Source organism: Gymnogyps californianus, chromosome 4, assembly GCF_018139145.2.
Source record: "Gymnogyps californianus isolate 813 chromosome 4, ASM1813914v2, whole genome shotgun sequence".
NCBI classification, from domain to species: Eukaryota; Metazoa; Chordata; class Aves; order Accipitriformes; family Cathartidae; genus Gymnogyps; species Gymnogyps californianus.
In genome coordinates this window covers 31,449,361-31,510,308 of record NC_059474.1, presented here as the reverse complement: position 1 = coordinate 31,510,308, position 60,948 = coordinate 31,449,361, and the positions used below count along the sequence as shown (strand labels likewise).

General features: G+C 38.7%; 2 protein-coding genes across 7 annotated transcripts; both read right to left on the bottom strand.

Moving 5' to 3' along the window:
* Window positions 1-2,673: 2,673 nt before the first annotated feature.
* On the bottom strand, window positions 2,674-35,236 carry EXOC1 (exocyst complex component 1). Of its 6 annotated transcripts, none has more exons than XM_050895279.1 (20): window positions 35,176-35,236; window positions 30,597-30,730; window positions 29,635-29,765; window positions 27,429-27,588; window positions 25,563-25,750; window positions 24,365-24,592; window positions 23,986-24,118; window positions 23,683-23,792; window positions 23,093-23,146; window positions 18,749-18,898; window positions 17,214-17,319; window positions 14,250-14,294; window positions 12,940-13,103; window positions 11,077-11,187; window positions 10,512-10,588; window positions 9,735-9,963; window positions 8,356-8,539; window positions 5,876-6,075; window positions 4,161-4,355; window positions 2,674-3,355 (listed from the first exon to the last, which is right to left on the bottom strand). In XM_050895279.1, exons 2-20 carry the CDS (start codon window positions 30,718-30,720, stop codon window positions 3,203-3,205), a joined length of 2,742 nt encoding a protein of 913 aa, XP_050751236.1. In that variant the 5' UTR covers window positions 30,721-30,730; window positions 35,176-35,236; the 3' UTR covers window positions 2,674-3,202. The 6 variants fall into 6 exon arrangements, with proteins under 6 accessions (XP_050751236.1, XP_050751235.1, XP_050751237.1 ...); XM_050895278.1 differs by having other exon boundaries at window positions 34,938-35,223; XM_050895280.1 differs by lacking the exon at window positions 35,176-35,236 and adding an exon at window positions 32,626-33,140.
* Window positions 35,237-39,146: 3,910 nt separating this feature from the next.
* Window positions 39,147-47,703, bottom strand: EXOC1L (exocyst complex component 1 like). The gene is made up of 3 exons (XM_050896216.1): window positions 47,583-47,703; window positions 43,592-43,722; window positions 39,147-41,741 (listed from the first exon to the last, which is right to left on the bottom strand). Exons 1-3 carry the CDS (start codon window positions 47,701-47,703, stop codon window positions 41,478-41,480), a joined length of 516 nt encoding a protein of 171 aa, XP_050752173.1. The 3' UTR covers window positions 39,147-41,477.
* Window positions 47,704-60,948: the final 13,245 nt, after the last annotated feature.

Below are 60,948 nucleotides of genomic sequence, written 5' to 3'. Positions count from 1 at the left end.
ATAAAATTGTGTGAAAGAAGCAATGTTAATCGGTATTAGACTAACCATTACAGGTGGAATACAAAACAGAAAAGCTTTAGCACATTGAAGCCCTCCTTTCAGTCTGAAAACAATGCAGCAAAATTCATGGTGAATTTTGTTCCAGATGCAATACTTGTGTTATCAGTAAGAAAATGTAATAATAAAAAAGCAGAGCAAAGATGTATCTTGGCCGTGGAAGACATAATACAGTGGAAGACACAATAAGCCATGTGGAAGAAAGATAAAACTACATAGCTGACAATGGAACACAAAGAAATTAGCACAGACAAATTCCTACGCTATGAAATCTATTTCTTTATCGAGTCTGTAACTTTAACACCAAAGACAATTGTGAACTGGAGTTTCCAGTCTCAGTTCTGGGAAATACCAAAATGCATTTTTCATTCATCAGAACTGATACGCTAAAGGCTTTTTTTTGGCATGTGTGTGAAATATGTTTACAAAACATCATTCCTGTCCTGTAATTACTGGTCACGTAGCTCATTCTGCTATAAAGAGCTAGTTTTGTTTTCACCCAGGTGAAAAAGGCACCTAGTGGACCAACCATTTGACTGTAGTAATGCTCTAATACATGCCTTTATACAGTCCATGGACACTGAAGGCTGCGTTGTGAAATGCCATTACTGCAACATCGTTTTCAAGATACGCTGAACTGGACCTGCACTTGTTTTGGCAAAGTCTGTTTCCAACTTGAATTGCTGGGAGTTCACACCGCGTTTGCTATGAAGTGTCACCACTTTACCAACAGAAAGACAACTCTTGTTCTAGAAAAACAGATTTCTTCTTTAAAGAAGAGCTACCAAAACCTGAAAGTTTACATTACAGTACAAGAAAACGCTATCGATTATGAGCCTGCTCATCACCTATCTCCCCAAACTGGAAGCTTTATAGACCTTTCAGCAACCCCAATCTATACCTACAGAGGGGCAGTCAGTCCCTTTCGAAACAGGCTCATTTTTACTTTTTCCACCCTCCCTCCGGGTCGGTCTTACCAGACATACCGCGAAAAGCAAATTCTTGCCGGGCGAGCCACTAAGGAGTAGCCGAGATGTTCCAGTGAGGCTTCGGCAGAGATGCTGCTCCGGCGGGGAAGGGGAGCTGCAGAACCCCGAAGGAACGAGAGACCAGCGTGTAGGCCAGACCCTGGGGGAGGCTGCCCAGGCTAACCTGCGCTCCCCAGGGGCAGAACAGACGGAAGCGGCCCAGCGCCACGCTGTCCTCAGGGCTGCTACAACGGCCGCTGCCGGGACCGCGGGAGCCCAAGCTAGCCGCTGAGCGCCGCCGCCCGCCTGCGAGGAGCTCCGGTCCCGCCGGCAGCACCCTCCTCCTTCCCCCACAGGACAGCCCGCCCCGGCGGAACACGAGCCTCGCCCACCCGCCGCGCACCCCACAGCGCTCCCCGGGGCTGGCACTCCCGCTCCGCAGACCCCGCGCAGCCACCTAGGCCGCACCGGCGGTTTGAAAATGGCGCGCGGAGCGGCGGCCGCTTCCGCCCCGTCACCTCAGCAACGGGGCACGCGCCCGCACCCGCGGCCGGCCCAGCCAACCGCCGCCCGCCCCGCCCCTTCCCGCGCGACCGGCAGCTCTCGCGCGGAGGGGCGGGGGAAGGCGACGTCCTGCGCCTCCGCTGCCGGCCGTTTGACGCCGGGCCGTGAGGGCGGAGAGCGCGGCCTGCCAGAGCGCCTTAGCGTGAGGGGCTTTCCTCGGCGTCGGAGCAGGAAGGAACCGAGGTTGAAATACGCGGGCTGGGCTAAGAGTGGAGGGTCACAGCTGACCCCCGATACTGCCCGGGGGACTCTCACACAAGGTTGAATTTCGGGCTGACTGCGGAGCGGGGAGACAGATGTTACTGCCGCACGTGATCCTTTTCCAGAGGGTGTTATTTGCATTTACTGCCTGTAGTATCGCTGCCTGTTGCATAGTTGCTGTGGCCAGACTTGAGGGACTGCAGTGTCTGATGTGGAAGTGACAGGTAGTCCTCTTTCATAAGCTGTCTATACTAGTTTTAAAAGAATTTATGCTCAGGGTAACCCTTACCTCCCCTTGGTGTTGCTTTGGCTACCTTTTGTCACGTGCAAAGACACTGTAAGCAGGTTATACACAACTTGGATCAAGTATTTTATTAGTAAACAAAAAGCAACTAGGATTTAATGAGCTACAAGATATGCTAGTCTGCTCACCCAAATCCAGGTGCCTTAATGTTGCCAAGTTGCCATCTAGCAGGTTAGTTTTTCCTTCTGAGTTTTATAACCTTCTTATTCATATTACTGTTTTTTGGTTTTTATTCTTGCATCTGCATCTCAAAACCCCAAATCTTACCTCTGTCTGCATGTTTACCTTTATTGTACCTGCTTCTATGCTATATACACCCCAGCTCTATCCAACAACTTAACAATTTCCTCAAGCTGTACAGAAAAACTAGGTCCTGAATCACAGACAGCTGAAGCTCCAGGAGGAGGAAGGGGTTACATGAGGTGGGAGTATCCTGATGCTACATCATACTTACTAAAAGGAAGAAAAAAAATACATGTTGAGAAATAGAGCAATTCTACTTCAATGCCCAGAGACAAAACAGTGGAAATAACTCCACATTTTCACCTTTTTGAAATAACACTCCATAGAAATAAAGAATATGATGAACACAGTTTAATTAAGAATTGTAGCCGTAGTCACATTACATCTCAGAACATGAATTCAGTATTCCCACTGCATAAAGTTCCACATCCATACTTTGGAGAACGAGGAAGGGAAAAGATCTCATAGTCTTTAATGCTTACATAATGTCCAAGATGCAAAATATTAGTGAAAACAGTAGTATTCTTTTTGCATACTATGAAGGTAGTGCTTACTGCTTTCAGCAAGAGAAGGGATTATAAATAAAAGTATCTGAACATTAGGGGAAGGGAAAAGCTATATCCAAAGTGTTTCACAGAATTAATGCTTTCAAACAGTACTTCAACCCAGCAGAAGAGCAACAAATCCCCGAAGGTTTCATGCTGCCCTGAAAGACATTTGAAGCAGGAGTGTAACTTGACATATCTGGCAGTTAACTACACATACACATGGAAATCGACCTTTTAAAAACAAATAGCATTTATAGTGTTTGATTCCCTTATACACAGGCACAAACTTTGCTCGCGTCTCTTTCCCTTTCTAGAACTTAATGAGACTGTGCAATACTGGAGCAGTAGTCTAAAATATCCTGTATAGTGAATTCCATAGTAATTCCTGATCCAGGATAGCAGCGAGCAATCAGCCCTTCAAAGTGCTTGTATTGTCGTATAAACTCATCTTGCATGGAATGCCACACAACCTGCCAAAGAAAGCAAACTTTAGGAAATGTCAGCTGGCACAATACACTATATGTGAACTACAAAACATTGGCTCATTAATTGATTCTCAGTTCAGCTGTCATTTTAAAACTAAAGCTTGCTAACAACAAAGTTCAATAAACTGGGTTGCTGCATTAAAAAAAAGATGGAAGTTTTTTACCCATTAAGTTTAAGATCTGATGTTTACATGACTCCTACCAAATCTGCAAAGCAGAAAATAGTAACAAAGATGAGGAAGTTGCCCTAAAAAAGGTACTGCTTTTGTCTTCAAAACACCTCAAACCAGAACAGTGCTACTAATTCACGTTTCAGACTTTAAAAAGCTGTTAATACATGCTTAACTCTTAAATCTACTTATCATTTACTCCAGTGAGAAAGTTTACAGAGCATAAGAAAAAACTTAGATAATATAACTATCAGAAAAGATATGACTGAAAGTATATTCTGCTATAGTGTACCAGCTAAATTTCCTATCAGGTTAACAGTTCATTTAAATGTAGTTCTCTCTACTGCCGGTATATTTTGCAGAAGAGAGATCACCCATTAATGGTCAGCTATGGAATCATAAAGGAAGTTTCTTTCTGAACTCTCTCTCTGCCACCACAGTTCAAATCAATGTTACAAGAAATAGAATCAGAGTGGAATTATAAAAAACTCCGCTCAAAAATCATGGTTTTTCAGATTTATGCTGAAGCTAGGCAGTTCTCTCAGAATACATAGGCAAAAGCAATACTAAAAGGCCTTTGTGTAAATATTACAAGGTTTTTAAGACATGATTTAGTTTACCTGAAGTAAGTTTTCTTCTTCACAGAGATGTTTATCTACCTTCTTGTAGAGATTATCCAATCCCTTCTTCACTTCCTTACCGGGATATTCCTTTATAACTTTACGAAGCTCTTGTTTATTAAAAGCCAGTTGATAGCTTACTTCCTCTTCTCGTATACCTTGTGCCACACGAGCTTCAACACCTTCAAAAAAATGCTAACAAACAATAACAGCATTAATGATTATCACAAATCTAAACTAATTAAGTTAATTTGACAAGCATATGTGTAGTTAAGTCTTGATTCTGCTTGACGACTTGTGTGTGTTCCCCCCATTTTTGTTTTTTAATTGGACATGAGGTAGTGCTCAGCCATAAACATTAAAGCACAGCCCAACAATACAGCACTCCGTAAGTACCAGCGTAGAACTGAAATCAATCATTTCTAGAAGCAATCAAGCTTTTCTTTGCAACCTTATAACTAATACTGAATCAGCCTCAAAATCCTCAATTAATGAGGCCATAGCCTGGGAAAATACTGGCTCTTTCAGATAAACTGAGTAAGCTCCTGAATAGGAACACAACATCAATATTTGTTCATAACTGCCCTCTTTTCTCACTGCCCCGCACCAGTTGGCTCAACATAATAAAAATGGAGGGAAGTATGCCTATGAACATGCATGTAGAGCCACAGCATCATTTGAAACAGTGCCCTGGGCCTGGCCAGGACAGAGTCAACTTTCTTCACAGCAGCCCATATGGTGCTGTGTTTTGGACTTGTGGCTAAAACAGGGCTGATAACACACCAATGTTTTGGTTATTGCTGAACAGGTCAACACTGGCCAAAGGGTATTCCATAGCATGTAACATCATGCTGAGCTATAAAAATTAGGGTTAGAGGAGGGGGGGGTGGGGGTTATCTTCAAGGTGGCTGTTGCTCAGAAACTGGCTGGGCATCAGTCTGCTTGTGGGAGGTAGTGAGTGACTGGCTTTGCATCACTTACTTTATTTTTTTACTGTCTCCCCCCCCTTCACTGATTAAACTGTCTTTATCTCCACCCCCAAGTTTTCTCACTTTTGCTCTTCCTATTCTCTCCCCTGTCCTGCTTGGGGAGGGGGGAGCTAGCAAGCAGTTCATTATGTGGCAGCTTAGGTGCTGGCCAGTCAAGCCACAACAAGTGGGAAGCAGCAAGAAATCATTTTAATTTTCAAAAAGAGAAGACATCTTGGACTTTTCAGAAAATGAATGGCTAAAATCCTGCTTATAGGAAAAGCAGTCAACAGTGGGAAACATTCAGTGGGCAGAACCGAGTCTGAACCTAAGTCAGCATTCAGTTTAACACTTAGTTTGACTTTGGACATACAGAACTTTCCTAAGATTTTTCTTATTGTTGAACAGTTCAGAAACTACAGTAATTTTCTCTGCAATTGAGGTGGGGAAAATTACCCTAAAGCTCCTGATTACTTTTCTGCTCGCTTCTTCCTTCCTGAAAACCATTTGCTTAAGACACAACTAATGTTTAGTCAGTACTATTAATTGCCATGAAAAATGTGGTTATTTTCATCCAAGACTATTACTCTCATGAGGAGAGTACTCTTGCTAGGCATGCTCGAGTCTAAAATAATAAAACAGAGATGATGATAGATGCAGTGATAAAGAGATCAGATAGTGCAAACTAAACACTTGAGAAAGGCTACTCTGTACCATTTAAATGTATATAAACTCAAATATACTTACATTTAATTTCTCAAGAGGCTGTCCGAGTGAGTAGATTACATAAGACTGAAGATGATCAGTGTACTTCTGTTTGGCTTCTTTTTTCTCAGCCTCAAGACAAGAAATCTTCAAGCGAGAAAGTGTTGCAAAAATATGATGGAAGTTCTCCATCATGACCACATCTCTGGGTGTTTTCTGGCTTTCATTAGCTACCTTCTCAACTGAAAGAAAAAGGAAGCAAAATACTTAAAATACCAAAAGGACAACCAAATTCAGAAAAACATAACCAATAACCATAATACTGTCAGAAAAGGAATTTTGGATTTTATGTCAATGATAACCATTTGTGTGAGTGAATGTCATAATTGCCACTAAATAAATCAGTATCTGAGAGCCTTCAAAAGAAGTAACAGATATGTACAGGCTCTAAGACCATGAAATTTGTATGCCAAAAAGTCACTTATAAAAAGATACAAAATAGTGACTACATATGGTCTCATTCACAGAAGTGAGAAACGACCCACATTCTGTGGAGGCTTACAAGCATGCTTTCATTATCCCTAATACATTTCACATGATAGAACTATTTAAGAAAAGTCTAATTCTTAAACTATTTAAGAAAAATCAAAGAAAATCAATTCCCCTCTTTGCTAGAACAAAAATCTTCAATAAGGTGGTGGGTTTTTTAAAATGTACTTCTCGGTCTCTCACTTTTTGCTTATTAGTTTTATGGTCAAAGTTACTGTCAATCCCCAATTTAATAATAAAAATGGATAATCCTGCACATAGGTCTCTTACTTTCATCCCCCCCCCCGCGCTCCCCCCCCGCCCCAAAACCCCCAGGGCAGGCAAAAGAAATTCTACCTATCACTCCCTTATTGTGCCTAAAAGCAGGCTGAAAGAGGATGGCTTCAACCAAGAGGGCAATTAAGTCTCTATGCCTGTTCATCCGTTAATCATTTTGCTGAGACTACCAGGATGCCTACCGTGAAAGTGATCCTGGGCACCAGAGTATCAATAAAGATCACAAATTCATTTCAGTCAGAACACGGAATTGCCAACTAGGAGAAGTCTGCTACTGCCGATTTTGTTCTTCCCATAGAATTTTCTACACTGTCCCCGCCCCCCGCCAATTCTACCTGAAGTACTACATCTTTCTGACCCATTTCAAACATTACTTGTAAATTAAATATCCTACTGCATTAAATATACTGCTTGCACTGATTTTGTACATAATTTTAACTTCATCTTCATTCTTTACTTCTATCCCTTATCCTCCCCCATCATAATTCTTTGTTCTTTAAGTTTGCTCTGTACTTGTCTGAAACAGATTTTGTTTCTTCTTCGGTGTTTGACTGGCATCATTTTGAACCCCTTTTAAAACATGCTTTTCTAAATTCTTCCTACAGTAGTTATTTTATCATTGTAAGGTTTTGCCTGTCGTCGTTTGCTTAGTTTCATCACTTGAACAGTGAATTCTTAAGGACAGAAAAGTTGGGTGCAATCAAATAAAAAACATTTTCAAAATTTACTGTCCTATCAGCTGGGATGCTCCTGCTGACTACATATGGACTCTAGCCTACTGTACTATGAAGTAATGTCTCTTCACAATTTCCTAACATGTTCAGAACCACTATGCTATAATTTCCTCAAACTAGCTTTATTGCCTCTACTGTCTCCTCTTGCCCAATCTTCCCCTAAAAAAGAGGTAAGTCTCAGTGGCTGGGAATTACTACACATGGAGTTGTTTGAAAATTTGCAGGTAAATCAGCACGGAGAGGTCCGTCCATCCGTGTGTATCCCCATTTTAAAAGGGAAGGACAATTCTTCCAGAGTTCATTGGCTTGCATATCCCCCCACACCACTTTTTTTTTTTTTTAATGTTAAATAAAACCAGTAGAACAAGGGTGTTGCTGCTGTTTTTCCAGACTGTAGCTGGGAAAATAGGGAGGACTGGAAAGACATTCTGCTGTGTCAGGCTAGGACACAAAGGACCTAATCCGCCAAGAAAGGTTCAAATTCATAGCCAGAACTCAAGTGATTTAGACAGGGCTGTGACAATGAACAGTATTAGGGCCAAATGCGAGGGATCCCATCCAGATTCATCTCCTCATTTAAGCTACACTGGGGGAGAAAAGACAGGAAACCACTTCAGATTGAGCGTGTCGTGTTGCTGCCATCTCCTCTCTCCCTCCAGAGTCTTAATCGCTTCCCTTTGTCATAACTGAAAGTTACTTTACAGGTATGTACAAAGGGAAATACCCATATGTACAAAGGGAAATATCTACAGTTTGCTCTTAAAAAGTATATTACAATCAAAAGGTTTACACTCGCTCTCCTACTGATAACAGAGATAACCAAAATTTCAGCACCATATCAGACACATGGCTTGCAATAGAAAGTCTTTTTAAAAAAAACCCCATCTCTTAATTGGAGCAAAATTATATATAAATAGGAGGAAACAATCATTTTAGTAACTACGACAACCTCAGAAGACCTACCACTGACAAAAACAGCTCTAATAAGTTTTATGTAGGCTTTATCTAGATCTCCTCGTCGTTCTGCATTTTTGAAAATTGATTCAGCGAGGGCTGCAAACTCTTCAAATTCAGCAACAAATGGAAGGATCCCAACTTTACTCTTCTTTGAGATTTTTACTTCATCCATCTGCTTCATTTGATTACTCTTAAATTTAAAACACGAACAGATGTTAGCCTCTACTGTATGACTCCAGACCATGTAACAACTAGTACAAGAAAAAAATGCAGACATACTGAAAAACTGACATTTATTCAAAGACGGAAATAATTTTATCTTCCAATTAGTATATCTACTTAGTCTTCCTCCCTTTTCACCCTCAAAAGTTTGTTAAGAAATAAAATAATTGGAAAGAAAAAGGAAGATGGGCAAGTAAAATCTTCCAGCTTTTAGTCTCCTTTGTTTGTTTACTTAGTATTATGAAAAAAAACCAAACAACCCAAGGAAAAAAAACCCACCAAACTTATCCACCAGAAGCAATTAACAATTTTCATTCTGTAATCTAACAAGGAACTTTGCTTTTCTGATTCAGCCAAGCTAACAATTCCTTTTGCTACAGGAAGTTTCTTTAATCTTTTACTGAAATTTTATTTCTGAGTATAATCAAAAAAAATCAGCTTCAAAATATTTTAAGCATTAAACTGATCAAGAATGGTCAGTCTTAATATGTTGGCCTAGAGTCAAATTACATTTATGACAATAGAAAAGTTATACCAGCAACTATGTTTTCACTAAACTTGCCATATTTCATATAATGGTCATACTCTATTAGCAAAAGGAAGTTTCTGACAGTAGAAGCTGCCTCTGCTACTGCCAAAAGATTGGCCATTTTATCTAAAACAAGGTTTTGTTAGATGTAAGACAGAAATAACTGAACACATGGAAGAGATGTCTATTTGGCATATTATGCTCAAAGGGGAAAAGCAAAACCCTCATAAGTCCATGAGGTTTTGTTTTGGTAAGTAAAAAAGGCAGAGAGCTCCAGTTTACTTGACTGACTTCAGTAATCTCAGCAAGAGACTGATTTAACAATCAATCAAAATAACAGGTTTTAAACAAACAACTGAACATGTCAGCTAGCTCACAGCAGTGAATGAGTGGTCATATTTGTTACAAATAGTTAATTATGGAAGAAAACTGGAATGGAGAGGAAAAAGAAACACAACCACTAATTAGTTTATCTTTTTGGAAGGTTTGGCCAGTAGAAGAGCAATAAAGTAACTCATTTTTACTTCAAATTAAAAGCAAAATTTAACTATAAAGAAATGCAAAATCAAACTGGGTAGGAGTGGGCTTCCTAAAATATTACGGTTAGCTTAATCAGAATAACTAAAGAACTTACAATGCATTTATCAAAGTTCCTTTTGACAGTCACCAAAACATTTCCAAGTGTTGTGCTGAGAAAGGAAGCTGGGTCCACATTTTGTGCTGTCCATACATGATGACTCATCTTGACTAACATGTAAAGGGAATTAAAGCTATCAATCTTGTCCCCCAGCGCTATAAGATTATTCAGCTCAGGTTCAATACAACGAAATATTTTTGTCATCATTTGTCGGATCATGTCCTTCCTATTAAAAATGCATAAGACAAAAACATTACTCTGACAGTTTACTAGGCTATTTTACATGTTCTTTGATAACATTTTTAGGATAAATTTATTGGATACAGTAGTCTCATTTGCATTCACCAAGTCTCATGATTTTCAGAATACTGCTAAAGGAAGAAATGCCAATGCCACACAGTAAAAAATCAATAGTCACAGGTATAAAATATTCCAAGAAGTATTTTCTGTGTGGAAGCTGCCACACACTCCAATTCAGAACTTTGCTAAGCGTACTTTCCAAAGCGTATTTTCCATATTACAGTGCCTAGTTTCACTTTGCAAACTATTAGAGAATTAAGCATCTTTTTTATACTACTATAGACAGAAACATCCATCCTATATACAAAAATTTTTATATTTACTGACACATTCAGTGTCTAGGTACAAATTAAGAGGTCACTATTCACTTTCACTAAAAGGGAACAATTTCTGATTATAGAGAAAAAAGTTTTATATGCCAGATAAATTCACAGGTAGGCTTAAGAATCGATAATAAACAGCAGCAGCACATACTCGGATGATATTGGTTGTGGAACACCAGAAGTGTATGAACGAGATAAAGTTCCTCCATCCATTTCCTCTGCTTCGTTCTGTAAGAACAAGGAATGTATATAAAGGAAGCTGAAAGCTTGTCTACAATTCTATATTTAAGTGATAAGTATATCTGACAAAACCAACATAATTATCAGCCTTTTTTTTTTTTTCGCTTCCCCCCCGCCCCCCCCAAAGTAGCGAATACAGTGGTTTGCAAGGTTCTGATGTTTTTCTGGTCATGTTCCACCGAATACAACACTATCCACAATGACTCCCCTCTACCTTCCTACGTAGCATGAGGAAGTGTTTACTGTGATCTTATGAGGAAACAAACCCATGGCAAAAGAAAAGTGTCAGTCCTTCCTTAACAGATTTTGTATTGGTCAGCCAAAAATAAAGATTCTGCCAGCTAATGGAGAAAAACAAATTATTGATCACCTGGATCACATAATTGCCAGATAAATTCAGAAGTTATCTTTTAAACAGGACTCTTAGGAGGCCGGTTCAATATTTTTTACTTCAGTGACAGAATGAAGAGTCATACCGTTGCTGTTCCCGAGATGCTCTGATGTTGCTGTAGTTTGAAAAATTTACTAATGAAGTCCTGTTCTGCCAGACACAGAGGCTCTAGTTCACTTAATACTTGCTCGAAAATCTAAAGAAAGCCAAATATTTTGTCAACACACCAAATACTATGAACAGTTAGTAATATTAATTTTAATTGTTTCTTGCATAGGATTTTATACTTTCTACCTTCAGTAAGCTTTAGAAGGCTTACTTCTACTTAATAGAAATGGAAACAGCTTGTACTTATATCTTTAAAAGTGGTATCTGCATCTTCAACACAGTCCCTTCTCATCCATATAACACTGGGAAGAAGAGAACAATCTATGTTCTTCCACAACTAGAAGTTTTCTCGTCACAGCCTGAGGAAGGACTTTTGTGTCATAATGAAAACATTCGTATTTTAATAGTAAGTCATGGGTTCTGCCACCCTCTTTTCTGCCTGGGTTGCTGAGAGGAAGACAACAAAATTAAAAGCCTCAGGGAAGAAAAACAGGTAAGGTAGAAGATAACTGCTCTGTAGAAAAAGTTCCTACATAGCTGCTACAGAAGCCAACAGCAGGTTTTGCACTGAAATAGAAGTATTCATCATGATTTTTAGATTTAATCTAAAATGAAACACTATTTTGGCAATAATTCATTAAAATAATTTGATTTTATTAATATGAACTACTGAAATTGTAAGTCAGGTGTTAGACATACTTCTAACTGTCATCTTTACAGAACACAGCATTTTCTCTGGAAGTATTTAAGAATTGAGACATGCAATAATTCACATAAATGAAACCAATCTAGCCACATAGTAAATCTACACTCCTGAAAATTCCCCTAGGGGAAAAAAAAGAAAAAGAAAGAAGGGGGGGGGGGAGGAGGGGGGGAATTGAAAAAACCTGCTACGTCAGCTCAATAGCTTACAACTCACACTCACATGTCCCCAATGGGTGCGAGATAAAAGTCAAAAGTTGACAAAATTAGCACAACACTTGTATAAAATTGTTTTAAAAAGCTATCATTTTAATTCTAGACAAGTTGCTGCTACAGGTGTGTAATAACTTAAGGGTTAATATTGTTTCAGGCATATAATATTTCCTCCCAGAAAAAGACTGAGCAAGGATTTGAAGAAGTCAGAAGAAAAATACTCATCTCCATCAAAAAACTCAATAGAGAACAAGAAAATTATTTTTATCTCTCACTCTGATAACAGCTCCTTTTCCCTCCACAGTACTGAGGAGTTAATTTAACAAGAAGTGAGGAGTACTGTCACTTTTAAAGGTTCAGGGAAAAAAAGCAAACAGATGCTGAGGACAGCAGGTTTTTAAACAGATGCTGACGACACTCCAATAATAACTTAGTGCCATTGGTTAAAGCTGAAAACTGATGGTAACTTTGATGTCAAACCAGTATAAATAAAATTTTAGGGCCATGCTCAAGTCCTGGCTAAAAGAAGATTATGCTTTCTTATCTTTCACTTTCGCTTACATACTGGCAAAATGCGACAGAACACACGAATATTTGTACTGAGAAAAACAAAATCAGTTGAAGAATCCGTCAGTTCAATTCCTATTTGCTTAAAAATGTGTATTGGGCTTAAACTTAATACACCATTTTTTATGCTCGATACTGTTTAAAGATCACACGCAGCACAGAAAGGAACTAATCAGAATAATACTCTGATCTACATATTTCTTAGAAACTGTCTTTATTAGATGTGGTGCACACAGAATTTGAAATTGGCATGTTTTAAGATTTAAACAGTACAGATTCTTAAACTATACAAGAAGGATATGTAAGACGCTTCTAATACAAAACTAAGCAGGAATCCTATGCAACATTTTGGCTTTACCTTATCAAATTTTGTTCTATCAGCCATATCAAGGTCAGAGGCAGACATGTTTCCCATATCCAGCAGAGAGGATGACTGAGACCTACGGTTTCCCGAACTTTGAACAGAGAGTTTATTTAGGCTAGAAGTAGACCCAGTCAATTTTCCAGAACTTCCATGAAGACCTGTGAAATAAAGATGCTATGAAGGAGGGAAGCAAAGGCAGAGTAAAATACTCAAGAAGAACAGGTTCATTACAGAACGTCTGAGATCAAGAGTTGCTAGTAGTCCCACATTAAAACCAAACAATTCATTTTTTGTCTAAGCTGCAAATGCTTTTGCTATGAGCACATTCTTTTCTCATTACAAAGTAACTGAAATACTTCAGCAAGTTTCAAAGTACAATGTAGCTATGTAAGGCCTCATTGTAAAGTATGGAAAAAGGTATAAAAGGAACAAAACTGTGAAATACAGGAACACTGGGATAGATATTCTCCTCGAAAGCTTGGAAGTAAAGACCAGTTATGATCTTTGTGAACTTACTTTGGGTAAAGGCTGCCATAAGCAGATGAATTAATCCACAAGAGGGAAAAAATTAAAAAGCTTTATATACACACAGGCACTTTTTCATCTTGAACTTGATCTTTCTGCTGTTAACATCCTTTTGTCTACATAGTTTGCTCCAGCTATTTTGCTGGATCTACAATCCCACAGTAACTCTACTGCTAGTGCTCGCCCCTCCTTTTGATCATAATTAACATTCAGACATTTCTTCCTGGTATTGTGGGGCCTTCTCCTAGGTGAGGAGCATATCTTTTTTTTTTTTTCCCCAAATTTTCAGAAATGTTGGAACAGGATGGAGAAAGCTAGTAACAAAAAAGACCAAGAAATTGTCAATATTTGACCCCCTGCATCTCAACCACAAAGAAACTTAAAAGCAATCTTGCAAGTTTCATTTAACTGCTACGTTGGTATCTAGTCTAGGGACACAAGACAAAGTCTATAGATATAATAAAAGTTGTTACCTCAACCTACTGGAAGAGTTGGAAAACTACAACAAGCTCTCAGGCACAAACACATTTTTTAGATCAACTAGTAGCATGGGAAAACCAAAAGATGTTGCCTTTACCTGCAAACCTTCTCAACTTCTATGTTGGGCCATTTTAGCTGCGCTTCATTTTTGCCTTGCAAAAACAATGATTCTGCTAATGCTTATTTTATTCTGAACGGAGTGCTTCAGTGTTAGGTAGATTTTCCATGATGCAGCACTACATCTTTACATTGACACACATGCATTGACAATACCAACTAATGCAACTAGTTATACTCACTCTCAGTTTCCTGTTTGACAGCACTTTCTTTTCGAGGCAGTGTAGCTGGGATGGATTAGGTTGCAAGCATCAAAGACAAAGACAAGTTAAAATGCAGTTTGCACAAACCATGCACAAGATGCAAGTTAAGCTCTAACTGGAAAGATACATGCAGAGAACTATAAGCAGCAAGTAACTACATTGCAAACACATTTAGTTGGAGAAGTACTATTCTAGAAATTTGGTATCTAAGCTACATGGAAAACAGAGGAAGTTTCTAGGTATTAAACTTTGCTTTTTCTTATGTAGTGTGTTCAAAGAACATTTTTGGTAACATGTATTTAAGTCTTCCCAAACTAAGAAGTCCATTAAAATAGGATTTTATTTGTCAGAGTTAATATTGCAAAAGACTCCGTTTCCAAGATCAATCATCATATTGATAACAGACATGAAGAAATTAAAATGTACTTATGTAATTTTGTACTGAGTCAGAGATATTGTCCATCTCTTCAATTTAAAAAACACACACCAATACTGCAAAATCATTCATATCGACAGTAAGACTGGCTAACCTTTTCTGTTGTTCGCAAATCAGGATGTTTACATAGAGAATATATCTTTTATATTCATGCTGCACCAAAAATTGATGACTGCAAATTCGGAGAGGATGAAAACAATAAAGATATAGTAAAAAATTTTACAAGGTGTTTTTTTATTTTTCCTGTTTTTTGCAGAATAAAACAGTTTCCTCAAGTGGACTTCAATATGAAATTTAGAGTAAATGGGCATTTGTAGTAAATAGACTCCCTAACCAGTAAAAGGCATTTGCATACATACACTAAAAGCAATATGTGGTATTAAGAAGATCTTGATGAGGATGGATGCTACAAGCCCCCAAAAATGGAGCAGGCAAGCAGAACCTACTGTAATAGAATGAGTAAATACTTCTAAATGCCACAAACATGTCTTAAATACCAGATGTTCTCAAGTAGGCAACACTACTGACAATTATAACGTCAAACTCAAATTTAATTCCAGCCTAGTTTTTAGCTCTTAGGGGTTTTGGCAGTTTTTGAGGAAAAAGATTTAGGCCTGGTATATTTGGCATATGCATCTGTCATGCATTGGTCCCGCTTCTTCATCATCCTCAATTTCCAAACGCATGGGACTACATTACAGAATGTGAAGAACTACAGGCAAAGATCAGGCCCTGGACAATCAGGGGAGCTATAGTGGCTTTTGAGAAGCCACATCATATAAACATATGGCAGTAGTAGCACTCTTTCCCACATTGATTTTATGGTATTTAAGTGTCAAAGTCTTGGCTTCATCAGAAAAGAAGAAAAAAAAAGACAGACTACTTAAGACAAGTGTGAACGCTCACGACCCAGATTTTTTTTGCCATAAAAATGCAGACAAAGAACCTTGCACTAGCACAGAACGCCAGAATTCTCCCAGCATCCCCTCTGCGTTTGAGGCATCCAAATAGCAGTGCTATTCCCAAAGCACAAAAAAAAGGCAAGAACACACACCAACACAGCTTGGAAACAGGTCATCTTTAGTGTCTGAGTACAACTGGAGCATTATGCACCTACACTATTCCTTAAATAAGTTTACTATTAAGAAGTGATGTATTTTGAATTAATGTGCAACTAGTAATAGTACAACCACTACCTTCAACATAGAAGCCTTCGAAATTACACACCGTTATAAGCTGTTACAAAATAAATACATTTGCACAAATACACGACAGAAGCCTTCTCAAGGTGCAGCTCTTATGCTGGTGAATTGAAGGACCTCTTTCTCCAAAATGCCTGATCACTCCATAACATTTACAGAAGTTAGGAAATGGCTACAAAAACTGTCTCCTCACAAATGCAAATCACAAAAGAAGTGCCAAGATAAAGTGTTTAGAATGTTTTAGAAATCAATTTGTATTAGGACAAAGTGGTTTTTTTCTTGCAATAAGATAGCTTTTCAAGATTTATGAATTTAACTGTTCTGACAATGACACATTATGGCACCACTTGCTCTCCGTGTCCAACAGCTTGCCAAGACTTATCTTTCCAGCTTCCCCCTCCCTCAATCAAGCCTCACCACTCTCCTGTTTTCTTCTTTTCATTACTTTTTTCTGTTCTCTACCATTGAACTTCAAAGCAGAAGTTCAGGACCCAAAATAGGCTCGACAGAACTTACTAGTTAAAGCTGCACATAATTTCTGAATTTAGAATTTGGAAACTGATGAACTGTGGCAAATATAAAAATTTTAAACAAGTTTTGAAACAGTACACTTTAAAATATAGAATAGCCAATATATAAACACACCTATATCACTGTTGCTTTCTAAGTATTCAGGTTATTTTTTTAAAAGCTTCACTTCCATACTCACACTAGACTATTTAATCCAAGCAGGAATAGATACTCCCTTAAATGGAAAGACCTACAAGTTAACAAAGTATGGTTCTAGTCTCAGATTTACCTTTACATAGGTAAATCCCACTGAAAACACAATGAAATACACAAGTATCCTTAGGGAAAATTAGCATTAAAACTAGCTTCTTCAAAATACACCCAAAACTTATTAAAAGCAGAAATAATACCAGAAGGAACACACACACACGTGCTGCCCAAGCTTTCTTTAATTACAAGAGTTGATTTTTCAAATTTGTTCCAGTAATCAAGTGGGATAGTTCAAGTAATAAAATATGGTCGGTAGTTTGTTAAAAAGTGAGTGTAGATTTGAAAATCTGAGAAATATTATATTTTATCCTTCTATCTTGACCAATTCCACAAGATTTCAGTTGTGCTACTTTGGCCTTGTGGAAGTCAGAAGTTTTACCAATCGTCTTTTTCATCCAACTTCTTCTACCTTGCCAAAAGTAAACAATTTTACACCATTATAAAATTGGCCCTAGGTGTTGTAATGAGTATTTTATAAGCAAATAATAAGATTCAAAGCAAGATATGCGCCTCCTGGAAGCTTACCAAACTTTTTTCCTTCTCTGGTTGTGCCTGTCATCTTGATCTTGGCAACTTCAAAGAAATCTTTTATTTCCCTTTCATATAGTCGTGATAAATAATCCATATAATTCTTAAAAGAAAAATGTAAAGTTAGTTAACAGGTATACATATTGACTTTGTTCTATTAGAGTTAAATAGTTCTTAAAAACCAGCAAGTATATAAGTTCTACTAAATAACAAACTGTTTTGGACTATATATATGGGTATATATATATTTATGTAGTATGCAGCATGCACAAAAATATATTCATATTTAAGCAGGTTATATTCATTTTCCTAGTGAGTTCATTGAGCATCAATCAGAAATTACTACTTCTCCTCCATAAGGAAAGATATGCAATGTGGTACATACAAATGGGACCTACATACATACTAGTGGCAGAGCATCACAGAATTCAATTCAAGGGTAGAATGGAGAGAATTCAGCACCATTCTCTGTAGCCCCTTTTACTAGACTCTTACTATGCCCCCAAAAAAAGCAAATAGGATGCCATTCCTACACATCTTCCCAAGTACGTGACCTCCTTTATTACTCTTCTCAGAAGGAAAACAAAAGACCAGAAAACTTTGTGAGGCACAAACTCTGTGTGCCTACTTACTATAAGATTCAATCAATCCCAAAATAATTTGTTTGCAACATTGCCAAAAATAAGCTCAGATTTTAAAAAGACAAGAGGCACAACAACTGAAATAAGTTTGAAGATTATCTGGTTTGTTTAGATTTTTAGTACAAAAGTTATAATAATATTTTATTTATCGACAAAGATCACCCAAGATTTTTTTTTCCTATGTTCTTCAAAATTTTGTTACCTAGCACACATAATACATGTGTCTCAATTTTTTATTAGATCACAAAGATGTCAACCATTCATTGACCATTTGCCTTACACTGAACGCAAAAGAACTATTTCAAAGCCAATTTATATCTTCCACAATTGAGTTTTTAAGAATGACAGTACTTTAATAAAAGAAGACTTGTTCTGTAAGAACTAACTTTCCCTTGACTTCTATCTAAACATTTTCTATACTTCTGTATTAATTTTTTCACTCCATGTCAGTTTTAAACAAGGTAGTTAAGTTACATATATCCAAAGCCAAAATGTTTCTATTTAATCTACTTTACAAGAGACCTCTGAAGTTTTTGATATTCCCAAGTGAAATGAAGGTCTGTTGAAATAAAGATGTTAATTATTTTTCTTACTAGACTATAAAATGGCAAACTTGTTTTACATACATATTAAGATTAGTATCTTATGATATTTCAGAACAAAGACACAGAATCTTGGAGGGGGAAAGAAAAAATACAGGATATAACAAATACCAAAAAATGAAGTTTCCTATTCCAAAAGGGGAAGAAGAAAACAGGAGCAGTGAATTAAATTTAATATAAAAGAATATTAAAAGGACATGCAATATTAAAAGGACATGGGCAATTCTTTTGACTCTCAAAAATAGTGTATTATGTACATTCTCTGGCATCATTTGAGCACTTCACATACCTTTGTTAGCCCTTCATATTTTCCATAATCTGTGTTCTTGAGCCACTCCATCAGTTTAGCATATCGAAGTAAATCTCTGTGAAATGGATGGTGATTGGGTAATGTCAATTCAACAGAGTGCTGGGCAAGAGTAGAACTCTGATCGTGACCCTTGATAAGAGAAAGTATTAAAGTAAATCTGGAAGCACTACACAGATGTACTAGGAGTTTCCTGAAAAACTTAAAATGAAGACAGCATCCCATTCAGACAAACAGAAAAGCATCAAAGTACCCTGCATAGAAACAAAGTCTAGAGATGCAGATTGAAAAGATGCCTAACATAATACGGACACCGAGATATTATAGTTGTGGCAGGTAATGCATCTTAGTAAGCTTGTTCATTGTAAGGCTCTTGTTTACCACTGCCTTCAGGGTGAGTCAATTTGGCATTTTTTGCATGAGAATGCAAGGTACACCAAAGTGAAGATTTAATGACAAGTGTTCAACTGTTTCTGAAAAATTCTAAGAGGTTATTACATTATTTCTCTAAACAACAAAAAAAAAAATCCATAGCTGCTTCTTTTTAAAGATGTTGTTCACATATACCGTAAGACATTTCAAGTCCTCAGTGAATGGGTGGCCTAGGTGTTAATGATTAGCTTTATGCTACGCCTCTGAAAGTCTGCTCCAATTCAACCCACTTTAGTCCACTTTGGCCAAACCTTGGCCAAGTCTTAAAAATATCAGTTCACACACGTTCTCTCTCCCTCCACACAAATGCAGACACACACACACACACTTTCAGTAAACATTTACTACAGTTAAACAGTTTATGACATGCAGCATAAACCAATCCATTTAACAGCAAGCTACTAATTTCATGCTCCTCCTTTTTTCTGGCTTATCTCCTGAAAAACACACTATCCTTTAAGTGAAGATCACATCATATTGCTTGAACAACATACGATTTAGCTTTTTTAAGCTTTCACTTACTTGAACTCACAAGCTTCCTGGACAATTCAGGAAGCAAGGTAACACCACAGTTCAGCCACGTAGCAGAACACACAACCATTAGCCCTGGGTTAATGGAGGGGAGGATGGGACTTAATTTCAAAATGGCTTTAATATTTTCTGTAAAGTCTTTTTTACCGGGCTTGCAATAAATACAGGAACAGAACTTGATCTTAAGTATAGTTTGTGCCATGGCAGCACAAAAAGATTGTCCTAATTGGTCTCCAATTCCTGTAGCAAAACATGTGGGTGGTTTATGCAGGTCAGTCAATGTCAGTCCCTGACAGAGGAAGCATTCCTGGCCAGTTCCGTCTTGGATATGACAAGTCGGCAGAATATAAGCTATACAGTTTAAAAACTGCCTTTGCATGTCTTTAAGTTGGAACAGAAGCCAGTTTGGATGACAGAGTCAAAACTAAAGCAACTTTGGCTCACTCTTCTCTCTTGTATTGGGTACTAATCAGTTCAAGTCTTTGGTTAAAAAAGCCCAAAAAGCTTCCACAATACGTTCACAGATTTTTGTTTTAAAAAAATGAAGATATGAGTCTTGATATTATTTGTAAAAGACTAACCTTTACTAAGTAACGCAATGCGAACATGTCAGCTTCTGAATAAAGCTGGACTACTTTTTTGTATCCAACATGAACATGCACTTTGAGTTCTGTTCTCTTAACTACATAAACTGAGACACAAATGGACCCAAAGAAACAAGTCCTAGACAATTTCATTCATTTATTCTCACAGACAATGGGGAAGGGTCACACTATAAATCTCCCTTCTAAAACCAATCTTGTAGTCTGACTAACAAAACGCTAACTTTGTAAAGTGTAATTATTGCAACATATAATCCAGAATTGGAATCCAGCCAGCATTAGCCACACAGCTGCTGATGTGATTACCGAGGTCATACTTGACACTGTGTACACTTCTGGGCACGCATACAGCAAATATTTTCAACAGATCTTTGATACGCTTTTATAAAAACTAGATATAGAAAACCATTTATGGTTCTCTCTCCTATCCCCAGGTGTGCAACATTCCTACAGCATGCACTTTAATGTTCAAGTTCATTATAGTTTAAGATAATTTACCTGGTGGCTTTCACAGCTTTCTTCAACTAAGTCCAAAGGCTAGTTCACATTACTACTAGGAAATACTCAGCTATCCAAATTTTTATTGCTTCTTTCATCTAACAATTTTATTCATGTCCCTTTATTACATACAACTTTTTATTTTTGCTTAGTAGTTGCATTTTTCATAAAGCTAGATGACAAATCCCCTCCCAAGATAAATTTCTCTCTCCAAGACAACTTTTCCACAGGACTAATCATTCTGGTTGTCCTCAATTATGTCCTGTTCAAGTCTGCTCCAAAACATTATGGAGCTTCTAGGTGTACCTTCTTCTCGATCTAATTAACAGGCTTCCTCTCACTACACGTACATTTATACCAACTGTTACCAACTGATACTGCAAGTTTGTTATTCAGCTATTTCATAGTTTCAAAGCTTCAAACTATTTCATATTCCAAAGGCAGAAGGCACAGAGTTGCCTTTTAATTGAATGCTGAACCTGGTTGTTAAAAAAAAAAAATCTTTAAAGTTACAGACACACAGTAATGTTAATCAAATATTATTAGGACACAATAAAGACAACTACATTAACTGTTAGTAACAGTTACTGCAAACAGTTTTTAACACTGCAGTGAACGGCAATCCCAAGTTGCATTTCTGTTTAAAACTTTTAAGATTTATTCTCATTTTTATGTAAAGGAGATGAAGCACCTTCATATCTTACAACAGTAGTTTGACTCACAGCATTGGGTTTGTTTGCTTTTAAAAAAAATAAGAGAACAATTTCATACTTCCAAGATAATACATTTAGGCCAAAATGTCAATGCAACTTTGGTTTTCCATCTAATGAGTTCCGAATCAGAATGTCTTGCTTGTATGAGCAGCTGCCTAGACATCATCATGTTTTCATTTGCCACTTTAATTTAGAAATCTTTATCTGCCTTAGTTTTTTGCTTTATTTTTTTAAAGAAACATTCTAAACAAATAATGCAACTCTTCAGATGTTACAGGTAACAAAGTATTCCAGTTAGACTTTTCAAAAACATGGGACTGAGAAATTGCTACATTCTATTCATCAGACTAAAAAAACAAGGTCATTTTAGTAAGATAACACAAAAATCTGTTATACCTCCAACACTTGAGTCCATATCTCAAAATGAAGTACAGAATTTTTTTTTTTCTTTTACAACAAGCAAAAAGGCTTTGCAGAGGCTCATCTGTTGCAGTTAATGAGCTCTTCCTGCTTAACCTTACAGCAAGGTCATATTTTTTACCTGCTGATTAATACCTCACAGCTAACAGCAAGCCAAAACTTTTCAGAAGGCAAGTTTGTATGAAAGACAGTGTGAGGCCACTATTAGTACCGGAATTTTAAAAAAATCAAAAAAATATTAAAAAATTGCAAATTGGTAATAGCATTCTCAATAGCACTGAAAAGTCTCTTTAGAAGTATTTTACCTAATACACATAGTATTACATAGTTATAATAATCTCTTACCATTTTTAAAAATAAAATCCTCAGAACAGAACATCAGAAAAGGCATTCTGTTAAACAGCCACTTTCATATGCAAGTCCAATATTCAAACTTTCCGAATGCATTTACACAGGACTTACACATCATAGCTTCTACTTGCTCATTTAGAGGCCAGGACACACAGTCTGTGCTCAGTTTTTCAAAATACAAAAAGTAACAAGAGAAACATATCTTCTTAAGAACAGAAGCTAAAGGCAAAAAATTTAACATGCTATAGAACTGGAATTCTTCTGCAAGGTGAAGAAAATGCAGGAAGCACTTATCTTTGCCATAAAAAGCCAGGCTTGTACTCTCAAATGTGATTTTTCTATACAATTATCAAGCATAACTCTATTCCATTTTCTGCACGCAGTCTAATACATAAAAACTAAAACTTCTAAAACTTTGATTGCACTAGTTTCTATAAAAATGGAATTGTTTTTTATTTACAAATATTACAATTTCACACAATTGCAGTACCTGTACAGTTGTACACATATTACAATTTCCTGAAAATATTCTTCATACATCTCAGTCTGTCTCTTAGCAATTTCTGGAGATCAGATCAGAGGAACATTAGCTCATAAACAGATAAATAAATCTTGAGGGCTGATAAAAATAATGGGAGTGAGAAGGGGCATAAGTCTGATGCTCTGCAATCGGTAAGGACAAATTTCTTTCTGTAAAGCCAAAGATGCAGCTGCTAGTTAGGTAAGTCAAGCTCAAAAAAATTAGTGAGAAAAGCTTGTATCAAACGCGATGTACTCACTGGAACTGAAAGATAGTACGACCTGTTATAGAGCTGAAGGAGGGTCTGAGTAAACTAATTGGAGATAAAAAAATACAGAAATTAAAAAACTGATGCTAAAAAAGACATCCAGCCTTTAGGAAACAAGTCTCAGGATGGTGATTTCTGAATATTTCAAGTTAAGGCTCAAAACTCAAGGTTTAGACATTTCACTTTGTATGTTTCGGTTTTTGGTTTTTTTATGGCCCTTGAAGTTCAGACAGCAAGAACTCCAATGTTCTCAGCCTCTGACACCCTTAAAAAAAACCTGTCAATGCTTTTTCCCTTCAATTAATCAAGCTTTACAATTAAAATAAATCCTTATATATCACATGATGTGTTTAATTCAGACAGCAAACCCACTAAAAAGAGGTGGTTTTTTTTAAATGCAAGAGACTTCTGTAGGCAACTATAGTTTGCTATGCTTAGTAATATCTCTGCCTGAAGTGCCTCTAGCAGTCCATTCATTTACTGATTATATCACAGAACGTGTCTGATTTTAGGTGGATTGTTTTTCTTCTCAGGAAAAGTTTGTGACCAAAAATTTCATATAAAATAGTAAGAAACAATACCTGCTGAACAAATACGCTGTTCAAATGACTGGCAAGTCTCCGTGCAAATTGCTCACGCAAGTCACTAAACCGCTGCTGTTGCTGTTTCACTGCATGAAGCATATCATGTCCTAAAAACAAAAATAACTTCACAGAGTACAAAATATATAGTAATATATTGTATGTGGGAACCAAGAGGACCAGAGGTCACAACTCCCTCGATCTACAGAAACAAAATCTGAGACTAGTTGGAAAGGCACATACAATAAAGGCACTACCATAATACATTTTGTATGTTAGACTGTAGTCTAACAAAAACATTACCTGGACGAAGAGCTACATTCATACACTGCAGAAGGGCATCTGCTGCATTAGTGCAGGCCTCAATGCCTCGAGAAGATGTCAGATCTCCCTCTTGAAGGGCCTTTATATGACCTTTAGCCAAATCCATGTGATTCTACAAAATAATGGATAGTACTGTCCATAAGCCAGAAGCAGGTTAGTTTGCTATGCTGCTGAACCAAGAATGATAAATACAATTCCATCATTATAAAAACTTACTGAAGTTAGTGCAATAACAAAACAGAAAAATAAACTCATTATTTTAAATGAACCTCATATATGGTTGCTAAAGAGGGTAGCAACCTAAAATAATTTTATACCTGATGCGAACAATCATAGTAAACACAATAAAAATGCTTACCACTAAGAATTCTATCTCTGACAGTAGCTTCACGTTATTTGTGTTGCTGAGATGGATTAGGTGGTTGCTTTCTGAAATTTGATCCATTTGCTCTTTTACACTCTGAAGCATTTCTTCGTAACTGCTCAGCTTTAGCTCAATTTGGTCAACTTCCTTCAGCGCTTCATCCAGCAACTTCATCAAGATATTGACCTGTTTCTCCGAGGCCATAATTGACTGGATATTTGCCTGTACAGAAAATTAAGCCGCAACATTTTAAGAGACATTTTTATAACTCAAAAGCATTCTGATATCTCCTTCTGTCTCTATTACTGTTAAATAAACACTTTCCAAAACTCTTGATGAAAGCAACAAAACAACATAAGCTTGTAGTACTTCTTATTTAAAGTGTTATTGAACACAGCAGTTCCTCAGTCTATGACACTTCTTTATTTCATGAAGAAAAGATACAAAGCCAAAACTTTGCTCAAGTTCTTAGAATTAAAGTAAGTACTGATCTGCACAAAGATAAAAACCAAACAGTAATCCCAACTATACCGGAACATTTTTAGTTCCAGAAAAACAGCTTAGGTGATAAGGTCACATTTTCTGTTGCAAGATCAGCTACCTCTATGATAACAGCCATTTTCAAAATATAAGAGAAACATACAACTTGAGAATGTGAGGAGGTTGTTGACTGTTCCCTCAAGACTGTAGCCCCTGCATCTCCTTAAGTTTTCTAAGTGAACTCTAGAATGTTGGGTTGTTTAAAAAGCAAAATAGCAAACAATATGGTACTGTTACAGACAGCCGAATACTGCAATGTTATCAGACTAAATCAGTTTCCTAATTACACTGACAGTAGTATTTTAGGCCTAAGAGCTCACATCCATGGACATGAACATGAATGTCTATTCTCTCTCTCCCTGCACCCCTGCCTCTAAGAAAGGTATATGCAGAATGCCTCCCTTTTTTCTTCTCAACTCCTCATTTGAAAGCCTGTGACTCACCCCAGAAGGTCTGAAAGGTAAAGAGCAAAGTTGAAGATCTTTAAAATCTGATAACAGGCAGGATGTAGCTCTGCTTAGGAGCAGATACACATTTACATTCAAATATGCAGCAGAACATGTTAGCTACCTTTTCAAAGAACACTACGTAGTCAGTATCAATGAAAACAGTTCAACATGCCAACACACTGTAAATTAGAGGCAATGTTTACCCCATCTAGCACTTGTAGCTCTTTCGACAATTTCTCTGCAAAGGCTTCAGCATTAGAAATAGCGCATTCACACCCTTCCATCATTATTTCAATATCCTGTTCCTCTCTTGCATTTAACTCCTGGTATTCATCCACAGCTTCTTCATCACCTCCTGTTACACTTTGATTCTCTCCACTTGGAACGGATTCTTATGTAGAGAAGGGAAGTAAGACACGTTATCAAGTGCAAAAAGTCACAAGCATTTTAAGAGTACTTAAGTATGTTCGACTATCTTTAAGTAAAGGAATCCATTAAACAACTTCCATAACAAGCGCCTGCTACCTATATACACTTTTTTCAAGTCTCAGTCTTCCATGGGCTTCATTAAGATTTCCAGAACTGGTTCCCAACAGTGATGTTTTCCAAATTATGCAACATAAGCAAAATACAAATAGCCACCTTCCTTTATTGCATGTGCAAAGGGACATACCGTCTCAGTTTATCGCCTCTCACGCTGGTAATCAACGTAAGAATATATTACAGTATTATGCTATACTTGTTAGCAGAAGATCAGTAGAAGTTAGATTCTCTCTTTTGGTAGACACAGCATAAGGGAAACATACTGAAGTTGATTAAGAAATATATCACTGAATAAATAAAAATTATCTTGATGCTCAAGATGAGTTTCACAGCAGAAAAATCAGTACTGAGGTCAGTGAAAATTATATAACAATGTTTTCATGAACTACGATTTCTCACAGCAATGCTTACTTAATTCAACAAGCCATTCAAAGGCTGACAAACGATTTTATTTGAACATTAACGCAGTCCAGCCAGAAAGTGTTTAGGGACATTTGAAACATCTCTCTTATCTCTAGCAACTTGATAAGCTATCCAAAGCACTACTGGGAAAAAAAAAAAAGAAAAAGCATATTATTTAAGAAAAATTGCTTACAAAGCAAAATAAAGGAAAAAGGTGTTACGCACCTTCTGCAACTTTAGGCAGTTCTGAAGAATTAAAAGGTATGGAAAAGCAGAGGAAAGGAAGCAGAGAATGTTAGCTAGACAAAGCATGAACAGTGTGTATATTTTTAAGTGGCAGTAAGTTTGAATGTTTTAATATTGCACGAACTTGAAAAGTTAGACGTTGGTTAAAAACAAGTTTCAGTCAACACCAAAATACAGAAATGCTATCCTCCCTGTTTTACATTTCTAATTCAAGTTCTTCTGCACAAGCCAGTCTAGTATTTAATATCAACAGTTTAACCACTTCTGACAGACTCCATGTGAGATATGCTTACTTGCTAGGCTTTACTACAAAATTTTAACTATTAAAAGATAACGTGACTGTAAAAATACTTAATACGGCATGAGCAAACAAGATACAAAGCCTTCTTAGCAACCAGTCAGTCACGTAAACCATAATAGGGTCCAGCAGAATTTAACACATGCTTCACAGTTTATAAACTAGAAATCTCATATAAAACCTCATATAACCTTTAGCATGCTACTGAAGCATCACTTCTTAAAGCATTTTTCTAATTCAGGGGAAATGAACATGGAAACAAAAGCAGATTCATTACACATTTAGACCTATCAAATCTTGCAGGTAGATTTTATTTTGTTCAAGAAACAGAACGTCTTAGAAATACAATAAGCTTATCAATATTTAGAACTTCATTAGTGAAGTATTTTGTCTCGGTTCTCAGTTTTCTAACAGAAAATGTTATCTAGTCACCTTGTTTATCTGAAGACTTAGAAAATAAAAAAGAATAAAATTAAATAGGAAAAAACATCAGGATTAGGATTTTTTTTCTTTTTACTATATCTGTTTTACATCAATAATTATTAAACTTTACACTTAATATACAGTTGTAGAAATTTACCTTCCAAAAGCTGTGAACTAACATTAATAAAGTCAATTTTCTTTCTAAGATATCTCTGATTGAGTTTCCAGATACATGAAATGAAGGTGTTCTTCTCCACTGTGCTGCTTGCAACCCATTTGTACACTTTGTCAAAATGCAAGTCAAATTCAGGATTCTCCTGCAAAAGATGAGACATGTTACAGGCTCAACAGCCAAATGATTCTTTAAGCAGCAGAGATTGTTTACGCATTTAATTATTGAGATGACATTAAATGACATTACACAGATGCCAACCTTAAGCTGATACACCAGCTCTTGCACCCTGATGCACCTTAATGAAGGTGCTAAAACACTGAAAGTGAAAAAACAGAATCCACGCTATGAAGACAGTATTTTGTCAAGCCAGATAAGGCAACAGTAACATATAATACAGAGATCTGTAAGTGTTTTAACAAACATTTGACAGCGCTGTCTGCCCTGAAACACTGTCCTCAGAATGACTAACGCCTTGTGTTAGCCTTCTGAAACTAAAAACGGTAGCTGGAATTACTGACAACATATACAACACAATTCAAGGAGACTTAGGGGAATAGGCAAGGGAAAAAAATTATGAGCACTTTATATATTTTATAGATGTGATAGTATGTGATAGCACTGAACAGGATAGAAAAGACCATTTGGTATTTTAACGGTAAAAAGCTACCACAGAAGTATTTTCAACTAGATTTATTGCCTGATGAGAACATTACTTTGATAACAATTGAATAAAGTACTTTCCTTTCTACAGCCACTTAGGAACTCAGTATGGACTGTAACTGGTAATAGTCTGTTTTAAAGATTGTATTACAAGCATTTTTCAAGGTTCAGCCTCCTTCTGATAAAAAATGTTATTGCCTCAGGTACATGTTAAATTCTTTCTTATATATAGTTTGTAAAAACTACTATTGCTGCTTGTTACTTATATTGTCACTACTATCTGTAGAAGCAGGCTGCACATGAAACCGCACACGACAGGAAACGGTATTTCCTGTACAGCGCAATAAAAGCAGTTCTGTTTTTTCTGTAGCTTATCTTGATAAATATAATTACCATACATTTCTAAACATTACATAAAATTTGAGTTGTCTCACAACTAGTGAAGGAAAGGCCTGCGTCAAAAGAGTTGCATAGGATCATGTTTGGAAACCAAAACATGATGCACCTATCAACTTTAATTCTGACATTTTTTAATATAAGAGAGTTTGGCATTCAACATTTGTTTTTTGAAAGAAAATTTCAAAAACGCTCATTAGAGTGGTATATACATTACAGCATATTTCTGAAAACAGTTACTGAATTCTGTTTTGCATGAAAAAGCCCTGAAAGATGGTATAATTTTAAACGGAACGTTAAACTGAAAGAAGCAATCCTCCAACATGGTATTTAGGAAGAGCAAGGAAAATCTAGAATCTAGCCAACAAGTATGTGGATAACTGAAATAACAAAACATATTTAACCTACACTTGGGAGGGGGAAATCAAAGAATTTTCAACTTTGTAGTTTTCTGCACTATTCTTCCAAATCACCAGTTAACAGAACATAAAACCAGACATCATGGCATGAAGAGTTTTCACCTCTGCCTGTTTGTACATCTTAGTTGATGGCAACAGATGAATTTAAATGGTCAAAAATAGGTTGGTCTTATTGTTCTATGGAAAAGAACACCACCTCAGGACTGTACGCTTTCCAACAAATGGCCAATGTCATGATTTAGAGAACAGATTATAAGAGCTCACCTTCAAGCTTATATATGGCTCATTAAGAACGTTTTAAGTGTCCTAGCAAAAAACATTACATGTAGCTCAACGGTCATAAATTTTTTTTAAGGGGAAACTAAGCTTGGAGTAAAAATTTACATAAGTCTTGAAACAAACAAAAAAGTACTGGTCCTTAGCACAAGCATTCTACAGTCACCGAGAGATCACTACAATAAACAGGGCAGATATTCAGAATATTGCTATTCAAGCATATCTAGACTACTCTTACTCAGTTTACCAGGGTTACATTCTTGGAAAGGCTGGACGAAAATGCAGGCATAAGCAGCACAGGAATGTATTATCCTAATTCCTAATGAATGTGTTACCAATCTAAGCTTTAAAGCAGTCAGTATCAAGGAAGTTAACTCTAACTTGGAACCAAAAGGATCTTCTGAGCAGAGCACTAAACCAAAAAAAGCCACACATACTTTAACAGCATCTTTGGCATCAACAACAGCAAGATCTCGAAGTGCCCACGCAGTCTGCCTTTTGTAAAAATCTCCCTTGTCAGATTTTTTCACTTTTACCACATTTACTTGCACTGGTCGTTCCGTTGTCACTGTTAAATGAAGTAAAAGAGTAATTTCAAAATGCATAAATTACTTTAACATCTGTTTCTGCTGTACTTCAGCTTCTGAAACGAACTACCTGTGGGGGAGATTTCATAATATTTATTTGATGAAAAGTGACCCTTTGAAACATTTTCATCCACAATATCCACAGCTCAGTTTAAGTCTCAGTCAACCAGATATACATCTCTATACAACTTGTGAAGTAGTGAACCCAATTTACAGATATTTCTTTGATACAGCAGACCTCAGGCCATGGTCATATAACTGACAAAGCACAGAGGTAATTGGAGATTATAGTCAGAATAAAAACGCCTTCTGAGATTTCTCAGTCAAAAAAATATTCTAGCAAGCTAATTTATTGACAGATCGACCCAAAGCACCTAATTTTTTGAAGAGATGTAATACACGTACACTCAAAGGAACATTAGAACTCAGTTCAGTTACTGTGCCTTTCCAGAGCTCTCTGCCTTGGACTTTAACCAGTACTCTTTATTGCATTTTATTTAGGCTGATCAGCCTAGATGCCTACTAGATCCCCTTTTAAGCACTATATAAAGCCTGCTTCAAAAGCTTCTCACAAATAATTTTGATTCTTTCATTTCAAATTACAATGAAGTCTGGGAATAAAAGTACAGGGTTTTCTTTTTTAGTAGAAGCAATAACGGAAGCATAAGCTACAACTGATTTCCTCCATCAGAAATGGAAAGCATCTGTTTTATATGGGGCAAGAATAAATATTGTAAATAAAGCTAAGACAAATGCAACTGAATAAAAAACAAAGGTGGAGACAAGAAATACAGTGTGGTATTACTATGTACCTGTGGCACACAAAAAGCAGTTTCTCTTCTTTTTGCCTGCTTTGCACACGTTCACAATGCTCAACAAGCGTTCATCATTGGGAGTGAAAATATCCCTCTGTAAAGCATGCTTGATTGCAGTCATTTTCTCTCAGCTGAAAAATTTTAAGAAGTCATAATACGTTCAGGCACATTTAACACACACAAAAAAAGAACCAGTCATTTACTTACAGCAACTATAGTTTTTTGAAATTAAATTTTACAGGTAACTTAATGAATCATAATCTAGACAAGCATGATTTCGGTAGAAGACCAGCCCACTTCAGGAGGAAGTCCAAGATAAAGCTTTCTATCTTACTTCAGTTAGACCACTGTAATTTAGCAATACTAGGATGATCCTTCTGTTTAATTTAAGGGAGAACAAAAAGCTTCTTAGTAGTAAAGTGGAATGTGAGGCATTAACAAAAAAAGTTGAAATGGGAATCCAGAAAAAAAGACTTCCTCACTAAGTAGTGGAATTTTAGAATGGGTATGAATGCCTTGGATCCAGTAAAACTCTGTATGAAGACAGGTGAACAAGAAAACCCCACAAAATTTGACAGGATGGAGAATGTGAAACTGAAGTCACTACAGTGATGACCTTAAATGAAACTTAAAGTCCATAATCCTTCAAGTATACCTAAAATCTTCAATTAAATTTTCAGGGCTCTTTCACCAAATCAAAGGTATACGTTGGGCAGACCAAATTGAAAATAATGTTCCATTTAGAGGGAGAAAAAATGTCTCTGGCTCCCTGCTTTGCAGGAAGATTTCTGGAACATATTCTGCTATGATGGTATGTCATAGCAGTCATTCAATCCACCACTCAAATGCCACAATTTCAAGTCTAACAAACTATTACTTTTGAGTCTTGGTATACTGCATACACACCCTAATTCTCTTCTGGTAGAGGGAGAAATCATTCAGAATCAGTGTCCCTGCATGCTTCCTCACTCCCTCCTCCCTTGGTATCGTAAGAGAAATTCTAAATTAGTACTTGATCCCATGCTATGAGAGCGTTCTCAAGTATCCTGCTCAAACAGCTTTCTTAAAGCAGAATAAGTGCATCACATTCTATTTGGTGGCAAAAAAAACCCCAAACCAACCAAATAAAAAATCCCAGTGTACTAGAGTTTTCCCAGGTTTGATATCTCTGTAAAGAACATTTGTGCTGGTTATCTGCTGTCAAATTCATCACTGCCAATTCCTGGAGAGTTACTAGAAACTTATTATTAACATATGAGTGGCATTGTGTTTACAATTTAACTTTACCCAGCAAGCAGGCATTACTTTTTTTTTTTTTAATTAATAAAAACATAAGACGTTGCAGAGGGCCCATGTAATAGAATTTTAATAAATTTTTCTTAAGTCTTAAGTCAGATTTATCTTCTGGATATTGAAGTCTGTTTCATAAAAGCTTCCTTATAACAGAACAGCTCCTGGAAGACACAAACTATGGGGACAGATACACACCTAAGGCAACAAATCTCTCAGCCTCTACAAATAGAGTGCTGGGTTTCTTTGTTTTGTGTTTTAATGTTTTGCAAAGACCTGTTTCACTGCTCTTGCCAGCTACCACATACTATTAAATGTAACAGGCTGTTCTTCCTCTTTATCCTCAAATGAGAGTTTGGCAATTGTTACAGTAATGCAGAGTAAAGAAATGCATCTTTGTAGCTGGTAGAAAGTTGGACTTCAAGGCTGTCTAGATCTGAAAAGGCCACAACACAATTTTGCAAAGGTAAGTCCATTAGGTTTGACTAGTTTGCTGCCTTTTCTTGGATGCACAGACTGGAGCTCAGAAATGGAATACTTTTTAAATTATGGAGTTTCTTATTTAGCAAGGGAGTAACAGGATATTTCAAAAAGAGAAAGAAAATAAGCATGTACACTTAGTAATAAATCCAGAGATTTCTTCCAGGAATGAAGTGCTGACCTTGAACCCTGGACTCTAACCAAATGCTAAAAAAGACAGACTTCTGCTGAAAGATAGTAAACGGACATTACTTACTCACTCTCATAGTCTGTAACAGCAAACACAGGAGATTATACAAGGCCATCAGGGACTGCCCTTTACACCTCCTAGTACACTGGCAGATATAGTTTAATGTCAATGACGTAGTCGCATACCAAATCAGACCATTAGGTTGCATAAATGAGGTGCATCCACCATTAACAGCAAAAGTACTTTCCTAACAACACCCAAAAGTTTGCTTTCTAGTTGTTCTCCTCATTAAGAATAGAGTTTTCAGGTGATTTGTGGGAGGTAGAGGAGCAGAAAAGGAGGTAGAGAGAGATTGGGGGGGTCGGATCTGTTCACACGGTTCCCCCTTCAAGTGATTCCCCTTTGCAGTAACAGCAGCCAGCAGTGGGAGAAAGTACAGGGTGAGAAGAAGGGGCTGTAAGAAAAGAAAGCTGTTCAGATTTGTGGGATGCGTTAACAACTGGTTTGTTTAAAAACATTCACTGACAGTTCTGATTTTCTTTGGCAACGCCTTCAAGTAAGTACGCAACATGCTCGGAGGAAAGCATTTGTACTTGTAGCATGTTCAATTATGATGAAGAATTTGCAGAGGTAAAATAAGACCAACGTTAAATTAACCATGCACCAAACATGAATAAAACGCCAAGGAAGTCACAAAATTCTGAAAGAGACTTCCAAGATAGATTTCAGTATAATCACTTGGTTCCCTAGCAAAGCATGGTTTAGTCCCCACCAGATTCTAGAAGTCCAGGGCGGGGGGGATGGGATGACACCACCCAATACTCAAGGTTGCAGAGATCAGTCATGTAAGAAAAAAAACAAAACCAAAACAAAAACCCCACCAAGCTCCAGAAAATTAAGGAATTAGCAATAGTCACCTGATTCAGAACAGTTCCTCACACTACAGAGACATTCTAGGTAGACTAAAACGAGCAACACTTAGACATCACATTTCAATGTTTTGATTTAAATACAGAAGCTCCAATATTACTCTGAACTTGTGCCTTAAAATTCTACAATGCGTTAAAAACACAATTAATGTACATCACATGCTACACTGCCTGATGCTGAGGCGATACGTGGAGTTAAATTTTAGGTTCGATTTTTCTCTTGGAGATGCCTGGATTGCTTTCTCTGACAAACACACAGCAAAGACAAAAAGGTTCCCTTGGCACTTGAAACAGAAAAGGCACCGACTTTTCTTCTAGGTTTTTACGTCCCACTATGCCTCAGCTCAGCTGGCCACCACCACATCTCCCATCTTAGGCAGTTTTAAAGATTAGTAACCCTAGGGCTTTGGGAAAACAAGGGTCAACATACCAAGTTGGAATCAGTATTGTCAAGTGTACAGAGCTCAGAGCATCCAAAGAAATTCTGTTTATATGACACCCCTGTGGCAACGTAACACTCCATAGCTGCTGTCTAACAATTTTCCTCCTCTTTCATCAAATGCTGGGCCCATCTTTTGCTTCCCAAATTGCATCGGTGTCATTCCTGTTCTCTTCAACAGGTGTGCAAGATGAACACACAAAATACTGACAACCTGCTGCATTTCAGAAATATCCCCTTTCCTTCCTGATTTAGGATTTTACTTTGCGCTCTAAGTCACATTCAGACTGCTGCAACTTGCTAACTCTCCCATTTCAGTGCTAACACAAGTTGTCCAAGTTGTGCAGAATACACCTTTCCCATAAAACAGAACATGTTAAACCCGAGATCAAAGACTTGCTCTGACGTATAGTCCAGCTTCTGTTACAAACTCAGCCCCCTTAGTCACAGCCACCAAAACCTTCACAATGTACCAGGACCAAGCACATCATTAAGTTCTTCACACATAAGTCCTGCTGTCCCAAAGGAACACAGACTTAAGCACAAGGAGCTAGAGATAAAGCTGCTTCCTCAGAAAAACGCTTCAAGTGAGCTGAGACCACATCAGTCTCTAATAAATCCCTTTAGACATTGCTGCAATTTTTTTTTTTCCCCAGTAATGTTACAGACAAAGCCTCGGCTACATGAGATCTATCAAAGACATCACATCACAGACATAGCCTATCCAGGAAATACACGGGAAGGATTCAACAGAGCAATGTGGTAAGGCTACTGAGTGAGCACTGCTTAGCCCCTCTGAGTGTGTAAAGAGGAAAACATGTCACTTGTGTATCCTATCAGGTTAAAACATAACTTGAGAGCGTAGACTAACTGTAACATCCCCGGGAACGCCGTTCATAGCCAAAAGTCGATCAAAAGATCAATCACTTAACAGGAAAACTCAGAAGAGTTATTTATAGCAGCAGCGGCCTCCGAAGGGCCCGTCTGGCACCAGCGTCACCGCCTCCCACCTGCGAGTCCTGCAGAAACCGCCCCGGAGACAAGCCTCCACGCAACCGCCGGCGGGAGACAGCCGCAGCCGCGGCGCCCCGCTCCCGCCACCGCTCTACCCCGAGCCCGGCGGCCCAGACACGGCCAAGCCGCCCCGGGGCGACCGGTGGGGCCCGGCCCGCAGAGAAAAGAGCGGCAGGCCTCCCACACCCGGGGCGGGGGAAGGGACGGAGGATACCGGGGCCGCCTCGCTCTCACCGCGGAGCCAGGGCCGGCCGGGACGGGGCAGGCAAGGGGCGGCGGGGGGAAGGCCCTCCGCCTCCAGTCGCGGCGGCTCCGGCCGCAAGCCCCCCACCGCTGCGCCCTGCCCGCGGCGGCCGCTTCCGCTCACGTGACGCCAGCAGCGAGACTGCAGGCTAGGAAGCCCGCGCTGCCCGCGCAGCGCCCCCTTGCGGCTGGCGCCTGGCAGGCGCTGGGGTGCTGGTGCACCTTCCTGAGGCGGCTCCTGCCCGGCTCTGAGGTAGGGGAAAAAAAAAACCCAAGAAACCCAGGAAAAAAGAGAAGGGCCTGAAAAACCTCGCCAAGCTCTGAAGAGCTGGGGGGGAAGACGCTCCCTCCAGTAGCTGTGAACGGTTACGTCCGTTCAGCTGTTTGGTAAAACCCTCCTGTGTAATTACAAGGCGTAAAGCAGCAAGAAAAGTAACGCAAGCAAGATCTCCCTGCATTGCAACCTGCGAGAGGTGTTTTGCATGCTGGTATGATGGGAGAGCTCTTGCCATCAAAAAGTTTGTTACAGAATAGCGAAATGCCATGGGAGAAATGACATGGGTTGCCCCAAAAGCAAAACCGATGTCATGTCAACTTGATTCTGATGTCTGTGTCCTAAACTGACCTCATGGCAGAGTTATTAAGAAGTTTTATATCTTTTAGGAGACCAGCGTATTCACAAAAGAAATGCAGGTATACCCGGGGTTGAAAGATACACACAGCACATTGCAATATGAGACTATCTTAGAATTTCAAGTGACAAGTCCATCTCCAACCACAGCTGCAAGGGAACAACTGTAATACCACGTGGTGGGTTGACTCTGGCTGGGCACCAGGTGCCCACCAAAGCGGCTCTATCACTCCCCCTCCTCAACTGGACAGGGGAGAGAAAATATAACAAAAGGCTCATGGGTGGAGATAAGGACAGTTTAATAAAGCAAAAGCAAAGATCGCGCACGAAAGCAAAGGAAAACAAAAGATTTATTCTCTACTTCCCATCAGCAGGTGATGTCCGGCCACTTCCAGGGAAGCAGGGCTTCAGTACACATAGCGGTTGCTCCAGAAGACAAATGTAAATAAGGAATGCCCCCCCCCCCTTACCTCCTTCTTCTCCTAGCTTTTATTGCTGAGCAGATATCATACGGTATGGAATATCCCTTTGGTCAGTTTGGGTCAGCTGTCCTGGCTATGTCCCCTCCCAAGATCTTGCCCCCCCAGCCTGCTGGTGAGGGGGGAATGTTGGAGAGACAGCCTTGATGCTGTGGGAGCACTGCTCAGCAGCAGCCAAAACACTGGTGTGTTATCAACACCTTTCTAGCTACCAGTACAGAGCAGAGCACTATGAGGGCTGCTATGGGGAAAATTAACTCCATCTCAGGCAGACCCAATACATACAATTTGGCCACAGCTTCAGGATTAACACGACTTCAATGAAAAGCATTCAGATTTTGGCTTTACCTCTAAGCAGAAGCACCCTTAATACCTGACAGTCTTTGATGCCAGTGATAATTCAGAGGGAAATGTTACTCTGTGACTAGTGATCGTGACATTTAGGATTTGGAATCTAACCATGAGAAATGATGTCCGAGTCTGGCCGTAGCTACTTGTAGCCACTGCTAATTTCAGTGAGAACTGGAACTACCTTCCAGTTCAAAATTTGCTGTGACAGAGGTTCTCCACATGACCGATACACTTCACTCATTTTTAGCATTATTCATGTAAATTAATGTAGTATTTCTTCAAAGCTTGCATGCAGAGTTAAGGGAAGGCTGAAATCATTACAAATTACTTGAACTGTATGATTTATTCACATTAATACATCAGTATGCCTTTAAGGTATGGTTGATAAAATTTTTTAGCCAGGCCATGAACAATGAAGAACAACAGAAAACATCTTTTCCAAGTTATTGTTATAAATTGCCAAAACATGGACTTTTAACACGTAAAACTGGTTTCATCGTTCCTGTATCACTTTTCCACTTGACTGAAAGCATTAAACATGACTGACCAGTAGAGTCTTGCTGAATGTACTTCTATTTCTGACTTACAAAACAACATGCTGTATACTTCTATAATATATCATTCATGAGGGCCAAGGTTAAAAGAGAAGTTACAGTTTGGTAATTTCTCAATTCAGCCACAAAATCTAACTGTCTCTGGCTAGATCTATAAAGACTGGACAAGGCAGCCATAAAAGATTGGACAAGGTTTCATAAAACTTTTGTTGTTATTAGTCAAAACCCTTCTAGTTTCCTGTCTTTAGCTGTTAATTCTGCTAAAGGGCAAACACTCCCCCCCCCCCAACATAGTTTGTTAATGCTAAAATGTGTTTAAACATGTTAAAACTGACATGAGATAAGCTTACAGGATGCACAGCGCCATTCTCTCCCCTCCTATTTCAGCTTCCCACAGTTGCTCTTTAGAAAGGGGCTTTGATCTTCCAATACTGACTTTAATTCATGACAAAATATTCATAAATTACATATTACAAATTATGTAATACAATCCCCCGTTTTACTGCAAGAAGGTAGATTTATATGCTGAAAGTGACTGAAGAATTGGGGAATAGTTAGACGAGAAGGAAAGAAGTAGTATAGGCTTTCACTGGGAAGACCTGTGTTACTATAGGTATGACTCCAAAATACAAAGGAGAAGAATGAGAAATAACCCAGAAGGCACAGTCCAGAACAGGCTCCCCTCCCTGCTCTGTTTCACTTCCAAAATTATTTTTAAAATTCTGCATTGATGTGTATTTTCTTAATTTACAATGCAGGAAAAGATTAATTATCCATGAAAGATAAACACACAGGAAAAGAGTCCTTCTGTTTTAAGGTCATGGGTCTTAGATGGTGAAAATTATCTCAAATCCATGAACTCCAGTGGAACTTCACCAGTGTATTTTTTGTTGCTATGAACTATCTTATCTGAATGATGATGTTAAATGCTTTTTATAGCATGGAGCTGCAGGAAACTGATGTATTTTTTTAAGTATAGAATAAGACAAATATGGTATTGATAAATGCTACATACAAAATATTCTCAAATTCTTTTGTCATAGGTTTCCCCATATTCTTAACTCTGATGTTGGTTAAAGAGTTTAAAAAAAATACACCTAGGAAAAAAACATCATCTGTCTTTTATGACAGCCTCTATTCTCTCTCTGCCTCCTAAGCAAGTGAGCATGAAGTTCTGTTTGCTCATTATCACTCTTCTTCATTTTCAGGCTGCCATATTTTTTCTTTTCTCTGGAACAGATATGGCTGATAACAACTCCCCTGTTCTGAAGAAAATCCCCATTATATCCGCAATCCCACGTATTAATTCACTCCATCATTTAGTGGAAATGTTTTATAAGAATGCTACAAATACATTTGTGATAACCCTTTATTCCTGTAAGTTTCTTCCTATTCAATTTTAGAGAAGTCTTCCAGGAGAAGCAGATGAATCCTCAGATATTATATTTCAAACTACATTCTGTATATCCAATGTCAGGAAATGTGATGTAGGAAACAAGTCTGCGTTAATTGGAAGATGGGCTATTTAGCCTGTCAGGTCTTTTCCATTTATAATTTAGCATATTCTCTATCTCCTGTGGTGCAGCTGTGCTATACTGACCGCAAAGTGACAGTCTCCCGCACCTCAGGACAAAGACTTTCCATAGTGCGATCAGGTCAGTCTGGCAATTACACAGTGTCTTGGTATTTGACATCTTATAAAGAACTGTGTAAGTGTAAAAAGTCCCTAGATTAGGTCCACAAAGATCTTTTAAAGTATTTTTCCTTTTGATAATAACTGAAATAATTTACATGGACAATGCCCCTTCTTTCCTTTTGTTTAGTCTGATCACTTAGTGAAGAATGTCTGAAATATTATCTTCTCCGACAGAAGAAATGCCAAACAGATTTTAGTTGCATATTATTCCACATAAAATGCAGGCTTATTTGTCTTCTAATATAGTCAGTTTAATGTTTATACAGTACAAGAATAGAAAGAGATAAACTACTGATGCAAGTCCATTAAATATGGTTGAACATTATAGTCATTTTTAGCTTATCAGTTTCTAACACAATACATACAATTATTGGTCAGGAATTCACTATACCTGTACTTTATTTCAAAAGAATGCCCTGAACTGCTTATTATTAGAGGTTCTATGTTTTTATTACAATTACAAGATGAATGATGGGAGCTTTTCCACCCAGAAAATATTTCCTTGTGCCTAGTATGCAAAGAATTTGTAAACATTACAGAAAACATTGTGACCTCTACAATTAATACACAGTCCAAACAAGACAATGTATCATAGATAACAGTAGTCTGAATTACACTTGCTACTGAAGATGGTTTTGTGGAACCTGGATGTTGGGCAAATACTTCTTGTAGCTATGGATCAAATGTTACAACACACATACTTGCACTGGATTATCCCAAAGACATTCTGAAAAGACATTTCGTAAACAATTACTATACATACAGTCCTTCTCTCTAACAGTATTTAGGTCGCAAATGTAAGACTTAAGTCCTTACAAATCCCAGAAGATTTGTGTTACCCACATAAACTGCCTTCACAACTGTCAAGATATACATAATTACTAAGATTTGGGTTAGAATGAATGTAATTTACAACATATGCCTAGAATAAATATACAGCTTCTGAAGATTAGCTAATCAAAGGTATGGCCTTTCCTATACACAAGCAATAGGATAACATTTAAAAAGTAAAGTAGAAAGCTGTACATTTTATACAGTTTTTCAAATATATTCTCACTTACTTGATGTTATTTCAATTTTGAAGTGAAGTACATTTACACAAATGTTTTCAAAGGTGGGAGTCCATGTGAAAGACAACAGTGAAGTACGAGTCACAGTACCCTTGCGCGACTCTCCCATTGTACAGATGGCAGGTACTGAGAGAGGACAGTAACCAGCTCGTGATTTCCTAGGAGCTATTTACATCGGTCAGCTTTAGATACATAGCTGGTTTAGTCTGCAGCTAGTCTCCCTGTACCCTCTTGGCTGCCAAAAGGGAAAGCAAATTTTCTCCTGCAGGATGTTCTGACCAGAAGCTTCTCCTAATCCCCTTTTGGGTTGGCATTTCTTTCTCTATTGACTATGGGAAGAGCAGCCAGCTAGCTTAGCTGACTGACACTGGGCAATATCACTGTGCTTCTTATTGTCAACATTGTTCCTCCTCAGCTCTTGGTCAATACAGCTTTAATTCATCCTCTGTTTCTACTGTAATATAATGCTGTCACAAGTCCAGCCGTTATTTTTTGTTATGGGTGAGATCTTCCAAACCACTCAGTAGACTTGACTCCATGTTAAATGTAACTCTAAGTACTAATACGCATTTAAGTAGTGCACTGAATATGCTAACACATAGCTAGAATCTGGTGAAAATTATTCTCATAATTCTACAAATTTTGAAAAGTCTACCACTTGCCTACAAAGTAATTGTAGCAGCCAACAACTGCTGTTTACATAGTATTTTGTTAACTCTTGGTCCAGAGGTAGAGAAGAGACATAAAAAAACAATTTCTGTTCCCTAACTGGGCCTGTTCATATACATAAACAATAAAGTGCAAGAAAGAAGATGTTAATGATACAAAAGAGAAAAGTTCTGAAAGGTCTGATAAATAAAGCAATTCTGCTCAAGAACATTCATTTTCTGTTTTGAAGACAGTACCACAAATAATGGAAAGGCCAAAGGGAGTACTAGATATTCTGAGGGAAAAATAATTATAACTGCATAGGTGAAAATTTGGTACCATGGTACCTGAATGCAAAACTCCAATTCATCAGGATGAGGCTTTGATTCTTGTATTGATGTAGGTGTGATCTCTAACGGATTTAAAATGGAAATGTGCATCATTCTCATACAGAACGCATTTAGTTGCTTTCTTTTTTCTACTTCCAGGATATAAAAATTAACTGTTAGTGCTCTTAACGCTTTAAAAATATTTCCAGCTATTAATGAAAGATAATTTATACCTCCATGAACATATGAGCAAATGCTGAGCTCTACTTACATAAGCAATCACCATTGACCATGAGAATTACTGGTCCTATGTTGAAAGTCTCATATATTTCTACGTATTTGCCAGAGTGAGGCCCTCCTAATATATACAAATGAATGGTCAATTGTTTATGTAAAAAGTATGTTCCATTTTTTACTTACATGTAAAATTAAAAAGCAGATACTGCATATCACTTGCTATCTTTTTGATCAGGTGATTTATGAAATGCTGGTCAGTGAAAGTCAACCAGTCACCTTAATGGTAGAAAATGCACCTTTAGGACAAAGGACACAGGGAGAGACATAAAAGGTTGGAAGCATAGAAGCATATCCTCATAAGTACTAAGCAATCCCTATTGTTGGATGACCAGATTGAATCATCATTTAGGTAGGTGTCGTCAAAGTTCACAATCTTCAAGTCCTTCTTAAGGTACATCTCATTCAGTTTGTTTAGCGTTCGAGCAAAGGTATATTTAGACGCACAACTATATGCTTCCAGATTGTAGACTTTGTGAAAGTGCATATCAAAATATGGATTATCCTAAAAAAACGGAGAGAGAATGAAATTATTACACGCATTACAGATGTTAGAACGGCAATCTGTTGTTCTCTGCCCAGCTACCTTCAGGGCTTTTTCTCAGTTTGATGGACTTGAAAGGGCTTCGCATATTTCTGCTATTCATACTAAAGGATCTTTTAAAACTTTACAAAGTAGCGGTTTATAATTAGTTGCTATACCTTGCCATCAGGAGTTTCGCCTGAGTAAAACTTTCAGAGTTTGCCCAAGCGATACGCTGCACTTTATTGGGATTATACAAGCTTGTTTTGAAATGAACCAATTTGTCATGTTGCCTAAAACACACTATATGAAAAGCACTTGCCTTGGACTATAACTATATATGCCTGTCAGAAGAAGAATATTGATTGCCCTTCCTGCCTAAATTGTAATTCTCTCTGCTTTCTGGCTCTTTGGCACAATTAATCCTAGCAGCAGCTAAGTTCTGTTAAATTCTATGGATATTAATAACTATTAGGCGTATTTATAGCAGTGTTAATCACCCTGTAATTATGAGTTTGGGGTTCATTTAGGCTTTTCTTTAACAAAAAATGAGACAGATTTTGATCATCCCAGTTGTGGAAGGCTGAATCCTCTCTGAAGGATATTTTAGCACAACACTTCAGAAAAAAGCTAAAGTAAATTCATGCAGGCAAACGATAAGGAAATCCTCTGGCTGCCTTGGCTGAAGAAGGGACAAGAACATCTCCAGAAGCAAGATAACTTGGAGAGGGGACGCAAAGTATTATTAGTTTTGGCTTTTTTTCCCTTCTGGCCTAAACTGCAAAGAGCTCACAGGGTGCAGGGATACTCTGAACCTGAGCTCACCTCCTCTGTCTCCCAGGTTCCTAGTTTTAGATTTGAGGGCGATGTGCACAGGACAGAAGGACAACAACCACAGTTTGTCATTTTCCTTGGAGCAAGGCTCTGAAACCTTTCTTGCGGGCTCTTGATTTCTCTTTCACTAGGATAATGTAATCCAAATTCTGGTTTATGTTCATTTGAAAGCACTTTCAAAGGGGAAAAAGTAATTTTTTGCTGGACTACATTTATTATGCACGGATGACTTTTAAAATGTCTTCTCATACATGCAGTAAGATATTCTCCTCGGCATATTCTTCTAGCTTTTGTAAAATAGGATTTAATTCTACTTTCAGTGTTGTTCTGTATTGTACTACTGCAGCCTCATTTTACCCTTCTGAAGTTGTATCTGAGAGATTAGGACTTTTTTAGCAGTAAGTCAGTCAGATCTAGCCAAAGCTGTTTCATATTTATACACACAAATACACAAATATTTAATTGATCCAAGTAATGTGAGATTAAGCTATGTGAAAGAGGCACAACTTTGTGAGCTGGTACACCAAACAATGCACTTGCAAGACGTTGCCACACAGAGAACAGGTTCATATATTCAAATGACAGGGTCACATTCTCCATAAAAATATTTAACGAGATTTCGTTTTCAAATACAGATTAAAATCTATGGGATTAACTCCAGTTTACACCGGGAGCTGCAGGTGGAGAACTTTTATTCCCAGCTATGATGAACAAATTCGAAAGCATCCAGCTTGTCCCTCAGATCTCAACCAGAGAGATGAAGAAGATTACAACAAACAAGAAAATCTCTCCTTCCTCCTCCCCCTCCAACAGTGCAAACGCGGTATGGAGCCTCTCACATGCAATAAAATCAAAATACCTTGGAGGTTTCATTTATTTTGTTTTTTACATAACTTTTGTTTTCAGATAATGCATTTTAATTGCATTTTAATACTTGTATCCCAAATTGCAACACAAGAAAAGTATACTCTATGTATTTAATAATACATGACACTTACAGTATCTGCTTCTTTTCCATCAATCATCTCCAGATCTTTCAAAAACCACTTTTCAACTATTTCATATTTCTCCTCTCGATCCACTCGCAAGTGTTTAACCATACATATTTCTACTTCTTCACTTTTAGTCACTGCAAGAAAAAAATAGTTTAGATATGCAAGCAAGTACTTCCCAAAAGTTCCAATAATAAAAGACTTAATCAAACTACATTTTAGATAGTAACTTAAATGATGACGGGCAGGGCTGTATAAGGCTGTACTGGACTTAATAGTTTTATTTTGCCCAGGCAGTAGGAATAGCACCATATTGTCAGTCTATGAAACCTATCAGCTTTTAGTAGATTTAGGATTTACCTTACCCGTCCTGTGAAAAGAGAATCCTGTCTGTGCAGAAGCCTTTCATCTGAATTCACTAGCAGTGCAATGAAAGCCTAATTCTGGCACTGGATCTGTATGGATAATCCACTTATCCCACTTATTTTGAGGGGGAATCTTTTGGGGTGCTGGAGTCAGAAAATTGCAAAACTGCTACCAAGGCTCTGTATTTACACAACTTGTGCTATACTTTCCATTCTGTGGATGAAGTTCTCTTACGATGCCATTAGTTTTTTAAAGCAAAACTCTTATTTCCCTGTAAAATATATAAGTAGGTCACTTAACAAAAATAACATCAAAAATATTTCTTAAAGCTTCAAGTTGCCCAGGGCTATCTTTGTAGGAATTACTATTTTCTGACTTAGGCAGGAAATGAGAGTAAAAAGAGCACGAAGACACTCTTTGCAATAAATACCATTATTAATTGATTACATTGAGTGCTGCGTAGGAAGTTGGATTTCTGTAACACACAATAATGAGTGTGAAAAGCACCGGAGCCTGAACAATCTCCTGCACATCCAGCATGACAGCTGCAGGGCAGGCCACTTCCCCAAGCCATCTGGTAGCCTAAGGTAAGGGCGAGATGTCACCTACATCTGGCCAGAGCATTTTGACATCGTAGCACAAGGCTACAGATGCAGGAGCAAAATTTTTTTATTTCTAAATACTGCCTGGATTTTTGAAAACCCATTTTGAAACTTGACTAATTTTATCTTATTCCTGTTAAAACGTCTCTTACTTCTCACCTGTTTATAAGAAAACGGTTATTAAATAAAGACAAACAAAGGATATATGTTGGAGATACGCCTTCTTTCCATTGCAAGGAAAAACAGTGGAAAATATATAAATTGATTATAATTCCTCTCAGCCTGATTATAAAGCCTCTCAGCTTCCCTGCCTGGGTAATACAAATCACTGTTGCTTTTTTTTCTGGTCCCATCAGTCATAGTCGCTCAATGATTTTTTAACCAAAGGACCACCACTGTGTTATCTTCTATTGAGAAGTTACAGTGGTTTTCATTTGCAAGCAGATCTAGTAGGCTAATCTTAGAAAGTTCTCTGCATGCTTTCAGTTTCTGCCATTTTGTTTGTTTGCTTGCTTGCTTGCTTGTGAGGGAATGTGTTGTCTCCCTCAGAGTTCAAACAAAAGGAAACAAGCCCAAGCCCAAAAGCCCCCAGTCCTGCCAGAAATACAAGGGGATGTCCTAGTGGCCCCCAGGTCCCACACACTCCCACTTCTCTACCCCTCATGCAGGAGCAGAAATCGTATGACATAAGGGCAGAGCACAGATGTGTTAGGAATAACGAAACCAGGAGCATGTCCTGCCCAGTGGTGAAACTTGGGCGGACTGTTTTCAACCAAAAAAAAAAAAAATCTTTCTTTACTTTTCCTGCATTTTAGATGTCGCTTGTTCTCGCACTTGGTTAACAGAGTTAAAGAAAATTTAATTTTTTATATAGAACATGAGCTCAGATCTACCATGTCATTCTATTAAACTCTAAAAGCTTTTCTTGGGGAGGGCACGGCTATGGCAATGCCTTCACAGAGCACAAACTATTTCTTAAGGTCTTCCATGGACTGAACACCTTTTTCAGAGTCTCTGTTGGATAATACCATGTTATCCCTACCGTTCTTCTCAGGCATATCAATACTGGGTTGTGAAAATCCCTGAACGTGGTTGCATTTCAGCTTTATGTTCTTCCAGAGTTTATAAAGCATTTAGTGAAAGGATACTATTGCCTTCATGCAAGAACTGGGACTTGCTATGGTGAAAAGGAAGGGAACTAATGTTGGGGATGTGGCACAAAAAAAAGATTTTTCAGTTATCCACATCAAGATTTTGTTGTAATATAGATTTCAAAAGGCATAGACTTCTAAAGTTTTGCCTACAGTTTGAGTGATTTTAATTTTTTGTTGTTACAGTAATTTGAAATCAACAGGAATATACTGAGGTTGCATTGCAGGGATAAGATTTTAGATAATGTGTTTTGCTCCTACAGAATCACAGCAGATTACAGTAGCTGCTGGCAGCCAGATGCAAACCATCTTTCAGAATCAGATTTCCACTCTACTCACCACTTACTTGGCTATGCCTGAATATATTAGGAGAGTTTAATATTGGATACTGGAGAGATCCCACTCTTAATACTCTACATAAATTTTCCTTTATGTCTTCAGAGACTTCCAATCAGTTAATCTGATTAGAGGCTATCTTTAATGGCTTGTTCTCCTCTACCTTAAAAAGAAATTTTTAGTAAAGATTTTAAAGGCGCAAAATGTTATTTCTCCTCTTTGGATGTTTCATAACAGTGAACTGTTTAGATCTACCACATGCAACTAAACATACTTCTACTGGATAGTTTTATAAACTATGAATCAGGTTGGCATTTCTGTACATTTAGAAGCTCTATGACGTTCAGGAAACCATTTCTTAAAACTATTTTTACAGTTCTAAAATACAAAGCCTGTTCTACTAATATTACATGAGTGCAGGGAACATAGCTTGCTCAATATTTCCAGTAATCTGTAAAACAACTTAAATATTCTAAAGACTTCAGATGTTTAGAAAGATAATGATCACAGAATACGGTTGACATCATCCCATACTGGATGTTAACCCAATCTGTGTCTCAAGTACATAGATTATTTCTACCTGCTTTATGTGTATTTCGAACCTGAAGAGGAAGCAGACTTGAAGAAGCATTCACTTCAATCTAACTACTTATGGATGACAGCATTTCTCTTTTTGAGTATCTTTCAGTGTGGTAAAATAAAAAAAAAAACCACAAAACAAGCTTTTGTGAAACCTCGTTCTAAAAACGTTATGAAACAGATACACTTGAAATGAAATTTAGTAAAGAGCCAGATAATTAAGTTTACCACTCACAGCAATCTTGTTTTACTCACAGTTCCTGCTAATTACTGACTCCAATGTGTATTTATTTAAACCCCAAGTCTAGCTTATTGTTCCCAAAGTAATTGGGACAATATGTAGGACATTAGACCAAGACAAGGGATAGTGCAAAAGCTCTAAAAATTACAAATGTTTCCTGCAACGTTAATGTACTGCTGTGCTTTCTTATGCCTTAATTAGTAAGGTATTGCTCTTTTGAAAGCAGATTAGGCACTCGCAGCACTGCCACGTCCTGAACACTTCCAGCAGTTGTGTCGGAAGCGTCACGCTTCTCCGCTGATATCAAAGCTCAAGCCCGTTTGAATCAGAAATGGGAGAAAAAGCCGTTTCTGAAGGCTGCTGGCAGCGCGGGGACAGCGGGCTGGGTTCCGTGCCGTGCCGGGGCGCTGCTGGAGCTGCGGGCGGCGGGGCGGGCCCGGGGCTGCCGCCGCCCCGCGCCGAGGCTCTGCCCGCTGCCCGCTGCCCGCTGCCCGCTCTGGCCCCGGCCCCGGCCCCGGCCCCGGCCCCGGCGGGCGGTGAGCCCCGGCCCCGCTCCCTTGCACACCCCGGTACGCGGTCCCTCGCATCCCCACGCGCCCATCCGCGCCCACGGGCTGCCATCCCTGGGCACCCACGCCCACCTCCCCTCGCACGGCCACTCGTGCACGCCCAGGCGCTGACCCACGCGCCCGCACCCCCCGCCCGGCGGGCCGCCCCGGTACCTGCGGCGCACAGGTAACAGCGCTCGGCGCCCGAGCCCTCCACCTCGATGAACTCGTGCAGCCGCTGCCGCCGGGGCCCGAACAGCCTCTTCGCCAGCTCCTCCTTCACCAGAGAGGACATCGCCCCCTCCCCGCGGAGCTCCTCAGCGGCCGGTACCGGCCCCCCGCGCCCCGCAGCCGCCGTGCCGCGCCGGGCACCCGCGGGGCACCGCGGCGGAGGCTGACCCCCGGCCGCGCGGGGCCCCCGGCCGCGGGGAGGCATCGCTACCAGCGGCCCCCGGCGGGGCCCCGCTCCCTCCCGGCCAGCCCCCTGCGCCGCCGGGGCCAGCCGCTGTTAAGGCTCCGGCCGCCGGCGCGGGGAGAGGCCGGGCCCGCGGATCTCCCCGCCCCACGCGTGCCCGCCCTCTCTCCCTCCCTCCCTCCCTCTCTCCCTCTCTCCCTCTCGCTGCCGGCCGGGGCCCGGGGCCTCCCCCGGCGCGATGCTCCTGTCGCGGGGGTCGGTGCTGGCTCTGCTGCCCCGCCGGTGCCGGGACGGCGCGGGGCCTGAGTGAGGTCCCGGCGGCCGCGGCGGGGGGTGATGCCGTCGGGGCGCCCGCCCGGGCTGCCTCCCTGCCGGAGGAGGAGAGAATGAGCGAGGAAACACGCCAAGTAATCACACTGAAGGCAGTTTACCAAAAAAGGAGTTGTCAATTCGTGCAATTCTTTTTATCGGTAGATAAAAAGAGTTGGTAGAATTGATAAAAGGCATTAGACTGCCTTATGGCTGTTACTACTGTCACTACACCAATAGCTTTATGGCTATTAATAGAGTTAAGGGGAAAATTACCTTATGCCACTCCTTATCGACAGAAAGTGAACTCACCTCCGTGCAACAGGAGTCCTCAGAGGGCAGGTGCAGCCTGGGGACCGGAGGAAGTGACCATCCTCAGTATGTCTATGTATGTGAGGGGCCTTTTACATCGGTACACATGAGTATATGTGCAGAAATTTTGGTTGTTCCTGCCACTCTGCAGGTGTGTGGGTAAAGTTCCTGGGGGCAAGTACTCTTCTGATTTCAGTATCTGCAGTAGCCTGTGTTAGAGTTTTCCCTTTGGACTCATTTCTGGCTGCTTGTAGAAGTCGGATGTTCTCTTCTAATTCTTATGCTCAAGGTTATTATGTCTAAATACCTTACTGGGGTTTTCATTCTTACAGTCTCAATGTAACTTAGAAAGGAATCTAACCTTAGAATAAAACTGAGTGCTAAAGTGAAGATTTAGAAGGTGAGGTAAAAAATCTGAGGATTAAAAAAAAAAAAAACCACAAGTTTTTTGACAATATTATTAGAATAATTTAGTGCCATAGATCTACATGGTACTTTGCTGATGTGAAGTGAAATGGAATCAGGTAAAATGATGTTGATGTAAAATGAGGGAAAATCAGCCTCTGCTACAGATACTAAGCATATTGGCTAGACAAGTGGGAAAGGGATTGAAAAGAAACTAGAAGGTTTTGATTTATTCTGCTTCCTTTTGGTCCTGTGTGTTTGAACACACAGTTGTGATTCTTAAATCTATAGATCAATTTTCATCCCTGCTTTGGGAGAGTAAAGTTAGTCCAAGCTTCAGGTTTTGGATATATTTTACTAGCACAGGCCTTACAGACAAATTTCATCTCTTAACTTTAAAGGCTTATTTTAGGAAAAGAGCACCACGCTCACTTCCAAGCCGAGACAACTGCATGTCAGGAAAGTGCCTTGGTATGGAGACCTTCCACCGGATAGCTGAGGCTCAGGGATGCCCAGGTGCTTGCCCACAACCTTGATGACCCGGCCACGCCTTGAATATGGGACTGATGTACAAATTGGCTTGCAGTTCACGGTCCCTCTTTTTCTGCCAGCCTTTGGCAGAATTGTCCAGGCCCGTGCCCCAGACTTCAGTTCATCACCACCTGTGTTAATAGTGTCACGGCTGGAGGTTTCAGTGTCCGTACTCAGTGCCAGGGTCCTCATTAGGAAGCTGATTCTGACTGAGCCAGTCCGTAGCTCATGTTGCATCTCAGGTGCTCGAATATTTTTTTGCAGTTGTGAAGCAACAAATGTACAGACAAAAATACCCTCAGAAAAATACTGTCAGCTCTGGAAGAATTTTCCATCAGTTTTTCCCTTGTGAAAGATTCAGCTGGTACTGGAGAAACTGCCTAGATGGTGAGTGAATCATCACTGGCATCTTGGAAGTGACGGAGCTGAGACAAGAGTGGTGTGTAGCTCTGGTCTTTCTTGAGTTAGATTTTTACTTTTCACAGTTTGATCATTCAGTAAGTCATTCTGCCTCAGTTTTCACAAGAGTGTTTTGAGGTTTGATATATTAATACTCTTAAACTTTTTGTCTTTTTGGATATTCTTGCATATTAATATTGTGCCACTCTGGTCAGTAGTACACGGTTAGTAGGAATTTGTACGTTAACAGAGCTTTATATTGAAAGCCATGACTGGGCTTTAGGTGGGGCTTTAGGGCTGTGTAGCTGCTATCTGAGCAGTACTAATGAATGTTCCGCTGCTCCTCCACCTCCTACCTTCCTCCGTCCATGCCTGCTTAGATTTCACCATATGGAAAGAGCATTGCCTGCATACTGACTTGAGCATCTGTTGTACATGCTGGGGAAGTGTGAGGCTCATGGCAAACACATTCATAAATATCTGCATATTTTGTCCCAAACCATGTACTCTTAAAGCACAGACACAGATAAATTACCGTTTTCATATTTAGAAATCTTTTGGAAAAGGAGCAAGAGTTTTCAATAACTTCTATAATAATTTAAACATTACTACCTGTTAGATGCAGCTGTCCAAAAAAAAAAAAAAAAAAAGAAAACTGCTATCTAGACTTTGGTAAAAGATTCCTCTGGATTTATTTCTGCGCTGTTGTGTATGCAGATAGCACTCAGAAGATCCTATCCTTTGATGTAACTATTTTCTTCATACCTCCTCTTAAATCAAATTATATTTCAAAAAGTATTATAGAGATTGAATTACTTCTGCAGTATCCTTTAATGCATTCTCAAATGCTATATCAAACAACCACTCTGAGTATATATGTAGAAAGGTACAATGGTGATTTTAATGTTGAATGTTTTAATAAGAAACAGAAAAGTTCGTAATTCACTATTGCTCTTGATTCTTTTGATTCTTTATTCACCCATCCTCTGTTAGAACATAGCAGGACAGTTTTGGTGCAGCTGGTATCATGACAAAATCCTGGATTTTGGATAATGCCCATAAACATTTTTTTTCATATCTACCTTATTCTTCATAGTCTTTCTCCCTTACTAGATTACAGTGAGGAGAAATGACCATTCAATTTTGGAGGTGAATCACATAATAATTTTCTTCCTCTCTATTTCTCTACTACTTTGCTGACTTGGGTGGATTGGAAATAAGGCTTGGTAAGCTTTAGAACCTCCTTCCTCTACAGCATGCATAAAGCTAATTTTTATGTCTCCTTGCTTGGTTGTCAGTATACTAAAAATTTTGAAGGATGATTCTTACAGTAGGTAAAGAGCATCTGCAGTGCCTGCCCAGAGCTTCTTGCCTACTTACACATTTTTCTGTCGTCTGTTGCCTTGCTCTGCTTCTGTTCTCCCTGTTGCTTTTCTTCTGATATTATACCTCTTCTGTCTTTTTTCTTTCATCTTCTGCTACAAACACCTCTTATGGACTTAGAGACTCTTTTTAGATGACTCATGCAAAAAATAACACAGATTTCGTATACAAAGCTGGAGTTTAACTGAGAGCAGGTAAGCACCATGTAGGCACATGTGTAAGCCTGCTTTCACTGGAAAAGAAGCATACACGATTCAAGGCTATGATAGGAAATCCTGGTGGTTTGCAATTTGAAGCTCTCCAGGTCACTCAAATTTCATCCCACTCAAAACCTGTCATTATGAGCTTCCCCTTTAATATTTCTTCTTGCTGATATTACTATTGCTGAATGGAAAAAGAAGCAGTTTCCTAGAAGCTGAGTGGATGTTTTGAGCGATGAGATTTCAGATCCACCTTAGCTGCAATACTGTAAGCCCAAATCCTAACAGGTCAGAATTGAAAGCCAAGAGCTGGGCAGTAACTTACCCAGCCAGCAAGGATACACTAACCATGGACCGGGATCAGCTTCCCATTCTGGCATCCAACACCCTGGCCAGCTGCCCCTACCTCAGCTAATCCCTCCCATGAATGTGGGTCATAAGGACATAAACCAGAACAAACTAAACTCCTTGTTACCAGGGCCACAAACAAATTTAAATCCAAATTTAACTGGGATTTACCTGTAACTGTCCAGATAGATGAATTACAGATGATTGTGAAACCTGCACAACCCCTAACCCAGTCTCACAGCGGTCTACAAAGGAAGACCAAAGGTCTATAACATGAAGTAGTCACCAGGGGAGTGTCTTAGACCTTTCTGCTAAATATTGATTACTTCTGTTCCTTTTTGTGCCCTGTCTTTTCCCAGCAAACTTTTCCCATGTCCAAATACAGTTTTCCTTACTGTACCCAGGATATTAACTTTAATAGATGTAGTAGCAGGTCCTAAAAGGATAAATCTCTCTAATCTTTATTGTTTCTCAGTCACACTATTCTGGTAGAAACCAATTCACCAGCTTTAGAATCAATATTTGTGATGGGTCCCTATACTCCTTTGGATCTACTAATGTGCATGTAACTGGTTACTCGGGGCTTGATCCAAACCCCATTAAGTCAGTAACAAAATTTCCTTTGATTTTGGTGGGCTTCAGAGTAGTCATTACTGGCACAGAAGAACAGTCACCATGTTTAGGTGGGACTGCACTGTGTTCTGCATGTTGAAACCCTCCAGAGGATGTACATTTGATCTCTCTCTCAAATTCCTGGCAAGAAGCACACCCTTACAAAGCAGTGTTCGCTGGAAGCATCTTTCCCATTGCTCCTTGCTTGACAATGTTGCAAAATAAAAGGAAGGAAAACGCAACATTCAGAATAATCTCTCAGAGCTGCAAAGGATCCCTGTAGGCTGAAAAACATAATGTATCAATTTATTTAAATTAGGCTTCACTTTCCTATAGCTGTTGTTTCTGTTTGAGGTTTCAGCCAGGTATGGTTTTTCTCTGTTAACACTTAGTTTATTGTCTGTAAGTATTCTTCAGAGCTTTAGGGCTCCAGACTACTGTTTTAACATCATAGATAGAGATTTTAGAGTATAAACTAGAAATCATGAAAAACGTTCTACAGTGAGTTGGCTGTACAGAGAGGTTGCCAAAGCTGACTTGAGAAAACTCATTCTGAACAATCCTCACCTGTTTTTCTCCCTCTTGTTACTAATGATTTACTTTTCTCAGGTCTCTTTTCCCACTGACATTTCTAGGTGATCTGGCTCCTAGTTATGGCTGGTTATTCACATGTTTTGATAGCTAAGCCAATAAAATTAGATCCCTGTGCAGTGAAGCATAAACCTAGTTAAGTTGTACTGAAAACTGAAGCAGCAGAGATAACAGTGTTTCATCCAGAAGTGCTATTCAGTGAGGTATGGCTTGAGTCACTCAGTTTTAAAACAGAAGCATAGAAATACATGCTGGAGAAGCCATCAGTTGGTTAAAATGTTTTTGTAGAACTACTTTTCTCCTGAATTCCTTTTGGGATCCCATTAAAAGAGTCTTGTACCAACCTCAGGATATATGGGTGCTCAAACAGAGGATGACTCAAGATCTCATCAGTTCTGGTAAAGAAGAGCAAAACCCAAATATGATTGGTTTCTCTAATGGTATGATGTAATTATTAAGTTTAAAAAAGTAGTACTGTTCTCTTTTCCTGGAAGAAAGGAGATAAAAGAGTTTCTTGGAGATTTTATTTAACTGAAGCTCAAATCTGTCAAGTTTATATTGAGGTTATACAGGTTTATCATCCTCAAAATGTAATCATGACCGTCATTGGGATAAATGATGCCACATCATGCCAACATCCCATCCAAAATTTTCCTTTCAACAGAAAGTACATGCTTGTTTTTCATAGAATAGTAACCAGATGGTGTTTTATGGATGAAATTTAGAAGCATATTTTGAAACATAACACCTAAGTAAGAAGTATCCAATTCTTCTATGAAGAATCTACACGTGTTGTATTTTACACATGTATGAGCTAAAAATTAGGGCTTGTCGTGGTTTAACCCCAGCCGGCAACCAAGCACCACACAGCCGCTCGCTCACTTCCCCCCGGTGGGAGGGGGAGAGAATCAGAAGAGTAAAAGTGAGAAAACTCGTGGGTTGAGATAAAGACAGTTTAATAGGTAAAGCAAAAGCAGCGCATGCAAGCAAAGCAAAACAAGGAATTTGTTCACTACTTCCCATCGGCAGGCAGGTGTTCAGCCATCTCCAGGAAAGCAGGGCTCCATCACGCATAACAATTACTTGGGAAGACAAATACCATCATTCCGAACGTCCCTCCCTTCCTTCTTGTTCCCCCAGCTTTATATGCTGACCATGACATCATATGGTATGGAATATCCCTTTGGTCAGTTGGGGTCAGCTGTCCCAGCTGTGTCCCCTCCCAGCTTCTTGTGCACCCCCAGCCTCCTCGCTGGTGGGGTGGTGTGAGAAGCAGAAAAGGCCTTGACTCTGTGTAAGCACTGCTCACCAATAGCTAAAACATCCCTGAATTATCAACACTGTTTCCAGCACAAATCCAAAACATAGCCCCATACTAGCTACTATGAAGAAAATTAACTCTACCCCAGCCAAAACCAGCACAGGGCCTTAAGTAAGTTAACTCCTATAATAAGAGTTTAGGTTCCTGTTCAGCAAAGCACATAGTAACACATTGATGAATTGGAGCCACATTTAATTAACAGCATAAAATCCTGGCATGATGGATTCAGCACTTTGTTATTCAAATGAACCCATTCAATGTCATACAGTTTGCTTTGTGGAGGTAAAACCCTAAAGACAGTAGTAAAGTAAAAAAAAGTAGTAAAAAAAAGTTAAAAAAAATCCTGAGAGTTTCTACGCATACAAATGACTGTTAATCTTCTGACAGCTGGAAGCTTTTGAAAGCTTAGCTCAGGATTTTGACAGCTGTGTTTAGAACAATAACTCTTGGTGGTGTGTTTTATAAACATACAGGGGAGGAAGCACAGTAGAGAGTTATGTTGACCAAGAAGTCAAGAAGTGTCTTGATGATTACATTTGAATTACATTAGGTTGTGATGCCAACCAAACTGCCCTTTTATGTTCTCATTTGCTTGTAAATTTTTTGAATAAACCCGGTTTTATTTCAAGAGTTACCCAGAGCAACTTTAACAGATATTCTGTCAAAAGCCTCTTCATACTTTTTGTAATGATTTTCATTTCTACCTCTGTAGTCTGTAGCAATAAATTTTGTTTGTCTTGGCACAAGAACCATTCTTTTCTCTCATGAAAATTGAACATTATTATTAATGTAGATAGTCAATTACTTCAGATTAATGTGTATTTATATTTAAAATCAATACATCAATGTGATGCAAAGCACTCTTAAAACACTATAAACTTCTGCTGGATATCTAATCCATTTTTTAAAAATTCATAAAGAGTCGGGAATCTATACAACTGCATAATTTGTATGGATATTGTATTTAGGGGATGAGCACATAGTTGACAGTTGTGTGGCTTAAAATATGGTTTATTCTATATAGATCTTTATAAATCCTTATTCTGTCAGTTACTCAAAAAGGTTAACGTCAAATACATTTAGAGAAGAAATAAAATACAAAAATATTGAGAGTAAATTTAATTCATCATGGGAAAAAGCTAGTAAGGGAATGGTGGACACATCTCCAAATGCTTTCAAAGGTGGCTGGCATTGTCAAAGAGTAACTTTAGTCAATTATAAAGTACAGCATTCAGTACAAGGATAATTAACTGAAATGTAATGACCCAGCATTTGCAGATTATGTGATCTGATCTTGAACTAGTTTCTAGCTTCCTCTTCATGGAGCCAGAAGGATTTGTTGCAATGAAGGCAAATGGTCGTTCTGCATTGTCCAGCTTAGTTGGAGTCCTGGACATGGAAGAAACTACTCGAAGCTGAAACTACTCACAAGACTAGTAGGTCATTTGCCTTTCTCAAGGCAGGATCAACCCAATCTAGCTCATTTGTCTAGTCTGCTCCTAATCAGAGCCACAACTTCTATAGTGGTCATGAAGTCCCGTATCTTGCATACCAAACTGCAGCATTTAAAGAACTCTAATACCCCTCTGTTTGCCTTACCCACCTGACATCCTTAGGGCTCTCTGGGTGCATAAAATAAGCATGATTTAATGCAGGGCATTTGAAAGAAAGAGTAGGTGTCCAGGGCAAACTTCTGCTTTTTAGACTTGGGAACTCCTTAACATTTGGTGATGAAAACTTGGATTCACTATGTTTTTTTCTTGGTCTTTATTCAATTCTTACATTTCACCCTATAACTGAAAAAAAAAAAAAACCCAACCACCATATAAGTGTAAGTTCAATAAAATAAAACTACAGGGTGCTTCATCTTTTTCCTTGTCTGAATTTTGAGTTAGAACTAGAGAATATTGCACAAAGATGGGAGAAGTGTGGGTCAACCTCTTTTTGTCTCTGCCAGGCCTCAGTTCATAACCTGGATTACACTTGCATCATCTGTTCCCCATTGCCTTCTCATGGGGAGAGGCATGTGAAAGGTCTTGACTGTCTGAGCAAAGCTTTTCAGCTGGCTAATGCTACTAAAATGTATGGTTAGCATTCCCCTATAATTACATTTCATGGTCTCCCGTTCTCTCCTTCTATAGACAGACATATAATACATTAATTGTTTTCCTTCCCATTAACATCTTGGTAAAGAACTGGGCAAAGACAAAGAAAGATCCTTGCCCCATGGAAGTGTAGACCAGGACCCTGCACCTGGTTTGGCATGGCTCAGCTCTACCCATGAGTGGACGCTGCTGATGGCACTGAACCAAATCAGTCAAAAATGCACTGATGGCCTGGGACTGTGTAATCATAAAATCATGAGTCCTGTCCACTGGAAGGTCTGTTCCACCTGCAGCATTTACTGCGTGAAGTAGATATACCTGTAAAATCATTATTAAGGAGGAAGTTCTTTTCTCCAAACATATTTTATACTGCTGTTAGAAAAGTTGCTGCAATCAATGAGATACACAACTTCAGAGAGATCTGCCCTTCTGGAACCACACCAAAGAGCTACGGCCACAGCTCTGAATTCTTTGGCAAAGACCTTTGAATCCTTTTTTTGCTAAGAGACATCTTAAAAAAACCCCAACCAGCTAGTTTCATCTAGCATTGACATGGAAGTTGTTAATTATGCTGTAATTACTTTGCTTCCATTGAAACAAGTACACCTATATTAATTAAAATTAGAAAATACTCACAGACAAGGCCTTCTTTTCTGTAAGAAGCTTGAAATTCCAATTTGGTCATTAAATAATTACCTCAGCTCTCTAGTCTTTGTTTTGAGTATGTTCAAGTTCTTATAGATGGATGCAGACTTGTTGGCCTTATTAGTTTGAACAACTGGGTCAAGTTGTCTAGCTTTTTTCTCTAGCGTGTGCAAGTCTCATTAGATGCTGTATGTTAACTTATTCAAACTCAGATCTTTAATATTGTTGTTAATGTCCCTCTCGTTTGTTGCCTGAAGCCAGTCATGCAGAATAAGAGCTGCGAAATCCTTCTTGTGTTGCAGACTGTCCGTGTTTGGTGAACTCAAGTGCTCCCCGTTCAGCTACCGGAGAATGAAAGCTTGGAAAGGTTCTGTGCTTTTCCACTCACTCATTTATACGCTAAATCCGGGAATAAGCATAGGCTTATTTTGATTACACTGGCAGTGGGAAATTCAGGTGCTGTACTGCTACGGGGCAATGACACCTCTACTTCTATCACAACCAGTATATGCTGAAAGTCAAGTAACTGGATTTATGGGAAAATCTTTACTAAACACTGGTTTACATGGACTTTTTGAATTAGTTGTTATCTAAATGAAATTTTAGAGAAAATTACTATGGGTCTTCGAAGCTGAAAATATGCTGTGTGAAGTGACACAGCAAAATCTTATATGAAAATTGTAAATAAATGGCTAATATTTTATTGTATAAAAAGCCATGATTGAATCATGAGGCAATAGTGTGAAGTCTACACACTGTGACCATGTGAGTGATTGATACAGAAGCCTGGCAAAACTTATATCCACAATGCATTAGGCATATAAATAAAATGTTTCTGATACTTTGCCTCTTGGTACTCAAAGCTGTTCAAATTTGTCACCTTTAAAAATGTTTTCACCAAAGGATAACTGAATAAAAAGAGCAAGCAGTATCTTTCATTCCAGCACAGTACTTTATGGTTTTCGTAGTCTTGAACAGACAGAAGCAGTCTTCATGAAAAAAAGCGTTGCTTACATGAGTCATAAAGTATAGAATACCCACAAATTTGTCATTTTGATGAGAAGGTTCATTCAATTTCACTGTTTAGTCAATCCAAGCTAGAGACTGTCAATTTTTTTTCATTTTTTGGTAAATTTTTCCAACAGCCTGGAAACAATACTGAACAAAAATAACAAATATATTCCTCTCCCCCTGCCCACCTCAATGATTTAAGCATATTGCAACAGGAGAGTGAAGCTTCATTGTGTCTGCCAAACATAAAACCATTCCAGAATCAAGCCCTTCTGTTGAACTAATTAAATAATTAATTTATTCTGGAACTAATTAAACCTGGTTTCCAAAGAACTTCTGCCTGGTGGCTCGTTGATTTTGTAGCAGAGTTGCGCTACGGCTGTGTGGGAGCTATTCTCTGCTTAGATGTCCAACCGAGCTGGTGAGAGCTGCTGTGAATGTCCTAACTGCAGGAAAAGTTTTGATCATAATTAATGTCTTATTGGACACCAGAGAATCCACATCACCTCAGTTTCAGTTTCTTCTGGAGTGGGTGCTCTGATAGAGCGTGAACTCCAGCTGAAGCACTTACTGGTCTGGGTGTGCTCTCTCCTGTGTAGGTTTTCAAATGTCTATCAATCAATAACATTAATAGAAAAATTGGGTATGTGGCAGTAGTGATTGCATGCACTCGCACATGTGCATTTTGTACAATTGCAGATGCCATATTTTCTAGGCTAGAATGTTGCAGATGATTATGATGGTTTAAATTATAAATGTACATTTTAAATAATGTACACATAGCAACACGTGTGCCACTGTTTCCTTGGTGTATACTATTTTTTCATTGCTTTGCTTTGCTCCTCTCCAGCTGCTTGCCCTTGAAGCAAATGAATAATCTCATTGGATTAACTGCTCTCATTTAAAACAAAGCACGTACATAAATGTTTAAGCCGTTTTGAAGTATTTTTCTTTCATTCAAGTAATAACTTTTTGTACAGCTTCTTTTTTTTTCCTAGATAGATTGGCAGGAGTCCAGCAGTGCAGTGGGCAATGTTCAGCTTAGGCTGTCTCATGTTGGAAGAGATCCGTTATTCAAAACCAGTGACTACTTTACAGGTAACCTAGTTGATATTTTTACTGTCTATGTATTCTCCATAGTAAGAGTACACAGGAAGCATAGCTTTGATACCAAGAAGATAAAACAGCCGTATTAGGCCAAAAGGGAGATTTCCCCTGCTTCTCAGTATCCTGCCTTGACTCTGATGTGGAGTATCGGTACGGAAAGAATCCAAGTTGGGCCCATGCAGAGTGGTCTTTCCTAAACTCAGCTGGATCCTGGCAATCAATGTCTTAGGGACTTTCTAAGCCTGAGGTTGTGTTCAGTCCATTATGTTTAGTAGCCATCAGTAGGCCTATCTTCTATGAAATTATCTAATTTCATTTTAAAATGATTTATACTTTTGTCCTGCTTAGCATCCTGTGGCAGTGAGTTCCATAATTCAGTTAGTATGCTGGATAAAAAAGTATTCCCTTTTGTTCATTTTAAACCTGCTATCTGATAATATCTTTGGACATCTCCTACTGCTTGTGTTGTATGAAACGGTGAAGGGTTATTTTCTGTTTCCAAACTGTTTGTGATTTTATAGGCTTTTATCATATCCTCCCCCTTAATCATTTAATTTGTAAATTGAAAGACCCTAACCTGCTTACACTCTCCTTATATCTCTGATCAGTCTCAGGATACATTTGCCTCCAGTTTTTTCTTGTTCTACTTTTGGAGAGGATATCTCAGCTGAATGTAGCAGCCCATCAAAATGCCACCTATTTGTCACTCACTGTCAGCTCTAGATTTGACCAACCTGAAAAATTTAGTATTCTCAATAAATTTTGTTACCTCTTTATTTACTCTCTTTTTTCCAGTCCGTATATTAGACAGTTTAGGTCCTAATGCAGATCCCTGAAGGACCTGAAGTAACTTTTTTCATTGTGAAAATTAACCATCTGTTTCTACCTTTTGTTCCCTCTCTTTTCCCTACTCATGGGTTCATGGGAGGAACTTCCTTTTTACCCCGTGTCAGCCTTAGTTATGTCAGTCTATTTCTAGTTCCCTTCAGAGACTTTGGTGAGAGCTTGTAGAAATCTCTTGGAAATCTGTGCATACTCCATCAGCTGGACGGTGTGTCAATATGATTATCATCTCTTTTGGACAGTTTAATACATGTACAACCACAACTTATCTCTGCAAAACATATGGTTTCTTCCCTAATGAGTTGTTTCACCTGTGTTACTTTTTATCCTGTTAAATATTACAATTCCTACCAATTTTTGTGGTATGCAATGTCAGACAGAAAATGTTGTCAGGAAGTTGTCTACTCAAGGAGACTTACTCTTCATTTTACCCATTCATTCCTCAACTTTGTTATAGTCTGCCTATGTGTGTTGACCCTGCATACATGTACAGCCTTCTTCACTTATAGGAGATTTGACCAGATGTAATGATCTGCCTGGGCAGATCACAACCCACTCTTTTGACCTCTTCCTATATTCTTGAAGCAGTGGTAAGAAAATAAATCAGACCAGAAACCTCAACACCTTTCAGACCTGGACTCTGTAGTGGACCGAGCAGGTAGCAAATTAGCTACTGTACAAAGCTGAAACTCAAAATAGAAGGTTGTAGCTGTTGGCTGAGTTTTTATTTGTGTAGTAGAAAGCAGTCAAATAAAACTATTTTCTGCTAAGTATTTCACAACCTGTACATTACTGTATTTTATAAAGAATCTGTTGTATAGATTAAGATGTACTTCAGTACTTTTTCTGAAGACAAATAAATTCATATCTCAGATGTTTCCCCATGGCTACTGCAGAAACTTCTATAATTAAAATATGTTAAGTGTCCATGGGGAAAGGTGGGATACAATCCACATAATTGCAGAGACCAATATTTGCATATTCCCCTTGTTTCAGAACAAAG

Bases quoted from the DNA above. Each gene is read 5' to 3' on its own strand.
- EXOC1 (XM_050895279.1), bottom strand. From the start codon at position 30,720: ATGACTGCAATCAAGCATGCTTTACAGAGGGATATTTTCACTCCCAAT. The intron at 17,320-18,748 runs GTATGTGAAGTG...TTTTCTTTTAAG, and splicing joins AATATGAAGGGCTAACAAAG to AATTATATGGATTATTTATC. The intron at 13,104-14,249 runs GTGAGTATAACT...TTTATTTCACAG, and splicing joins TGTCAAACAGGAAACTGAGA to GTCTTCATGGAAGTTCTGGA.
- EXOC1L (XM_050896216.1), bottom strand. From the start codon at position 47,703: ATGTCCTCTCTGGTGAAGGAGGAGCTGGCGAAGAGGCTGTTCGGGCCC. The intron at 43,723-47,582 runs GTACCGGGGCGG...TTTTTCTTGCAG, and splicing joins CTGTTACCTGTGCGCCGCAG to TGACTAAAAGTGAAGAAGTA. The intron at 41,742-43,591 runs GTAAGTGTCATG...CCGTTTTTTTAG, and splicing joins ATGGAAAAGAAGCAGATACT to GATAATCCATATTTTGATAT.